The 56,738-nt window shown below is 42.1% G+C and overlaps 1 protein-coding gene across 1 annotated transcript; it reads left to right on the forward strand.

Annotated features, from left to right (window-relative positions):
• Nucleotides 1–4,541: 4,541 nt before the first annotated feature.
• On the forward strand, nt 4,542–32,286 carry VAMP2 (vesicle associated membrane protein 2). Its single transcript, XM_075859224.1, has 5 exons — nt 4,542–4,633; nt 29,011–29,122; nt 29,210–29,368; nt 30,481–30,532; nt 30,833–32,286. Coding segments are annotated over exons 1-5 (342 nt in total). The 5' UTR covers nt 4,542–4,631; the 3' UTR covers nt 30,850–32,286.
• The last annotated feature ends 24,452 nt before the right edge of the window (nt 32,287–56,738 follow it).

Genomic DNA, 56,738 nt, shown 5'->3' on the forward strand with positions numbered 1-56,738 from the left:
AGTACTATTTTGGGGTACATAGGACTTCTAGATTAACTTTTATTTTATTTTTTATGGGGGGAATGGGAGAAAAGAGAGAATTTTGCCGTTGTTTTTTGCGTTTTCTTTGGACGCCGTTCATCCGGCGGTTTAATTAATGTGTTCATTTTATTGGTCAAGTTGTTACGATCGCGGGGATACCATATATGTGTATGTGTGATTTGTTTTGACCGTTTTATTAAATAAAACCACTTTTTGGGGCAAAAAAGTAGTTTTATTTGACTTTGACTGTAATTTTTTTTTTTTTTTTCACAAACTTTATTTAACGGTTTTACTTTTTTTTTTTCCCCACCAGGGGACTTCACTATGCGATGTGCCGATCGCATATATAATGCTTTGGTATACTTCGTATACCAAAGCATTATTGCCTGTCAGTGTAAAACTGACAGGCAATCTATTAGGTCATACCTCCGGCATCACCTAACAGGCAGATGCTGAAGACAGACCTGGGGGTCTTTGTTAGACCCCCGGCTGTCATGGAAACCCGACGGCGACCCGCGATTTGTTTGCGGGGGCGCCGATCGGGAGACAGGGAGTTCCCCCCTCTGTCAAACACATTAAATGCCGCTGTCACTGTTGACAGCGGCATTTAATGGGTTAAACTGCCGGAATCGGCGCGTGCTTCGATTCCGGCAGTTGCAGCAGGAGCCAGGCTGTGTATAACAGCCGTGCTCCTGCCGCTGATCGCGTGGGTAAACTGTCAGTACCCGCGCGATCACAGGACGGATATATCCGTCCTCCTGCGCGAACTAGCAGCTGCTGAGGACGGATATATCCGTCCTTCGGCGTTAAGGAGTTAACAACGGTCAATGTGTTTTGAGTGCGCCATCTATTGGGAAAACGTGGGCATTGCAGGGAAAGGGGAAAAAAAAGGAGGTTTTTACTATTATTTGGACAAGTTCGGCGGGCCGGATTAAAAAGCCTAACGGGACGTATGTGGCCCGCGGGCCGTAGTTTGCCCATGTCTGATATAGAAGCAAAAATGTAGACCATGACCACTCAGAAGGCGGAGCGGGAGTTGCAGAGCGTGTGGCATGTAGAGATCGCCTATTCGGTTTTACTCGCTACAGTGATCCACACTGCCCCCAGAGGTGACCACCAGAACTGTGGAGCTTCATGAAATAGGTTTCCATTGTTGCTGCTCACAAACCTAAAATCATCATGCACAATGCCAAGCGGCGGCTGGAGTGGTGTAAAGCACGTCGTCACTGGACATGGTCCACTGAAGTGATGAATCCCTCCCGGCTCACTATCTGGCAGTCTGATGGAGGAATCTGGGATTGGCAGATGCCAAGAGAACGCTGCCTCCCAGAATAAATAGTGACGAGTAATGTGGAGGAGGGATTGTCTGGAGATGTTTTTCAGGGTTTGGCCCTTTATTTCCACGGAAGAGTTAATACCACCGCATACAAGTTACACAATTGTAGCTTCCAACTTTGTGGTAACAGTTTGGGGTTCAGTGGTTTTCTACTCCAACATAACTACGCCCTGAGCTCTATAAAGACATGGGGTGAGGAGTCTGGAGGAACTCGAGTGGATGCACAGATTCCTGACCTCACCCACCTCCGTCCTTGGGATGAATGAGAACGGCGATTGTGAGCCAGATCGTCTCCCTCCAACATCAGCTCTTGACCCCACAAATGAGCTTTGGGCTGAAAGGGTGCAAATTCCCGCAATGACCCCAAAATCTTGTGGATGTCCTTCCCAGAAGAGTGGAGGCTGTTGTATCACAAAAGGGGCTAAACTCCATATGAACCCCCATAGTTTAGGAATGGGATTTCCAAAAAGCGGCTTTTTTTTTTTTTTTTTTATGTAAATGGTTTCAAACAGATACATACCCGTTAACTCTCGTGAAATCCTAAGAGGCCGCGTTCCTTCCATGTCATAGGCACAGGGATCAGCTCCTCATATCTCAGCCTCCTGGACCTGGAACTCTCAGCGGGGGATATTCAGTATGACTGCTGTCCTATCTGAATGTTCAGGTTTTGAGTTACTTTACCATTTTTGCGTGAAGTCTGAAAAAAATAAATAAATACAATTGCCGTTTCCCCGTAGGGATTCGCCTACAAATTTCTAACTCGCCTTATATCAAATTCCTTGCTCCAGTGCCAATCTGGATCCACAGGGTGATGACCTCATTGGACTGTCAAGCTCCTACAACAGCACCACTCTTGTGTCTACCATGCCACATTGCTATGGCAACTGGAGCCGCCTGATGAGGTCACCAGAAGCACCTGTGTTTTGGTGTATCCTGTTCCTGGCATCTGCCCCATCCATTGGCACCTTACCAAAGGGTGAAGTCCAGACTCTACGCTTCAGTCTAGCCTGCGTCATACTGGCGGTATTGTGAAACTGGGCTCCTGACGGTGGTTGATGGACATCACTCTCTAAGCCTCAAGTTGCTTGACTTTCAGCGCGTGACCTTCTAAATTGATAGGTCAGGTTATTTACCTTCCTACAACCTACACCGATCATTTCTCCTTATCAAACCCTCAAGTCTTCTCTCGTGCTGCACCTTTCCATATCTCTTCCCTCATTTCTGACTACCGGACTTTTTCATTTATCCAATGATCTACCAAAATACTCCTCCTCATCACATCCTCTTACCTCTGCCTATGGGAATTTCCGACAAACTAAAATATCCTGAAAATAGATATAGTCCACCCTTGTCCTTAGATGGTAAAGGGTTAAATGGTTGTACTAGCCCCTGTGCCGCATATCCTATCTCTATATTGCAATGAAGGTCGGCTCAAGGTCTGTGGAAAATGTTGAGAGCAATATTGTAATAACACCGCCCAAATAATATAGCGCCATACAGCGTGTATATATCATCATACAGGGCCACCATCTAATAGCCAATAGACTGACTCTCCCGTGACGGCAGGTGTCGGGGGAGAGGAGGATCAGGCAGTTGAATATCAACGTGGCCGATCCTTTTGAATTTCAGGGGAGATGAGCCGATGCCAGAGGTTTGGCCGACCGCAATCTAATGTGTATGGCTAGCCTTACATCGGACAATTTGAATCTGGACCGTGGATACAAACCTCCAACTAAATAAAGGGGGTGCTACAAAGAGACAACTGCTCTGGGGGCTGTTTGGTGTCTCTTGTAGGGTTTGTCATTTCTTTTCACCCCAGGTTGGAAGGTAAACAGCGCCATGGTCCTGAATTTCAGGTCCATAAAAAAGGCAGTAAAGGCGTTTACACCAGTCCATATGTTCTGTTGAAGAATATGGACATCATAAAGGAGGGTCCGTTACTCGGGACCCCCTTCTATGATCCAGAACATTCTAGCGGACTCGTGACGTCCTTATATTACATCTGAATGGCTCTCGTGTAATACTAAATTTCTCCTGCAGTGGCTGCTGCAGGCGAAATCCCTAGCTGGGCGTGAATGCAGAGTTGCCCAAAGCAACCAATCAGATTGCATCTTTCATTTTCCAACGGGCCTATGTAAAATGAGAGCTGTGATCTGATTGGTTGCTATGGAAACTGCTCCACTTTTCCTTTGCACTAGTTTTAATGAACCTCCCCCATTGATTTTTACATATGGTCCCCTCTCTTATATAATGCCGGGCGCTGCGTCGTATGATGACTCTCCTTATCTCGTCCTTTGCTGTCAAGATGCTAAAAATCCCATTCAGCCGTTTCCTTTGTATATCTCTTTTTAGGAAAGCCGAGTGACTACAAATAACGCCCTCTTGACACCCCCATACCGGTCACCACCCAACTTTCCCAGATTCCTGAATAGCAAATCTACCCTTGCTACAATATTGCTTCATGACTAGACCGATTTACCGTTCTGGACTCAGGGAAAGTTGGGTGATTAGTGTGGGAATTGTGATAGGAACCCTTTCGGATGGGAGCCCCTCCATAGATTCTCCCCATACTTACCAGTGGATGATGCCCTGTGCGGTACCTTTTGCTTGTGCCCCCCATATGTTGTACATATGACCATATCATACAGTGCCAACTTATAAGTGCCATATAGTATTGTGTGATTGGCCAAATCCACCTATTCTATGGCGCCGTGCCATAATATGAGCCCACAGATGAGCGGATAGTGTTCCCAAGAGCTGACAATCGAAATAAAATGCCTTGTTCTGGCTTACGTTCCATTATGTGTCACATAAAATCTCCTGGTGCGTAATATGCTTATATCAGATCAGCCATTTACTGACATCTTTATGATTTTTATCATAGGTCTATGGCTCCATCTTTCCTGACATTTAGCGGGTGTAGTGATGGGTCACAGCCCTGCCCCCGCCATAACCCCAACCTTTATCCCCACAACACGTGACAATATCCAGGGCTGCCGGCTAATATTACACACCGCCCGGATAATGTCAGGACTATAATAGTATACAGACTGTAATAATACAAGTTATTATATATACAGCACGCACAGTGACATATTGTATCTATGAATAATACATAGCACTCCAGACCTCCTCCCATCCCCCTCCTTCATCCCCCTCCCTGCCCCCTCCCCCTCTGCAAAGCCCCGGATGTTAGTGACGTCATTGAGAGCCATCTTTTGTCAGAAGCTGGAGAAGAAGGAGCTGCACCAGAGCCTGAACAGCACCCTGCAAGATGTGAGTGTCCTCCCCCATCCCCCGCTCCCCTATATATGTACACTGCACCCCCATGTCCATATATATATATATACACATACACACAGGGTATATAGTGTCACACACACTGCATCCAGCCAGGAACCATCCCAGATCCATGCCCTGCACCCACCGCAATCTGCTGTCGTGTCACACACATACACACTGCAGGAATATACACATCAGGTGCTAGTGACACACACTGCAATCTATATATCCCATGTATATGTGACACACACATGACACACTAAGCGTATACATCCCCTATATATGTGACACACATCGCAGTCCTCTTCACACACCGCAATGTATAGGCGTATGGATCCCCTGCACCCGGCAAGATGCTGGTGTCACACACACACACACACACACACACACACACACACTGCACCCAGCTAGATGCTCCCATCGCACACACTGCAATCTATAAATATATGCACTGCAGCTAATGTGACACCCAGCCACCCTGTAATCTGCCATATTCCGGGCACTGCATCCACGCTAGTAGCACACAAATACACACACTGGATGCGGCTGTCACACACAATACAAGCTACAAACAGGCACAACTGCACCCCGGCTGCTAGTGTTACACACCAATGCTGCAGCCATCCGGACACACTCATCCACTGCACACAAATAGAGGCCGATGTCAGACGTACACGCAGAGCACCCTACTAGATACACACACTGCAATCTACAAACACTACTACACTGCACCTTGACAGAGTCTAGTGTCATAAACAACCATATGGCCAGAGCCTAATGTCACCCATCTGTATACAGTGCACCCAACTAGAGCCTAATGTCACCCATCTATATACTGTGCATCCAACTAGAGCCTAATGCCACCAATCTATATACAGTGCATCCAACTAGAGCCTAATGTCACCCATCTGTATACAGTGCACCCAACTAGAGCCTAATGTCACTCATCTGTATATACAGTGCACCCAACTAGAGCCTAATGTCACCCATCTGTATACAGTACACCCAACTAGAGCCTAATGTCACCCATCTATATACAGTGCATCCAACTAGAGCCTAATGTCACCCATCTGTATACAGTGCACCCAACTAGAGCCTAATGTCACCCATCTGTATATACAGTGCACCCAACTAGAGCCTAATGTCACTCATCTGTATATACAGTGCACCCAACTAGAGCCTAATGTCACCCATCTGTATACAGTACACCCAACTAGAGCCTAATGTCACTCATCTGTATATACAGTGCACCCAACTAGAGCCTAATGTCACCCATCTGTATACAGTGCACCCAACTAGAGCCTAATCTCACCCATCTGTATACAGTACACCCAACTAGAGCCTAATGTCACTCATCTGTATATACAGTGCACCCAACTAGAGCCTAATGTCACCCATCTGTATACAGTGCACCCAACTAGAGCCTAATGTCACCCATCTGTATACAGTGCACCCAACTACAGCCTAATGTCACCCATCTATATACAGTGCATCCAACTAGAGCCTAATGTCACCCATCTGCATACAGTGCAGCCAACAAGAGCCTAATGTTACCCATCTATATACAGTGCACCCAACTAGACCCTAATGTTACAGATCTAGAAACAGTTCATTTAACTAGAGCCTAACGTCACCAATTTATATACAGTGCACCCAACTAGAGCCTAATGTCACCCATCTGTATATACAGTGCATCCAACTAGAGCCTAATGTCACCCATCTGTATACAGTGCACCCAACTAGAGCCTAATGTCACCCATCTGTATATACAGTGCATCCAACTAGAGCCTAATGTCACCCATCTGTATACAGTGCACCCAACTAGAGCCTAATGTCACCCATCTGTATACAGTGCACCCAACTACAGCCTAATGTCACCCATCTGTATATAGTGCATCCAACTAGAGCCTAATGTCACCCATCTGTATACAGTGCACCCAACTAGAGCCTAATGTCACCCATCTGTATATACAGTGCACCCAACTAGAGCCTAATGTCACCCATCTGTATACAGTGCACCCAACTAGAGCCTAATGTCACCCATCTGTATACAGTGCACCCAACTACAGCCTAATGTCACCCATCTGTATACAGTGCACCCAACTAGAGCCTAATGTCACCCATCTGTATACAGTGCACCCAACTAGAGCCTAATGTCACCCATCTGTATACAGTGCACCCAACTAGAGCCTAATGTTACCCATCTGTATACAGTGCACCCAACTACAGCCTAATGTCACCCATCTGTATATACAGTGCATCCAACTAGAGCCTAATGTCACCCATCTGTATACAGTGCACCCAACTAGAGCCTAATGTCACCCATCTATATACTGTGCAGCCAACAAGAGCCTAATGTTACCCATCTATATACAGTGCATCCAACTAGACCCTAATGTTACAGATCTAGAAACAGTTCATTTAACTAGAGCCTAACGTCACCAATTTATATACAGTGCACCCAACTAGAGCCTAATGTCACCCATCTGTATACAGTGCACCCAACTAGAGCCTAATGTCACCCATCTGTATATACAGTGCATCCAACTAGAGCCTAATGTCACCCATCTGTATACAGTGCACCCAACTAGAGCCTAATGTCACCCATCTGTATATACAGTGCATCCAACTAGAGCCTAATGTCACCCATCTGTATACAGTGCACCCAACTAGAGCCTAATGTCACCCATCTGTATACAGTGCACCCAACTACAGCCTAATGTCACCCATCTGTATATACAGTGCATCCAACTAGAGCCTAATGTCACCCATCTGTATACAGTGCACCCAACTAGAGCCTAATGTCACCCATCTGTATATACAGTGCATCCAACTAGAGCCTAATGTCACCCATCTGTATACAGTGCACCCAACTAGAGCCTAATGTCACCCATCTGTATACAGTGCACCCAACTAGAGCCTAATGTCACCCATCTGTATACAGTGCAGCCAACAAGAGCCTAATGTTACCCATCTGTATATACAGTGCATCCAACTAGAGCCTAATGTCGCCCATCTGTATACAGTGCACCCAACTAGAGCCTAATGTCACCCATCTGTATATACAGTGCATCCAACTAGAGCCTAATGTCACCCATCTGTATACAGTGCACCCAACTAGAGCCTAATGTCACCCATCTGTATATACAGTGCACCCAACTAGAGCCTAATGTCACCCATCTGTATACAGTGCACCCAACTAGAGCCTAATGTCACCCATCTGTATATACAGTGCACCCAACTAGAGCCTAATGTCACCCATCTGTATACAGTGCACCCAACTAGAGCCTAATGTCACCCATTTATATACAGTGCACCCAACTAGAGCCTAATGTTACAGATCTAGAAACAGTTCATTTAACTAGAGCCTAACGTCACCAATTTATATACAGTGCACCCAACTAGAGCCTAATGTGATATATCTATATACAGTGTATCTAACTAAAGCCAAATGTCACACATTTGTATATACAGTGCACCCAACTAGAGCCTAATATGTATATATTTTATGTATTGAGACTTATTTTAATGTTTATTGTAAAAAAGGTGTATGTGTATTTTTTTTTTAAATTTAACATTACTTTATTTTTAAACTGTTATGTCCTGGCATATATCTATATACTGATAGTAATGTACAAGCATATATCTATATTACAGTACATTAGCCTGTGTACTAATAGTACACAGGCAGTTGTTAGGACATACCTAAGTATGCCCTAACAACAGGAAATATGGCAAGACAGCCCTGGGGTCCTTCAATGGACACTGGGCTGTCTGCCCATATATGGTATGGCCCTCAATCGCAGGGATTCCTGTGACGTGATCCAGGGGCATCCCCCTTCTCATTTTCCCCTGAATGCTGCAGTCAGCTGTGATCGCAGCATTCACGGGAATAACGGCGGAGAGGAGAGGTTTCTCTGATCTCCGCGGTTATAGAGCGGAGCTGCGGCTGTGTAATACAGCCATTGCCCCGCACCTGACAGGAAGTGCGTGCGCGGTCAGCATGAGGAGATGCGGCCGGCGCTGCACTAATGAGCGGCGGTGAGGCACTGAGGATAGAACATGGGGGTGTTTTGTAGAGCGCCCGCCATGTTCTGTCTTCAGTACTGCCGCTCATTAGTGCAGCGCCGGCCGCATCACCTCATCCTGACCGCGCGCACTTGTTATCAGGACTCCGGAGCGGGGCAATGACTGTATCACACAGCCGCAGCCCCGCTCTCATAGTCATGTGTTACAATACTGAGCTGTGCGTCTGCGCAGCTAAGTATCGAAATACATGAAATAACGGTATCGAACCGTTTGGGGGTGCAGAGTATCGAAACAGTATCGAAGTTTCGATGCATCATGCATCCCTAATGTCACCCATCTATATACAGTGCATCCAACTAGAGCCTAATGCCACCAATCTATATACAGTGCATCCAACTAGAGCCTAATGTCACCCATCTGTATACAGTGCATCCAACTAGAGCCTAATGTCACCCATCTATATACAGTGCATCCAACTAGAGCCTAATGTCACCCATCTGTATATACAGTGCATCCAACTAGAGCCTAATGTCACCCATCTGTATACAGTGCACCCAACTAGAGCCTAATGTCACCCATCTGTATACAGTGCACCCAACTACAGCCTAATGTCACCCATCTGTATATAGTGCATCCAACTAGAGCCTAATGTCACCCATCTGTATACAGTGCACCCAACTAGAGCCTAATGTCACCCATCTGTATATACAGTGCACCCAACTAGAGCCTAATGTCACCCATCTGTATACAGTGCACCCAACTAGAGCCTAATGTCACCCATCTGTATACAGTGCACCCAACTAGAGCCTAATGTCACCCATCTGTATACAGTGCACCCAACTAGAGCCTAATGTTACCCATCTGTATACAGTGCACCCAACTACAGCCTAATGTCACCCATCTGTATATACAGTGCATCCAACTAGAGCCTAATGTCACCCATCTGTATACAGTGCACCCAACTAGAGCCTAATGTCACCCATCTGTATATACAGTGCATCCAACTAGAGCCTAATGTCACCCATCTGTATACAGTGCACCCAACTAGAGCCTAATGTCACCCATCTGTATACAGTGCACCCAACTAGAGCCTAATGTCACCCATCTGTATACAGTGCAGCCAACAAGAGCCTAATGTTACCCATCTGTATATACAGTGCATCCAACTAGAGCCTAATGTCGCCCATCTGTATACAGTGCACCCAACTAGAGCCTAATGTCACCCATCTGTATATACAGTGCATCCAACTAGAGCCTAATGTCACCCATCTGTATACAGTGCACCCAACTAGAGCCTAATGTCACCCATCTGTATATACAGTGCACCCAACTAGAGCCTAATGTCACCCATCTGTATACAGTGCACCCAACTAGAGCCTAATGTCACCCATCTGTATATACAGTGCACCCAACTAGAGCCTAATGTCACCCATCTGTATACAGTGCACCCAACTAGAGCCTAATGTCACCCATTTATATACAGTGCACCCAACTAGACCCTAATGTTACAGATCTAGAAACAGTTCATTTAACTAGAGCCTAACGTCACCAATTTATATACAGTGCACCCAACTAGAGCCTAATGTGATATATCTATATACAGTACACCCAACTAGAGCCTAATGTCACCCATCTATATACAGTGCATCCAACTAGAGCCTAATGCCACCAATCTATATACAGTGCATCCAACTAGAGCCTAATGTCACCCATCTGTATACAGTGCATCCAACTAGAGCCTAATGTTACCCATCTATATACAGTGCATCCAACTAGAGCCTAATGCCACCAATCTATATACAGTGCATCCAACTAGAGCCTAATGTCACCCATCTGTATACAGTGCACCCAACTAGAGCCTAATGTCACCCATCTATATACAGTACACCCAACTAGAGCCTAATGTTACCCATCTATATACAGTGCACCCAACTAGAGCCTAATGTCACCCATCTGTATACAGTGCACCCAACTAGAGCCTAATGTCACCCATCTGTATATACAGTGCACCCAACTAGAGCCTAATGTCACCCATCTGTATACAGTGCACCCAACTAGAGCCTAATGTCACCCATCTGTATACAGTGCACCCAACTAGAGCCTAATGTCACCCATCTGTATACAGTGCACCCAACTAGAGCCTAATGTCACCCATCTGTATACAGTGCATCCAACTAGAGCCTAATGTTACCCATCTATATACAGTGCATCCAACTAGAGCCTAATGCCACCAATCTATATACAGTGCATCCAACTAGAGCCTAATGTCACCCATCTGTATACAGTGCACCCAACTAGAGCCTAATGTCACCCATCTATATACAGTACACCCAACTAGAGCCTAATGTTACCCATCTATATACAGTGCACCCAACTAACCTAATCTGTTTTTATGAAGAGGTGAGCAGAAGTCTAGACAGAGGGGCCGCTGTGGATTTAGTGTTTTTGGACTTTGCAAAGGCATTTGACACTGTCCCCCATAGACGCCTAATGGGTAAATTAAGGACTATAGGTTTAGAAAATATAGTTTGTAATTGGATTGAGAATTGGCTCAAGGACCGTATCCAGAGAGTTGTGGTCAATGATTCCTTCTCTGAATGGTCCCCGGTAATAAGTGGTGTACCCCAGGGTTCAGTGCTGGGACCACTATTATTCAACTTATTTATTAATGATATAGAGGATGGGATTAATAGCACTATTTCTATTTTTGCAGATGACACCAAGCTATGCAATATAGTTCTGTCTATGGAAGATGTTTGTGAATTGCAGGCAGATTTAAACAAACTAAGTGTTTGGGCGTCCACTTGGCAGATGAAGTTTAATGTAGATAAATGTAAAGTTATGCACCTGGGTACCAACAACCTGCATGCATCATATGTCCTAGGGGGCGCTACACTGGCGGATTCACTTGTTGAGAAGGATCTGGGTGTACTTGTAAATCATAAACTCAATAACAGCATGCAGTGTCAATCAGCTGCTTCAAAGGCCAGCAGGATATTGTCGTGTATTAAAAGAGGCATGGACTCGCGGGACAGGGATGTAATATTACCACTTTACAAAGCATTAGTGAGGCCTCATCTAGAATATGCAGTCCAGTTCTGGGCTCCAGTTCATAGAAAGGATGCCCTGGAGTTGGAAAAAATACAAAGAAGAGCAACGAAGCTAATAAGGGGCGCGGAGAATCTAAGTTATGAGGAAAGATTAAAAGAACTAAACCTATTTAGCCTTGAGAAAAGACGACTAAGGGGGGACATGATTAATTTATATAAATATATTAATGGCACATACAAAAAATATGGTGAAATCCTGTTCCTTGTAAAACCCCCTCAAAAAACAAGGGGGCACTCCCTCCGTCTGGAGAAAAAAAGGTTCAAGCTGCAGAGGCGACAAGGCTTCTTTACAGTGAGAACTGTGAATCTATGGAATAGCCTACCGCAGGAGCCGTCACAGCAGGGACAGGAGATGCTGCAAAAAAGGGTTAGATAATTTCCTAGAACAAAAAAGTATTAGCTCCTATGTGTAGAAATTTTTCCTTCCCTTTTCCCGTCCCTTGGTTGAACTTGATGGACATGTGTCTTTTTTCAGCCGTACTAACTATGTAACTATGTAACTATGTAACTATGTAACTAGAGCCTAATGTCACCATCTGTATACAGTGCATCCAACTAGAGCCTAATGTTACAAATCTATATACAGTGCACCCAACTAGAGCCTAATGTCACCCATCTGTATATACAGTGCACCCAACTAGAGCCTAATGTCACCATCTGTATATACAGTGCATCCAACTAGAGCCTAATGTCACCCATCTATATACAGTGCACCCAACTAGAGCCTAATGTCACCCATCTCTATACAGTGCACCCAACTAGAGCCTAATGTCACTCATCTGTATATACAGTGCACCCAACTAGAGCCTAATGTCACCCATCTATATACAGTGCACCCAACTAGAGCCTAATGTCACCAATCTATATACAGTGCACCCAACTAGAGCCTAATGTCACCCATCTGTATACAGTGCACCCAACTAGAGCCTAATGTCACCCATCTGTATACAGTGCACCCAACTAGAGCCTAATGTCACCCATCTATATACAGTGCACCCAACTAGAGCCTAATGTCACCCATCTGTATACAGTGCACCCAACTAGAGCCTAATGTCACCCATCTATATACAGTGCACCCAACTAGAGCCTAATGTCACCCATCTGTATACAGTGCACCCAACTAGAGACGAATGTCACCAAGCTATATACAGTGTACTCAACCAGAAACCAGTGTCACACATCTATAAACAGTGCATCCAGTGTTACAAAATAAAGCCTAATGTTACAGATCTATATACAGTGCACCCAACTAGAGCCCAGTGTCAACTGTATGCTGTGGCACCCATCTAGATATGTGTGTGACACAATGTATCACGCTATACTGTAGTGTCACACAATGTATCACGCTGTACTGTAGTGTCACACAATGTATCACGCTGTACTGTAGTGTCACACAATGTATCACGCTATACTGTAGTGTCACACAATGTATCACGCTGTACTGTAGTGTCACACAATGTATCACGCTGTACTGTAGTGTCACACAATGTATCACGCTATACTGTAGTGTCACACAATGTATCACGCTGTACTGTAGTGTCACACAATGTATCACGCTGTACTGTAGTGTCACACAATGTATCACCCTATACTGTAGTGTCACACAATGTATCACCCTATACTGTAGTGTCACACAATGTATCACGCTGTACTGTAGTGTCACACAATGTATCACCCTATACTGTAGTGTCACACAATGTATCACGCTGTACTGTAGTGTCACACAATGTATCACGCTGTACTGTAGTGTCACACAGTGTATCACGCTGTACTGTAGTGTCACACAATGTATCACGCTGTACTGTAGTGTCACACAATGTATCACGCTGTACTGTAGTGTCACACAATGTATCACGCTGTACTGTAGTGTCACACAATGTATCACGCTATACTGTAGTGTCACACAATGTATCACGCTATACTGTAGTGTCACACAATGTATCACCCTATACTGTAGTGTCACACAATGTATCACGCTGTACTGTTGTGTCACACAATGTATCACGCTATACTGTAGTGTCACACAATGTATCACGCTATACTGTAGTGTCACACAATGTATCACGCTATACTGTAGTGTCACACAATGTATCACGCTATACTGTAGTGTCACACAATGTATCACGCTGTACTGTAGTGTCACACAATGTATCACGCTGTACTGTAGTGTCACACAATGTATCACGCTGTACTGTAGTGTCACACAATGTATCACGCTGTACTGTAGTGTCACACAATGTATCACGCTATACTGTAGTGTCACACAATGTATCACGCTATACTGTAGTGTCACACAATGTATCACGCTGTACTGTAGTGTCACACAATGTATCACGCTGTACTGTAGTGTCACACAATGTATCACGCTGTACTGTAGTGTCACACAATGTATCACGCTGTACTGTAGTGTCACACAATGTATCACGCTGTACTGTAGTGTCACACAATGTATCACGCTATACTGTAGTGTCACACAATGTATCACTCTATACTGTAGTGTCACACAATGTATCACGCTGTACTGTAGTGTCACACAATGTATCACGCTGTGCTGTAGTGTTACACAATGTATCACGCTGTACTGTAGTGTCACACAATGTATCACGCTATACTGTAGTGTCACACAATGTATCACGCTATACTGTAGTGTCACACAATGTATCACGCTGTACTGTAGTGTCACACAATGTATCACGCTATACTGTAGTGTCACACAATGTATCACGCTATACTGTAGTGTCACACAATGTATCACGCTGTACTGTAGTGTCACACAATATATCACGCTGTACTGTAGTGTCACACAATGTATCACGCTGTACTGTAGTGTCACACAATGTATCACGCTATACTGTAGTGTCACACAATGTATCACGCTATACTGTAGTATCACACAATGTATCACGCTGTACTGTAGTGTCACACAATATATCACGCTGTACTGTAGTGTCACACAATGTATCACGCTGTACTGTAGTGTCACACAATGTATCACGCTATACTGTAGTGTCACACAATGTATCACGCTATACTGTAGTGTCACACAATGTATCACGCTGTACTGTAGTGTCACACAATGTATCACGCTGTACTGTAGTGTCACACAATGTATCACGCTGTACTGTAGTGTCACACAATGTATCACGCTGTACTGTAGTGTCACACAATGTATCACGCTATACTGTAGTATCACACAATGTATCACGCTGTACTGTAGTGTCACACAATGTATCACCCTGTACTGTAGTGTCACACAATGTATCACTCTGTACTGTAGTATCACACAATGTATCACCCTGTACTGTAGTGTCACACAATGTATCACTCTATACTGTAGTGTCACACAATGTATCACGCTATACTGTAGTGTTACACAATGTATCACGCTGTACTGTAGTGTCACACAATGTATCACGCTGTACTGTAGTGTCACACAATGTATCACCCTGTACTGTAGTGTCACACAATGTATCACGCTGTACTGTAGTGTCACACAATGTATCACGCTGTACTGTAGTGTCACACAATGTATCACGCTGTACTGTAGTGTCACACAATGTATCACGCTGTACTGTAGTATCACACAATGTATCACTCTGTACTGTAGTATCACACAATGTATCACCCTGTACTGTAGTGTCACACAATGTATCACGCTGTACTGTAGTGTCACACAATGTATCACCCTGTACTGTAGTGTCACACAATGTATCACGCTGTACTGTAGTGTCACACAATGTATCACCCTGTACTGTAGTGTCACACAATGTATCACGCTGTACTGTAGTGTCACACAATGTATCACGCTGTACTGTAGTGTCACACAATGTATCACGCTGTACTGTTGTGTCACACAATGTATCACCCTGTACTGTAGTGTCACACAATGTATCACGCTATACTGTAGTATCACACAATGTATCACCCTGTACTGTAGTGTCACACAATGTATCACGCTATACTGTAGTATCACACAATGTATCACCCTGTGCTGTAGTGTCACACAATGTATCACGCTGTACTGTAGTGTCACACAATGTATCACGCTGTACTGTAGTGTCACACAATGTATCACGCTGTACTGTTGTGTCACACAATGTATCACCCTGTACTGTAGTGTCACACAATGTATCACGCTATACTGTAGTATCACACAATGTATCACCCTGTACTGTAGTGTCACACAATGTATCACGCTATACTGTAGTATCACACAATGTATCACCCTGTACTGTAGTGTCACACAATGTATCACGCTGTACTGTAGTGTCACACAATGTATCACCCTGTACTGTAGTGTCACACAATGTATCACGCTGTGCTGTAGTGTCACACAATGTATCACGCTGTACTGTAGTGTCACACAATGTATCACGCTGTACTGTAGTGTCACACAATGTATCACGCTGTACTGTAGTGTCACACAATGTATCACGCTGTACTGTAGTATCACACAATGTATCACTCTGTACTGTAGTGTCACACAATGTATCACGCTGTGCTGTAGTGTCACACAATGTATCACCCTGTACTGTAGTGTCACATAATGTATCACGCTGTACTGTAGTGTCACACAATGTATCACGCTATACTGTAGTATCACACAATGTATCACGCTATACTGTAGTATCACACAATGTATCACGCTGTACTGTAGTGTCACACAATGTATCACGCTGTACTGTAGTATCACACAATGTATCACGCTGTACTGTAGTGTCACACAATGTATCACGCTGTACTGTAGTGTCACACAATGTATCACGCTGTACTGTAGTGTCACACAATGTATCACTCTGTACTGTAGTGTCACACAATGTATCACCCTATACTGTAGTATCACACAATGTATCACCCTATACTGTAGTGTCACACAATGTACACACAATGTACTGTAGTGTCACACAATGTATCACCCTGTACTGTAGTGTCACACAATGTATCACGCTATACTGTAGTATCACACAATGTATCACCCTGTACTGTAGTGTCACACAATGTATCACGCTATACTGTAGTATCACACAATGTATCACGCTGTACTGTAGTGTCACACAATGTATCACGCTGTACTGTAGTGTCACACAATGTATCACGCTGTACTGTAGTGTCACACAATGTATCACGCTGTACTGTAGTGTCACACAATGTATCACGCTGTACTGTAGTGTCACACAATGTATCACGCTGTACTGTAGTGTCACACAATGTATCACGCTGTACTGTAGTGTCACACAATGTATCACGCTGTACTGTAGTGTCACACAATGTATCACGCTGTACTGTAGTGTCACACAATGTATCACGCTGTACTGTAGTGTCACACAATGTATCACGCTGTACTGTAGTGTCACACAATGTATCACCCTATACTGTAGTGTCACACAATGTATCACGCTGTACTGTAGTGTCACACAATGTATCACTCTGTACTGTAGTGTCACACAATGTATCACCCTATACTGTGGTATCACACAATGTATCACCCTATACTGTAGTGTCACACAATGTACACACAATGTACTGTAGTGTCACACAATGTATCACCCTATACTGTAGTATCACACAATGTATCACGCTGTACTGTAGTGTCACACAATGTATCACGCTGTACTGTAGTGTCACACAATGTATCACGCTGTACTGTAGTGTCACACAATGTATCACGCTGTACTGTAGTGTCACACAATGTATCACGCTGTACTGTAGTGTCACACAATATATCACGCTGTACTGTAGTGTCACACAATGTATCACGCTGTACTGTAGTGTCACACAATATATCACGCTGTACTGTACTGTCACACAATGTATCACGCTATACTGTAGTGTCACACAATGTATCACCCTATACTGTAGTGTCACACAATGTATCACGCTGTACTGTAGTGTCACACAATGTATCACGCTATACTGTAGTGTCACACAATGTATCACGCTGTACTGTAGTGTCACACAATGTATCACGCTGTACTGTAGTGTCACACAATGTATCACCCTATACTGTAGCGTCACACAATGTATCACGCTGTACTGTAGTGTCACACAATGTATCACGCTGTACTGTAGTGTCACACAATGTATCACCCTATACTGTAGCGTCACACAATGTATCACGCTGTACTGTAGTGTCACACAATGTATCACGCTGTACTGTAGTATCACACAATGTATCACGCTGTACTGTAGTGTCACACAATGTATCACCCTATACTGTAGCGTCACACAATGTATCACGCTGTACTGTAGTGTCACACAATGTATCACGCTGTACTGTAGTGTCACACAATGTATCACCCTATACTGTAGTGTCACACAATGTATCACGCTGTACTGTAGTGTCACACAATGTATCACGCTGTACTGTAGTGTCACACAATGTATCACGCTGTACTGTAGTATCACACAATGTATCACGCTGTACTGTAGTGTCACACAATGTATCACCCTGTACTGTAGTGTCACACAATGTATTACGCTATACTGTAGTGTCACACAATGTATCACGCTATACTGTAGCGTCACACAATGTATCACGCTGTACTGTAGTGTCACACAATGTATCACGCTGTACTGTAGTGTCACACAATGTATCACGCTGTACTGTAGTGTCACACAATGTATCACGCTGTACTGTAGTGTCACACAATGTATCACCCTGTACTGTAGTGTCACACAATGTATCACGCTATACTGTAGCGTCACACAATGTATCACGCTGTACTGTAGTGTCACACAATGTATCACGCTGTACTGTAGTGTCACACAATGTATCACGCTGTACTGTAGTGTCACACAATGTATCACGCTGTACTGTAGTGTCACACAATGTATCACGCTATACTGTAGTGTCACACAATGTATCACGCTGTACTGTAGTGTCACACAATGTATCACCCTATACTGTAGCGTCACACAATGTATCACGCTGTACTGTAGTGTCACACAATGTATCACGCTGTACTGTAGTGTCACACAATGTATCACGCTGTACTGTAGTGTCACACAATGTATCACTCTATACTGTAGTGTCACACAATGTATCACGCTGTACTGTAGTGTCACACAATGTATCACTCTATACTGTAGTGTCACACAATGTATCACCCTATACTGTAGTGTCACACAATGTATCACGCTGTACTGTAGTGTCACACAATGTATCACCCTATACTGTAGCGTCACACAATGTATCACGCTGTACTGTAGTGTCACACAATGTATCACGCTATACTGTAGTGTCACACAATGTATCACCCTATACTGTAGTGTCACACAATGTATCACGCTGTACTGTAGTGTCACACAATGTATCACGCTGTACTGTAGTATCACACAATGTATCACCCTGTACTGTAGTGTCACACAATGTATCACGCTGTACTGTAGTGTCACACAATGTATCACGCTGTACTGTAGTGTCACATAATGTATCACGCTGTACTGTAGTGTCACACAATGTATCACGCTATACTGTAGTGTCACACAATGTATCACCCTATACTGTAGTGTCACACAATGTATCACGCTGTACTGTAGTGTCACACAATGTATCACGCTGTACTGTAGTATCACACAATGTATCACCCTGTACTGTAGTGTCACACAATGTATCACGCTGTACTGTAGTGTCACACAATGTATCACGCTGTACTGTAGTGTCACACAATATATCACGCTGTACTGTAGTGTCACACAATGTATCACCCTGTACTGTAGTGTCACACAATGTATCACGCTATACTGTAGTGTCACACAATGTATCACGCTGTACTGTAGTGTCACACAATGTATCACGCTGTACTGTAGTGTCACACAATGTATCACTCTATACTGTAGTGTCACACAATGTATCACGCTGTACTGTAGTGTCACACAATGTATCACTCTATACTGTAGTGTCACACAATGTATCACCCTATACTGTAGTGTCACACAATGTATCACGCTGTACTGTAGTGTCACACAATGTATCACCCTATACTGTAGCGTCACACAATGTATCACGCTGTACTGTAGTGTCACACAATATATCACGCTGTACTGTAGTGTCACACAATATATCACGCTGTACTGTAGTGTCACACAATATATCACGCTGTACTGTAGCGTCACACAATGTATCACGCTGTACTGTAGTGTCACACAATATATCACGCTGTACTGTAGTGTCACACAATGTATCACGCTGTACTGTAGTGACACACACACACACACACACCACACATCCTGTTTCCTATGTAATATACACTCACTGAATCCACTCATGTCACTGTTACACACTCTATATATTTTATTAGTAACTTGCAGGGTCACACACATGATGGCGGGACACGTGGCCCTGCACACAGGCGGGACACTATTAGTGCAGCAGTATCCGTGGTATCTCCAGGGTCACTCACACTGTCCACATCATCATGTTAGTGACAGGCGTTATCTACACAAAACCTGCACACCCTGCATTAAGGTTCGGTGCTACATTCTCAGGCCTGGGCCTAGCAGCTCTGCCGTGGCAGCATGCCCGCCCTCCACATACATCAGTATAATTGTTTCTTATAGGTGTCACTGGTATACGAAGGGTTCATTTACACACATTAGACAGGGTACTGGGGGATTTGGCTCTAGGGCTTGTGCAGCCGGACACAGGGAGTTGTGGGTTGTGCGGAGGCGCTGTGTTACAGGGAGGGTGGCACAGAGGGCGTACAGGGCCAGGGTACACACTCCATCACTGATAATATATATATGTATACACATTACAGATGGGGAGGGAGCAGTGAGGGGTAGGCAGGTTATTTTTGATGAAGATGGGAGATGAGCCGCACACCTCCCCCTGTATGCAGCATCATGAGGGAAAGAGAGCGGGGGGCCATGTTCTTAAAGGGACACGCACTGCTGAGCTGACCGCACACAGCAGAATGCTAAATATCCTGACCCCCACTCCTGACCTCTCTCCACTCCTGACCTCTCTCCACTCCTGACCTCTCTCCACTCCTGACCTCTCTCCACTCCTGACCTCTCTCCACTCCTGACCTCTCTCTACTCCTGACCTCTCTCCACTCCTGACCTCTCTCCACTCCTGACCTCTCTCCACTCCTGACCTCTCTCCACTCCTGACCTCTCTCTACTCCTGACCTCTCTCCACTCCTGACCTCTCTCCACTCCTGACCTCTCTCCACTCCTGACCTCTCTCTACTCCTGACCTCTCTCCACTCCTGACCTCTCTCCACTCCTGACCTCTCTCCACTCCTGACCTCTCTCCACTCCTGACCTCTCTCCACTCCTGACCTCTCTCCACTCCTGACCTCTCTCCACTCCTGACCTCTCTCCACTCCTGACCTCTCTCCACTCCTGACCTCTCTCCACTCCTGACCTCTCTCCACTCCTGACCTCTCTCCACTCGGGGTCTTCCTTAAACCTCCTTGGGCCTCATGAAAATGAGTATTCAAAAATGTATTACTACTTTATATCTGCTTTTATATACAGCACAATTCCTTTAATCCGGCATAATCAGGAACTTTTTATAATCTGGTCTTGTTTCCAGCACAGAACTGCGAAATACTAAGCAATCCCACACAACCAGACTCCGGATACTGAGCATTGTAGTACTATTCAATAATCCAGAATATGTCGTAACCACATAAATGTCCGTAATGATGGATTACAGGATTTCAGAAAATTCCAATAATCCACATTCTTGGGACCGGCAGTATACACGGTCCATATTCTGTATACTCCATGTCGGGTGTGGGGGAGGGATTATTTAGTCTGAAATCCATGGACCGCAGATAACTCGCCGTTAGCGGAGGCTACAATTAGTCCGCAAACGTGACGCCGCCAACCTGACGATGGATTTAATTACATTAGAAGCGTCTGATTTTCCTGCCAAAAAATGAGATCCCTGATCATTGCTTTATGAGAGCCGAGAATGCAGCATCACGAGCCTCAGACTTAAAGGGGAACTCCACCAAAAATATTGGTTTTAGCTACGTAAATCCCCAGTAAATAGAAATCCTTGACACGTCCTCTTCTGTGAAGTAGTGTCAATTCTATTCAGCTTTTTCTTAAATATATCTGTGATTGGGAAAGCTGGGTGACAATCCATATGGCCGCCTTCACAGCTCCTTCACCCTGCTGGCCAATGAATAGAAAATCTGCAGCGATATGGGAGCAGGGGATGACTCCAGATTAGCCAGTCAGATTTCCAGAAAAGATGAATGATAACACATGTTAGAGATATATTGGCGGCCATATTGGCTGTCACCCAACTTTCCCAAAAACTGAAAAATTACTATTTGTTTTTGGGAAAGCGGAGTGACAGCCACTACGGTCAGCATTACAAGTCCCTTAGAGGTCTCCAGAGTCCCGAATGGCACATCTCAGAGCATCGCTACGCCGACTTCTCAGTCATGACTTCTATGTGGCCATATTGGTAATTTTCGGGGAGTTCTCGATGCTGCGGTGGTCTTGTCCTGGACGTCGTGTGTATATAAGCTTATATATAAATATATATGTCAGCACTGATAATACCATAGAGGACGCTCCTATAACTGGGCAGCTACAGATGAGGGCGGCCATTTTGTGTGGGCCGGACCAATATGAATGAGAATACCGACCAATCAATATCCCACCGCCGAGCCAGTGAGATCGTTAATAAGACACAGTCCCTGCATCTGTCGTCATTATAAGCGAATCAATATCAAGACGTTTGTAGCTCACAAAATGGCCGCCCCCACGTGCTCTGAGGTGGAGACGTGAAATACTAGGATGTGTAAGGTCACAAAGGTCAGGGCTATGCGGTGACAGGATACGTGCTGCTGCGCTGCTTTTATAGGGACCTAGCCTGAATAATAGCTGGGTGCCGTCTTATTTAAAAGGATTGCCAAGTTTCGAAATGAAAGCAGTGATCTGATTGGCTGCCAGAAAATATTTCCGCAATTTCTTTTCCTGCACGGGCTTTCATAGAGCGTTTCGTTTGGTAGCGATAATAGACATCAGGCGTGCGAGCGTGAAGATATCACTAATTGATATTACAGGCCTGCGACTACTCCCCATGACAACACTTCCTGTCATTTCCTCTGACAGGTCAGCCTTGCTAATTTGAATAGCCGTAGTTCAGACGTGCGCATGGATCTTGATTGTGATTTGGATACATGCAATGTCCATATGACAAGGCTGACTTGCCAGAGGATAGGTCAGGACTCAGGAAGTGTTGTCATGGAATAACTTCATGTCATATCAATCGCCTCAAAACCACCTCCAAAAACCCATCTACGATACTCTATATTCTATTCAGATCCCACAGAGGTTGTCACCCAGCTTTCCCAAAGTCGCGATAAAAATAAATGAATAAAAATGACAAGTTGTGCGGCCGTAAAGTAAGAGGGACTGCATTGCTGCAAAACTAAAGGACAGTATACAGGTGTAGTATCGTGTACATGACATTTAAAGGCACATGTAAATGGTCACTCTCGACCTCCTGTTTTTCCGGACCTGGATTGGAAATGTTAGGACTCAATAAGGAGCCATCGATGTCCACGCTTCAGGACGGTTATGCATGCTATAAAATGTTTCAAATGAAAGTCTATCCTTGCAGGTCTGGTAGTGTTTAGAGTTGATATGATAAATGGGTGCTTTAAAGCGGAGCCCTGCATTGGAATATTAGTTCTCCTCCAGATATAATTTACATTACGATCAGTGACTTTGCTTTACTTTTCTTGAGGCTTATCATATCTTATACTCCAGTCACATCCAAAGCAGCACCCGAAATGCTGCCACTTCCAATTTTCAGCAGTATGCTAACGGACACTCTCCCTAACAGCTCAGCTGAGCTTCTAGCATAAACTGCACTGTGAACACTACATCTCCCAAAATCCCAAACAGCAGGTCATACTTTGTATTGTCACACAACAAACAAGGAGCTGTAGTATTGCAGCCTCAGAACTAACACGAAACCAGAATGCAGCTCCGGATGTGACTCCCTAACTGAAATTCGGATTTTTTTAGGTGGGTGTCATTCATGCCAGCTTGAAATACAATTCTGATAGGTGAGGCTTAAAGGATAAATCCACTCGTGGCATTTTCTTATTGGTTGATATAAATTGGCCTTAATCCGTTCTCGCAGGTTAAGCGGGGGTGGGCGGTCCGTCGACAACCTGTCTGCGGGGAGAATCTTCCCATAAAGGTTTATAACGTCTCCAGGCTTTAGTTTACGTCCCACCACCCTGGACAGGAGACGACTGCTGCCCCTCACTGCCGTTTACGGGGAGGGAAGACACATCTGGGCCACTTTAAGCCTCTCCCGGACCATTATAGGCCTCAATATAAATGTATAATTTAGAAAGGTTTATGTCCCGCTGAGCCTCCTTGTCCCTTCTGTGCCCTTATTTCAGTCCCACTTCATCTGCGGACCTGACTAATCTGAGACAGCCTGGCCGTTAAGGAAGCGCTCCCCATATAAATGACTGGTTGCTAGGCAGTATATCCCTAGTAACCAGACTGTCAGACATGACTTAGCCAGCTCTTAAGGAGGACGTAGATATTTTTGGGCAAATTCCACCAGAATTGACTGGTTCAGTCACCAAACTTCTCAGGTCTATGGCCAGGGACGAGCGGTCGTGCCACGCCGGTGCCTTATTAATCAGATTTTAGATGAGGTGTGAGCATAACAATTGTGGATTGAGACTACGACAATTGCAAAAGGAAAAATGTCACCCTGGCGCAATCAATAGGCAGCGAGTTGGCACCATGCACCATCCATCCCGCAGCCTTTGGTATTATAGGGGCGCTCTAGATGTTTTAGGCCCAAGGTGCATGGCGGTTGAGTAGGATGCGGCAGTCGTATCCAGATAAATTGGACATTTTGAAACAGACTTGCAGATTTTTTGCGCCGCAGCCAATCAGACGAGCTGGCACTCCAGTAGAGCAAAACGATAATATCGCATGAGGGTGAAAGTTGCGCAGGAGCTCTATTAGACTCTATTGGTGGGATTTATTGTGGAAAGCTGCGCAATTCAAAACATCTCTGCCTGGTATTATGAAGTAAAAGTCGCCGTGTGGCGCAGGACTCGTAATAAGATACGATGTGGTTATTCGCATCGATGGGTGACCATGGTAATTTCTGGTGATTTATAAGTGCGACTATTCTGTCGCGTTGCACTCGTTGGCGTCGCTGTGGTAAAATTTTTAGAAATTCCCCGTTACGCAGCAAATCCGTGCGGTTTTTCCTGACTCATTCGAAATTACATTTTCCGAAACCTTTTGCTGCCAGCGCGTCCTCCTGATTCAGCCAATAATGAGATATCCAGATCTCTGCTGCGCACTAACCCCACTACACCACTAGAGGGAGCTGCACACTGCAATATAGGATCATGCAGAGAGCAAACAGTGCCTAGCAGTCCCTATAGGGGGTGACGGGGACTGGATATCTTTATCTAGAAGAGTCGCCCCCTTCTGTCAAGTTGTTAAAATTTCTATTTAGCCGCCTATTAGTAATATCTGTTTCTGGGAAAGCTGGGTGATGACGAACATTTCTGTCATGACAGTGGCCAAAGGGATGGTCATCCAGCTTCCCCTGACACCCTGAGTGACAAAGCTGCCTAGTTATGTAGCGTGGACGGATATTTAGGTCATTCAGGAGTTTGGGAAAGTTGGGTGACAGCCTTTATAATAGCACGGTATGGGAGCATTTCTATCCTTTGTCTTCACGTCATGACCATATTAGGGTGTATTTTACATGAGATTTATTTATTTTTTGCGGTTTGCGTCACGTTTTTTGCCACGGTTTTCGTAAAAATGAAACGGGACAAAAACGACTCGTGCGTCTTCTTTCCAGGCTGTCAGACAAGCTGCTCTGTAGTCATCGCCGTACTCTCGTCTGATCAATCAGATCCCACGTGATCACGGATATTTTTAATTTCCGCCTTTTGTGACGTACATTGACATTTATGGTGTCCTATGTGGTATTCGAGGAGTTAAGGTTGGTACAGGAGTGGCAGCATTCAGTGTAGCAGAGATTATCCCAATTATACCTCTTTATAGTCTAATATCACCTACAAATTCTACTGTAGATCATATTTCCCCTGTTCTTAGTTACATGTTTCCGGAAAAGCGAGGTGGCAACTAATATGGCCGCTATAACCGCTCCCACAGGGTTCAGCTCTAAGCAAACGCTGATATGGGGACACTAATCATTATCTGGCTACCAGTCAGATCCATTCTTTCATCTTCTTACCTGATAGATATAAAAAAAAAAAATGAAAGCTGGATTCTGATTAGTTGATATGAGACTCCGTGTCCCTATGAGAACTGTGAGCTTCCAGAGTACAGCGGCAGGAAGTGTTGTCATGGGGACGCAGGAAGTGTTGTCATGGGGACACAGGAAGAGTCGCTCTGACTCCTGATCGACTGCTGAGAAATAAACTTAAGAAATAAATATATATATTCATATTTTTAAAACTCAAAGGGGCTTTAATATAAATCTTCTGTTTTTTCCCTTTGAATGATGTGCCCCCCCCCCCATTACAGAGGTGAGAAGAAGAGCGACAGCTCTGAAGGAGCGGGAGATAGAACACATCCGATCAGCTCGTTATCTTCTAATCACACATCGATTATTAATAATATTTACCCCATAGCCTTCATCTTTAAATAATCATCCTCTTCATCTTTCTTACTGTCTTATACTTCATCTTCTTCGTTCTCCTCATCCACTTTGTCATTATTTCCTTTACCCCTGTTGACTTCTTTGACTTTTTGTTGTATTTTTTTTTAACTTCTTGTTCTTATTCGACTTGTGTTCTTCTTCCTTTATCTTCATCTTCTTTCTTGTCTCCCGGTACTTTTTTATTATTTGTATTGACCCATTTCTTGTTGTCTTTGTCGCCTTCTTCACTTTCTTTGCTGTCTTTTAGATTTTCTTTAACTTCTTATATTCTATCTCCTTTATGTCCTTTTTTCTTCTTGTTTTTATCTTCATCATTTTCCTCGCCTCCATCTTCTTTGTCATACTTTTCTTCTGCATCTACTAAGTCATCATCTTCTACTTCTTCATCATCTTCTACTTCTTCATCACCTTCTTCTTCATCATCTTCTACTTCTTCATCATCTTCTACTTCATCACCTTCTTCTTCATCTTTACCATCTTTGTCTTTATCATCTTCTTTGTTGTCTCCTGGTACTTTTTTATTATTTTTTGTTGACTTTTACTTCTTCATCGGCTTATTCGTCATCGTCCTCTTTGTTGACTTCTTATCATGCATCTTCTTTGTTGTCCCCTTCTACTTCTCCATTGTCTTTTTTATTGACCTTTTTCGTGTTGTCTTTGTTGTCTTCGTCATCTTCTACACTTTCTTTGCTGTCTTTAATCCCTGCCTCCATCTACTTTGTCATAGTTTTCTTCTGCATCTACTTCTTCATCATCTTCTTCTTCATCATTACCATCTTTGTCTTTATCATCTTCTTTGTTGACTTCTTATTTTTCATCTTTTTTGTTGTCTTTTTTTTCCGTCTTCATCTTCTATTTCATTTTTTTTTTGTCTACATTTTATTTTTTTGTCTTGTTCATCTTCTTAAATGTCTTTATTTTATTCTTCATCTTTTTTGTTGCCTTTTTTTCCTTCTTTATCTTCTTTTTTATTTGTTTCTTGTCTACATTTTCTTTCTTGAATGTTCATCTTTATCTTCTTCATCATCTTGTTTGTTGACTCTTAATTTCTTACCTTTTGTTGTTTTTTTCTACTTGTCTCGATCTTTGTGGCGTTTTTTTCCTCATCTTTTCCTATCTTTGTTGTTTTTTATGTCTCCTCTTTCATCTTCATTATTATTAGCTACAGCGGCAAGTATCAAATAACGTAAATGTATACTATGTATATAAATGATCCTCATTGATGGTTGCGTTCACCGCCGTCCTCTCTTGTGAGGGTACAACATTTATCCTGCGTCTCAGATGTGTGCCCCTCACCCGCTCCGCTGTTTACTCCATGTACTGTGACTAATTACAGGTCAGATATAGCCGCGTGTAAATGTAGTCAGATTATCCCGATTACGTATATTCAGAGCTGCTTTGTTTATGCCTTAATCTAAATCCTGTGGCTATTTCTGCCCCTGCTGCAAACCTTCATGCCACTTGTACCACAAGGATGCCCCCGAAGGACGGAAACCTACATTACACCTATGCTGTCTAGAAATTGCTGACTTCTATTAGAGCGCTATACACATCTACCGATTCTTTATACTCCATCACCCCCCCCATAGTTTGTATACAATCTCTCCATTGTTTATATGTCATTCGCTCATTTTATATATATATAAAATCTCCTCATTGTTAAACATCATCCCCCCATAATTTATATACCATCCCTCCATTGTTTATACATTATCCTCCCTACTTTATATATCATCCCCCTGATAGTTTATACACCAGTTCCCCATTGTTTATCAGTTATTTCCCCCAATAAGTTATTTACCATCTCCCCAATGTTTATCCTTCATCCCCCCATAGTTTATATACCAACTCCCCATTATTTATAAATCACCCCCATAGTTTATATTGCTTACACATTATTCCCTCCATAGTTTGCATACCATCTCCCCATTGTTTATATATCATCCCCCACAATTTATATACCAGCTCCCCATTGTTTATCAATCATCCCCCCATAAGTGATATACCAGCTCCCCATTGTTTATCAACCGTCCCCCCATAATTTATATACTATCTCCCCATTGTTTATATACCAGCTCCCCATTGTTTATCAATCATCCCCCCATAATTTATATACTGTCTCCCCATTGTTTATACATCATCCCCCCCATAATTTATATATCAGCTCCCCATTGTTTATTCTTCATCCCTCCATAGTTTATATACCAGCTCCCCATTGTTTATCAATCATCCCCCCATAATTTATATACTGTCTCCCCATTGTTTATACATCACTTCACCCAGGCTTTTTACAGCTCCTCATTATTTACACCACATTTCCCCATTCTTTATACACCATTGCTTTATATAATTTCAAAGTTATTTTCTCCAAAATTAGCTTAAAATGGGATTGTCTTCTCTTGGACCATTGCGGCCTCTTATTGTGTCAAAGCCTCGGCCCACCAGAGGATCCTCTGGTACTTTGGTGGGCCAGCCCGATGCTGCCTCGACAATGATCATATTCTGAAATGGAGCAAATCAATTGCACATTCTGCATGTACCAAAGTTCATGACCGTTCCTTTCTGCTTTTCAGGTCTGCCCCAGCTGCTGGCCCCCCCGCTGCCCCCGGAGATGGAGCACCCCAAGCTCCCCCCAACCTCACCAGCAACAGGAGGCTCCAACAAACCCAGGCACAGGTCGATGAGGTGAGCTCTGAGGAGAGCTGGTGGAAGATAACCTAAAGACCCATATTGTGGACAGCGTGCACTCAATGTCTGTTCTCCTCCCTACAGGTGGTGGATATAATGCGTGTGAATGTAGACAAGGTTTTGGAACGAGATCAGAAGCTGTCCGAGTTGGATGACCGTGCGGACGCTCTGCAGGCCGGAGCCTCGCAGTTTGAAACAAGCGCGGCCAAACTCAAGCGAAAGTACTGGTGGAAGAACCTCAAGGTGCGTATGCAGGCTGTGCGCCCAATCCTCCATAACTATGGCTACCTCCACGATGTCTACTAAATCCACGGAATTGTAGTGTCCAAGTACCACTGAGCGGGGTTAGATGCTCTCCAGATTGACGTGGTTTTTTGGAGCTTCTAACCTGTTATCTTTTGATACGTCACATTTCGAAAGATGAATTTAGGTTCAATTCCCCTAAGCTAGCCATAGACATTAAATATATTACATATCCATTGCCCAATCCAGTCACCTCCACCATGTCTGGGGACCTTGGTACTAGGATCATCCACCTTCTGTATTGGACTGACACATAAGCACAAGTATAGGGTGATTGATGATAACGGAATGACTGCTGGCCAGTCTCCACCATCACTATTTCACCCCAAGCTGGAACTAGCCAGTCTCCACCATCACTATTCCACCCCCAGCTGTAGCTAGCCAGTCTATTTCACCCCAAGCTGGAACTAGCCAGTCTCCACCATCACTATTTCACCCCCAGCTGAAGCTAGCCAGTCTCCACCATCACTATTTCACCCCAAGCTGGAACTAGCCAGACTCCACCATCACTATTCCACCCCTAGCTGGAGCTAGCCAGTCTATTTCACCCCCAGCTGAAGCTAGCCAGTCTCCACCATCACTATTTCATCCCAAGGTGGAACTAGCCAGACTCCACCATCACTATTCCACCCCCAGCTGGAGCTAGCCAGACTCCACCATCACTATTCCACCCCCAGCTGGAGCTAGCCAGACTCCACCATCACTATTCCACCCCCAGCTGAAGCTAGCCAGTCTCCACCCTCACTATTTCACCCCAAGCTGGAACTAGCCAGACTCCACCATCACTATTCCACCCCCAGCTGGAGCTAGCCAGACTCCACCATCACTATTCCACCCCCAGCTGAAGCTAGCCAGTCTCCACCATCACTATTTCACCCCCAGCTGGAGCTAGTCATTCTCCACCATCACTATTTCACCCCCAGCTGGAGCTAGTCATTCTCCACCATCACTATTTCACCCCCAGCTGGAGCTAGTCATTCTCCACCATCACTATTTCACCCCCAGCTGTAGCTAGTCAGTCTGTCTCTTACACTTTGCCATTCTCTCCTCAGATGATGATCATTATGGGAGTGATATGCGCTATCATCCTCATCATAATTATTGGTGAGTGGCCTGTGTGTGGTGTATATATAGTGTGTGTATACCTTCTTCTGTGATCTGTTCTGTATATACAAGGCTCACTGTACTAACCTCTTCTTTTTCTCTTGCTTTTTTTTTCCCCCTCCACCACCCCCTCTGATCTGCACCCACTTTCCGTTCCATCATATATCATCCCTGTCCCACCTTTCTGCACCCCATGTCATTTTTTTTACTTATTCCTGCACCTATTTTGTCATCATTATTTTCCCGCATCTCTCCCTGCACCCCATCCCCCCTCCACGTCTTGTTTTTTTTCGCTTCCAGTTTACTTCAGCACCTAAGGACAGCGTATCTCTCCCCATCTCTCTGTCTAATTTTTCTCCCCCCTTCGCCGGATCTATCATCTATACCCCCAGCTGGGACCAGACAAAACTCAACATAATTCCCCCTTTTTCCTGCCTCTCTCCCCCCCCCCCTCCTAACACAGGGAAGTGGGGACATGTTGTGTAGAAGCTGTCCCTTCTCGCTCTCTCTCTCCCATGTAAATACCCAATGACTGGAGATCTCCCCTAACTTATATATACACACATATATATATATATATATTTAATTTGTCCGTGTGCAGGTTTTTCTGTTCCCTTGTTTCCCGTGACGCCGTGTGTCTGTGATGTTTATACACTACCCCCTGCCCCAAGGGGGGAGGGAGGGGCAGTTACCCCGAAACTGGTCTCTTATTTACCCCCTCTCATGAAATTAGTCAGGTTTTTTGTTTCTTTTTTCCTTTTTTGTTTTTTTATTCGGTGCAGCAAGCGTGGAAATTTGAGGATTTAATGGAGGAGATTTGTATGTGTGTGTGTATGTACAGTATGTGTGTAACAAAAATAAAATAAAAAATATATATAATATATATAGAAATCCTCAGATTCCCCCTTTCCCGTCCCCAGCTCAGTATGCCAATTTCTCACTATAGATTTCATGTATGGAGTGTTATAGATAGGGATAGCACTCAAACTATGGACCCCTGGCCCTAAGATTTCCCAGAATGCTCCACTGTACGGCTTGTAGGGCTATTAGCGGGCACCCCCTCTTTCTTCCACTAATCTGGAGGGATTTGGTGTAAGGATAGGGGTAATGCATCCCCTTCTTGGCCCTTATATCGGAACCGTACCGTTATTTTCTGCTGAGATGCCTTGCAGGGGGCAGAATCAGCAGGTGGAGAGACAGGGTCAGGATTTAATAGCAGAGGGCAGGTTAGCTTCCCGGCCGCCCCTTGCCACTTAGGAGGGATGTGGCACTGTGAGGTGGCATGGGAGGCTTTTTGGTAATACCCATTATGGGGTATTTTTTTTTCTAATTAAGATTAATTACCCTGCCCCTCTAGCACGTAACCAGAGATGCCACGACGGTAACTGTGTCAAATCCAAACCTTTACCACTCCATGACTGTAATAAGAGAGGACACTCCCCCGAGGAGCTGTCTTCTTACACCCGTTACATCCAAACCTTGCATGGGAACAGCCATTATGTAGCTGCAACCAGCCGGGCAATGAGGCACATACAGAGATGAGACTCCGCCCAAATCCCCGCCCCTCTGTAGAGTTCCCCCGTGTGCCTGGTTGCCCTGTTTGCCTTCAATGTCTCATTAGGAGGGAGGGGGCGAGTGTGTCCAGGGGCGATAGGGTAAATCTCCCCCTCTCTCCTTGTAACCCCCCTTATGAATTTCCCCCTCCCCTCCACCTACCCCCACAACATAAATATTAAAATAAATGTTGTTTAACCAAAAAAAAAACGGTGTTCTGTCTGATTATTTTCGGGGCGGCGTGGAGGTGTTGTGGGCAGTCATTTTGTGGGCTCAGATGGTTATAAAGGATAACTCCACTCCAGTCACCTCATATATATAAAGGTTTGTCATACTGTCTTATTTCTCTTCTTGTAGTCCCTTCTTCCTATATTCTGTTTACGTTGCCTAGCAACTACTTGACTTCCAGTTTAGGTGACCACTATTTTTGTACATGTAGCTATAAGGAAAGCAGTAATAAAAGGAAATTCTATCTGCTGTACAATAGACTGCCTCTCCACACAACACAGACTTGTTTTAGGTTCATCCCACGGGAAGCATCATGAGAAGACATGACAAGAAATCCTCTTCGGTATAGGAAAGAAGCAAGACACGCGGGAAAGGAAACAAGAAAGCCTGTGGTCGGTGTGTACTGGAAGGCATTGTACAGCAAGCGGAGATTTAGGAATGCCTTGTGGGTATTGGTCAATCAGAGACTCAGCCCCAAAAACAACAGCTGACATTGTAAAGATTCTCTATTAAAAATAAATACAGAAATAAATTTTACAAAAATAAATAAGTAAAAAAAAAATATATATATATATATATTTCTTTTTTATTTTTGTTTTATTATTTTTTTGAATTTTTAAATTTTTGCTGGAATAATTTCACCGACACTCAGAAACCGTTTCTCCGGGACATGATTTTTTATTTTTTTGCATTTTATTAAAGAAGTTCTTCAGTTTCAAAAACCAACAATTTGGGCTCAAAATAGAAAATATCAAACTTTGCAATACACTTGATTCTGGCTTCTAGATTCTGCTCTTCACTTGTCATCCCTATCGCACTAAAGGCATTAAAAAAAAAAAAATCTATTTTTTACATCCTGGAAAACCCCTTCAATATTCGAGTAACTGATGGCACCAGACGGGCGATCACCCGAAAATCCTTTTGTTGCCAGAATGGTGATTAATCCTAATTGTCGCTGATATGACTCCAGCCCGCGTGATGCCGTTCCCTGCTTGCGTATAAGCAAAAATATATAAATGAATGTAAAACATTTCACTTTTTGTGAATCTCTCCCGTACCTCATCATCTGCCATGCTCTGTCTTCTTCTCCAATGACTCAGCGTTAGATAATCCTGGAGACCTCAACACCCCCATCTTCTCCGTTTCATCGGATATTTTTTTTTTTTCTCAAATATTCCATGCTCGGTTCAGTTACTTTATATTCTTGGTTTTCTGTTTTGTTTTTTTAACCATTTGTATTATAATTTTTTTTTTTATAAAATTATTTACACCCCCAACTATTTTTTACTGTCGTCTTCAGTTTGTTTTTATTTTTCCTTTTGGCTTAAATTTTCTTTTCATGTATTTTATTCTTGAATAATCCATTCTCAATTCAGTGTCACCACAATGAATGGATATTTCTTGTTCACACAATTGTTTTATTTTATTTTTTATTTGTTTACAACCCCAACAGTTTTATATTTGTTGTCTTCAGATATTTTCTGTGCTGTTTCCCCCCCCCTCAAATATACTCAGTGCAATGTCACCTCATGGACTGTGTATTCTTATTTTCGTTTTCTTTTTTTTTTATCTATTTGTATTTTCATTAATTTGTTTATTTCAATTTTTTTCCCGTTTTTTTTGTTTTATTTATTTTTTGAGTCATTTTTTCTGTCTTTTTTTCCTTAAATAATCCATGTTCAGTTCAGTGTCACCTCATATTCCTGATTTTCTGTTCATATTTTTTTTTTAAGTATTTGTATTATTTTGGTCATTTTTTTTTTTTTTTTCAATTTTGTTTTCTGTTTTTTTTTTTTATTTAATTTGTTTTCTTTTTTTTCTTGAATAATCCGTTCAGTGTCACCTCAGTGACTGGATTTTCTTGGTTTTCTGTTTATTAAATTTTTTTAAATTTATTTCATTATTCCATTAATATATTTTTGTTTTTTTCAAAATGTTGTCATTTTTATTAAAGTTTTCAAGGAGATTACAAAAAAAGGGAGGGGGTGGCACATAAACATTTGGTATAGATAAACTAAAACATAACTACATGGTTACAATCATCACATTGATCTAAGTTATATTGCAATATGTTCCGTCCCGAACATCAATAGCAAATCCGGTGTTGTTCATGCCGTCTAGAGCGGCTGGGAAGGGGCTGGGGAGGGGATTGGATAACCCATGGTAATATGGTAAAGAGAGTGGGGGAGGGGAAGAAAGAAAAATCTAGACTTATCCACCACCGATTGCCGCGTCCCCCTACATCCTCAGGGCAAATCCACTGCTTCGCTTGTATTATGGCTTTGGATGGCGGACCAGCAATTCGTACCCTATTGCGTGGAGCATCCAAAAACATCTGTCCGACCATCCACCAGGAGGAGGTCCGGCATCCAGAAGACCCCAACATGAGAATTTACTTAGAGAGGTAGATGAGAAAGATTTTTGTGTGTCTGATCCATAACTTTCAGGATTGTTTGATCAGTTAACGTGGGATCATCTTCCTTCCATTTTGTTAGTGGGATTTGGTATTGAGTGTAGTCAAGCGACGTATGAGGAAATTTGGAATTTATCCCTCTCGCTGCCAGGGGGTCTTTGGATATTTTGCACCTCTGGCAGCCAGGACAATTTTTACAATTTGTACAAATAAAACCTAAATGACAAAATAAAGAATCATACTAAAACCCTATACCTTTATATTTTCTGTAAGTAGACACCTGGCACATTGTCTAAATGCCACTCATCACTTTATACACACAGGCACCGTCATGCAATTTTTGATCGAAAATGCACACCAATTTATATTTGTGGCTAAAAGTGTGACCCAAGCAGAAAATTAGAAGCACCGCACATCCTAAAAATAGAAGATTAATATGTGCAGAGTCCAAACAAACCACTTATGCAGGGCCGCACTGTCCATGAAGCGAGATGAGCTGCACCCCTTCTTGCACTAAAATTGTATCTGCGTCTATAGGACACAGACACAATTACATGCACAAGCGCTGAATGGCAGGGCACGTTTGGTGTCCTGCTATTCAGCGCCTTTCAATGACGCAAGCTGTGCGAAGACGTAATTTCGCCGCTTGTGTCTTGGAATGGCGGAGGGCTAGGCACTCTGCCAATCAGCGCCATTCAACGACGCTAGCAGCGCGATGACGTCATCGCGTCGCTTGTGTCGTTCAGCCCCAGCAGACCTGCTCAGCAGAGAGCAGGCCTGCATTGCAAGAGGACGGTGCGGGAACGGGATGAGGGGAGTTGTGGCATCTATAAGGGGGCTATATGTGGGGCACAATCTACATGGGGCTATATGTGGGGCACTATCTACATGGGTGGCTATATCTGGGGCACTATCTACAAGGGGGCTATATGTGGGGCACTAGCTACAGGGGTGCTATATGTTGGGGCACTAGCTACAGGGGGGGCTATATGTGGGGCAATATCTAGAGGGGGGCTATATGTAGGGCACTAACTACAGGGGGGCTATATGTATGGCACTATTTACAGGGGGCTATATGTGGGGCACTATCTACGGGGGCCTGTATGTGGGGCACTATCTACAGGGGGATCTATGAGGGCTACAATCTACATGGGGATCTATGTAGGGCACTATCTACAGGGGCTCTTTGGGGGCACTATCGACATAGGGCTCTATGGGGGGCAGTATCTACAAGAGGCACTATATATGTCTAAAGGGGGCTTTATGCGGGGCACTATCAACACGGGGCTCTATATGGCGCACTGTCTACAGAGGGCTCTATGGGGGGCACTATCTACAGGGGACAGTGTGTGTGGGACACAGTGTATGGTGCTATTATAATTAGAGGCACATATTACCACAGCACACACAAAAAGGTGAAAGTAGAGTTTCTTTTCAATTCAAAGATATTTTTATTTCTTTTGTAGCTGTATGTGATATATTATTTCATATAGAAAAGACAGTCTTACGTTCACTTTTTTGTGTGCTGAGGTAATCCGTGACTATATTTCAGGGAACCAATCCCAACCCTACAAGCACCACATCATACTCACAGGAGTGCATTTTTTCTAATTATAATTAGAGGCGCAGTGTATGGCGCTATTATATTTAGAGGTATAGTGTATGGCGCTATTATAATCAGGGACACAGTTGTGTGTGGCACCATGTGAATTTTATCTTCGTTTATAGGTGCAGAAATGTTGAAAACTGAGAAGATGAAGACATCTGAGCGGCAAACTGCAGAAATGGGCTATGGCCGGGAGAAGTCATCATAGAGGTCTGGACCGGATGGAGAAGAAAAGAGAAAAAGAACAACTAGAATCTGAGCAGACGTCACCTGTGTGTCACTTAATGTAAATGTTTATTCTGCCTCTAATCAGCACTGTAGTCACTCTATGATCTACAGCGAGATGATGGGTGGTATAATTTTTTTTTATTTTTTTTGTGAAACCGCAACTTCCCGCATATCCTTACCATTGTTCGGGCCATGCTGGGAGCTGTAGTTTTACGCCATACAAACCTATATGGCAGGGGTAGCACTAAATTGAGCTTTATTTGAGCTGGTGTTGTATTTATGTTTTGAGCTTGGTTCTAGTACTGTATTTATATGCTGAGCTTGGTTTTGGTGCTGTATATATGTATGACCTTGGTTCTGGGGATGTATTTATATACTGAGCTTGGTTCTGGTGTTGTATTTATGAGATGAATTGTTCTCAATTCATTGTATATATAATGGGAACCTGTCTGGTAGTTTTAACCCCTTGAACCACCACCATGCGGTGATACATGACCTGACAATATTTCCAAACATTCCCCAGTATGTTTTTTTCAGATGCAGCAAAATCTATAAAATCAACTGTTAAAACGACGCACACTATATGCTAATTACTCATTAAAGGGTCATGGGGCGGAGCCGCTATCCTGAAGAGTCACATAGTCCTGCTTCCAAACCCACCTTTCCATGCTTGTTTGACATCTCCCTGGCTGTTATACATCTCTACCAGTCTCCTCCAACTTTCTCAGATGCGCTATTGCTTTGTACTCCTTGGGCACGCACCGTGTAGCGAGATGTACTCTGCCCCGCTTCATCGCTGCACCGTGCATGCCAGGGGAGTATAAGGCGCCGGTGCATCCGCAAGAGTTGGAGGCTGCTAGTAATGTAGAACAGCCAGGGGGATGCCAATCAAGATCTGGGTGGCGCCATTTCAATATTCGCCTCAGGCAGCAGAAAAGCTGGAATCGGCCTTGCGCTTATGTCTACATTCACATATCTTCATAAAATCACCCGGATTGAAGAGACCAAATACTTACTTTTTACAATTTTCCAGTTTAAAACTAACAAACAGAAGCCATGCAATATTTGCCCGTCCTCCACAAATGTGGTGAAATATATACTGCACACAGCTACTATGCTACCAAAATCTTCTTTCTTTGTGAAATCCTAGCATACCATGTATATACACAACCGCCTCCATGCAACTTTGCAATAAACAGTGATTATAAATTCTAAGACTGTGTTCACATATTACATACAAATCAAAGTTTTTTGCCGCAATTTAAAAAAAATAATAATTTGGTAGCGATTTTGTGAAAATCATGCCAAAAAGCATAAATTACTGTAGTATGTAATAGGTAGAAGCGGTCAGCGGAATTTACTCTAAAGATCGGGTATAGACAGGATAGGTACAGTGTAAAACGGACAAGCTTTATAGATGTTTGTGTGTGGTGCTTGGTGCGACTTATTTGGTGCCGCAATCCAGACACTGGTAAACGTCCTGGTAATGGAGTCAATAAATGGTCTAATTAGACGCAGAGGAGGGATTAGAAAAAAAAAATAGAGGGATGATAACATGTAGAAAAATTAATGTTACCCCTCTGGGGTCATCTACAGCTATATAGGGATAGGAGGAGGATCACAGATTCTCCTCCTGTCCCTGCAAACTGCCTGCACAGTCATCTCCCAATTCAACCTGCTCTAACTCGGACTGGATCATAGCTAGAGATACGTCTTACTGAAGTGCCTTCCTGCCGGGACGTATGAGATACGTCCTTGGCCGGAAAAGGGGTAAATGGTCATTACCTTTTCAACAAACTTTGTATAAATCAATAGTACAAGCGAATATAAGAAATTTGGAATATACTCTATCTTATTAATGAAAAATGCCTCACTGAAGAATTAGGTTACAGCTGCCCATAAAAGTCTGGAGAGGGGAGGGAGAAGAAGGAGCAGGAGCAAAGTGAGAGAAAGCGACACACAGACAGAAATGCTGCTGCAGCTTCTGGTAAGTGTTCTTTCTCACCCCAGGACAAGGTTCACAGCTAAACTGCTAATTACTGGCTCAGGAGTCCAGGAGCTCTTTCTGTTCTGTAGTTAGGGTATATTAACCGAGTCCAAAAAGGCATTACTGTTGGGGACATCTGCAGGGGGCCTCATCCATTTGTAAGTTTTTGCAAAAAACAATAATATTTGTCCCTCCCCCTATATTTCCTTTTTTTTTTTTTTTGCATATCTCAAATCCTTTCTTAAAACATATATGACCTCTCATGTTCTAATCTTTTTTTATCATTGCTATTATTATATTTATGGTCCCCCTCGCTTTCCAGTCTATTTTTTCTGTCCTTTTCCCGAAGCTTTGTTTTTTTTACTATTATCTCAGCCCTTTGTCCTGTTCACTCGCTGCGTCACCTCTCACATTCACATCGGTGATTTTCCAGCTGACTGCCGGCGCTGCTGATTGGCCGTTGCCTAGTCACTGATACACAATCAGCCAGTACTTGCTGTGACGCATCCTCCAGTTGTGTGAGTCATCAGTAAATAGTCTCGTTGCTGGAGAATCGTTTAATTCTTTGGCTTTTTTTTTTTTCAGTATCTTCATCTATTATGAATACATTTATTACAATTGCCTTTTCAATGCATTTTGATTTCAATATTTATTTTGTCTAGGAATTTAACATTTTTAATTAGAATATTATCAAGATTTTTTATTTAATTTTTTTAAAAGGGGTTCTCCAGGATAATATAATTAGGGTTGTAGAAAATTAGAACAAAAATAGATTTTTTTCAATTTCAGAAACAGCGCCACACCTTCATATGGGTTGTGTGTGGTAGTGCAGCCCCATTAAAGTGAAGTGTAGTAGTATGTAGTGTTACATAGGAGAAGATGCAGCAGTAGTAGTATGAAGTGTTACATAGTTGAAGGTGCAGCAGTAGTTGTATGTAGTGTTACATAGGAGAAGATGCAGCAGTAGTAGTATGAAGTGTTACATAGTTGAAGGTGCAGCAGTAGATGTATGTAGTGTTACATAGGAGAAGGTGCAGCAGTAGTGGTATGTAGTGTTACATAGGAGAAGGTGCAGCAGTAGTGGTATGTAGGGTTAGACACACAGGAGAGTGTGCGGTTATAACACAGCAGTAGTGTGTGTGGGGGGGGGGGTAAAGCGCAGTTGAAGTGGACTGCGGTGTGCGATTGTAGAACCATTGGAATATAGGCTACCAATTTGATGTCTAAAGTACCAACATCTGCTCGACTAAAAAAGCCCAAGTGTGTGCAGCGTGTGACAATGGTAATGAGAGTAGTAGTGGCTCACCCAGATATAGGAGCGGGAAAAGTGTGCCCCACCGTATTGCCTCGACACGCGTTTCTCGTGATATTCCGCAAGGAGGCGCCATTGTTACACACTTGGGCTTTTTTAGTCGAGCAGATGTTGGTACTTTAGACATCAAATACCATCAGTAGCCCAAATATTATACATTCTGTTATTTATTGCATGTTACCTGGTATCTAATATACTGTGTATACCCCCCTGGTATCTAATATACTGTGTATACCCACCTCCTATCTAATATACTGTGTATACCCACCTGGTATCTAATATACTGTGTATACCCACCTGGTATCTAATATACTGTGTATACCCACCTGGTATCTAATATAAGGTGTATACCCACCTCCTATCTAATATACGGTGTATACCCACCTGGTATCTAATATACTGTGTATACCCACCTGGTATCTAATATACTGTGTATACCCACCTGGTATCTAATATACTGTGTATACCCACCTGGCATCTAATATACTGTGTATACCCACCTGGCATCTAATATACTGTGTATACCCACCTGGTATCTAATATACTGTGTATACCCACCTGGTATCTAATATACTGTGTATACCCACCTGCTATCTAATATACTGTGTATACCCACCTGGTATCTAATATACTGTGTATACCCACCTCCTATCTAATATACTGTGTATACCCCCCCCCCCCCCGGTATCTAATATACTGTGTATACCCACCTGGTATCTAATATACTGTGTATACCCACCTCCTATCTAATATACTGTGTATACCCCCCCCCCCCCGGTATCTAATATACTGTGTATACCCACCTGCTATCTAATATACTGTGTATACCCACCTGGTATCTAATATACTGTGTATACCCGCCTGCTATCTAATATACTGTGTATACCCGCCTCCTATCTAATATACTGTGTATACCCGCCTCCTATCTAATATACTGTGTATACCCACCTGCTATCTAATATACTGTGTATACCCACCTGGTATCTAATATACTGTGTATACCCACCTGGTATCTAATATACTGTGTATACCCACCTGGTATCTAATATACTGTGTATACCCACCTGGTATCTAATATACTGTGTATACCCACCTGCTATCTAATATACTGTGTATACCCACCTGCTATCTAATATACTGTGTATACCCACCTGCTATCTAATATACTGTGTATACCCACCTGCTATCTAATATACTGTGTATACCCACCTGCTATCTAATATACTGTGTATACCCACCTGCTATCTAATATACTGTGTATACCCACCTGCTATCTAATATACTGTGTATACCCACCTGCTATCTAATATACTGTGTATACCCACCTCCTATCTAATATACTGTGTATACCCACCTGGTATCTAATATACTGTGTATACCCACCTGCTATCTAATATACTGTGTATACCCACCTGGTATCTAATATACTGTGTATACCCACCTGGTATCTAATATACTGTGTATACCCACCTGCTATCTAATATACTGTGTATACCCACCTGGTTTCTAATATACTGTGTATACCCACCTGCTATCTAATATACTGTGTATACCCACCTGCTATCTAATATACTGTGTATACCCACCTGCTATCTAATATACTGTGTATACCCACCTGCTATCTAATATACTGTGTATACCCACCTGGTATCTAATATACTGTGTATACCCACCTGGTATCTAATATACTGTGTATACCCACCTGGTATCTAATATACTGTGTATACCCACCTGGTATCTAATATACTGTGTATACCCACCTGGTATCTAATATACTGTGTATACCCACCTGGTATCTAATATACTGTGTATACCCACCTGCTATCTAATATACTGTGTATACCCACCTGCTATCTAATATACTGTGTATACCCACCTGCTATCTAATATACTGTGTATACCCACCTGGTATCTAATATACTGTGTATACCCACCTGCTATCTAATATACTGTGTATACCCACCTGGTATCTAATATACTGTGTATACCCCCCTGGTATCTAATATACTGTGTATACCCCCCTGGTATCTAATATACTGTGTATACCCCCCTGCTATCTAATATACTGTGTATACCCCCCTGGTATCTAATATACTGTGTATACCCACCTCCTATCTAATATACTGTGTATACCCACCTGGTATCTAATATACTGTGTATACCCACCTGGTATCTAATATACTGTGTATACCCACCTGGTATCTAATATACTGTGTATACCCACCTGGTATCTAATATACTGTGTATACCCACCTGGTATCTAATATACTGTGTATACCCACCTGGTATCTAATATACAGTGTATACCCACCTGGTATCTAATATACAGTGTATACCCACCTCCTATCTAATATACTGTGTATACCCACCTGGTATCTAATATACTGTGTATACCCACCTGGTATCTAATATACTGTGTATACCCACCTGGTATCTAATATACTGTGTATACCCACCTCCTATCTAATATACTGTGTATACCCACCTTCTATCTAATATACTGTGTATACCCACCTGCTATCTAATATACTGTGTATACCCACCTCCTATCTAATATACTGTGTATACCCACCTCCTATCTAATATACTGTGTATACCCCCCTGCTATCTAATATACTGTGTATACCCACCTGGTATCTAATATACTGTGTATACCCACCTGGTATCTAATATACTGTGTATACCCACCTCCTATCTAATATACTGTGTATACCCACCTCCTATCTAATATACTGTGTATACCCCCCTGCTATCTAATATACTGTGTATACCCACCTGGTATCTAATATACTGTGTATACCCCCCCCCCCCCCGGTATCTAATATACTGTGTATACCCACCTGGTATCTAATATACTGTGTATACCCACCTCCTATCTAATATACTGTGTATACCCACCTGGTATCTAATATACTGTGTATACCCACCTGGTATCTAATATACTGTGTATACCCACCTGCTATCTAATATACTGTGTATACCCCCCCTCCCCGGTATCTAATATACTGTGTATACCCACCTGGTATCTAATATACTGTGTATACCCACCTGGTATCTAATATACTGTGTATACCCACCTGGTATCTAATATACTGTGTATACCCACCTCCTATCTAATATACTGTGTATACCCACCTGGTATCTAATATACTGTGTATACCCACCTGCTATCTAATATACTGTGTATACCCACCTGGTATCTAATATACTGTGTATACCCACCTGCTATCTAATATACTGTGTATACCCCCCTGGTATCTAATATACTGTGTATACCCACCTGCTATCTAATATACTGTGTATACCCACCGGGTATCTAATATACTGTGTATACCCACCTAATATCTAATATACTGTGTATACCCACCTGGTATCTAATATACTGTGTATACCCACCTGGTATCTAATATACTGTGTATACCCCCCCCCCCCCGGTATCTAATATACTGTGTATACCCACCTGCTATCTAATATACTGTGTATACCCACCTGGTATCTAATATACTGTGTATACCCACCTGGTATCTAATATACTGTGTATACCCACCTGGTATCTAATATACTGTGTATACCCACCTGGTATCTAATATACTGTGTATACCCACCTGGTATCTAATATACTGTGTATACCCAACTGGTATCTAATATACTGTGTATACCCACCTGCTATCTAATATACTGTGTATACCCACCTGCTATCTAATATACTGTGTATACCCACCTGGTATCTAATATACTGTGTATACCCCCCTGGTATCTAATATACTGTGTATACCCACCTGCTATCTAATATACTGTGTATACCCCCCTGGTATCTAATATACTGTGTATACCCACCTGCTATCTAATATACTGTGTATACCCACCTCCTATCGAATATACTGTGTATACCCACCTTCTATCTAATATACTGTGTATACCCACCTGCTATCTAATATACTGTGTATACCCACCTCCTATCTAATATACTGTGTATACCCACCTCCTATCTAATATACTGTGTATACCCCCCTGCTATCTAATATACTGTGTATACCCACCTGGTATCTAATATACTGTGTATACCCACCTGGTATCTAATATACTGTGTATACCCACCTGGTATCTAATATACTGTGTATACCCACCTTGTATCTAATATACTGTGTATACCCACCTGGTATCTAATATACTGTGTATACCCACCTGGTATCTAATATACTGTGTATACCCACCTGGTATCTAATATACGGTGTATACCCACCTGGTATCTAATATACTGTGTATACCCACCTGCTATCTAATATACTGTGTATACCCACCTGGTATCTAATATACTGTGTATACCCCCCCCCCGGTATCTAATATACTGTGTATACCCACCTGGTATCTAATATACTGTGTATACCCACCTGGTATCTAATATACTGTGTATACCCACCTGGTATCTAATATACTGTGTATACCCACCTGGTATCTAATATACTGTGTATACCCACCTGGTATCTAATATACTGTGTATACCCACCTGCTATCTAATATACTGTGTATACCCACCTGGTATCTAATATACTGTGTATACCCCCCTCCTATCTAATATACTGTGTATACCCACCTGGTATCTAATATACTGTGTTTACCCACCTGGTATCTAATATACTGTGTATACCCACCTGGTATCTAATATACTGTGTATACCCACCTGGTATCTAATATACTGTGTATACCCACCTGCTATCTAATATACTGTGTATACCCACCTGGTATCTAATATACTGTGTATACCCCCCTCCTATCTAATATACTGTGTATACCCACCTGCTATCTAATATACTGTGTATACCCACCTGGTATCTAATATACTGTGTATACCCACCTGCTATCTAATATACTGTGTATACCCACCTGGTATCTAATATACTGTGTATACCCACCTGCTATCTAATATACTGTGTATACCCGCCTGCTATCTAATATACTGTGTATACCCACCTGGTATCTAATATACTGTGTATACCCACCTGCTATCTAATATACTGTGTATACCCACCTGCTATCTAATATAATGTGTATACCCCCCTGGTATCTAATATACTGTGTATACCCACCTGGTATCTAATATACTGCGTATACCCACCTGGTATCTAATATACTGCGTATACCCACCTGGTATCTAATATACTGTGTATACCCACCTGGTATCTAATATACTGCGTATATCCCCCCCCGGTATCTAATATACTGTGTATACCCACCTGGTATCTAATATACTGTGTATACCCTACTGGTATCTAATATACTGTGTATACCCACCTGGTATCTAATATACTGTGTATACCCACCTGGTATCTAATATACTGTGTATACCCACCTAATATCTAATATACTGTGTATACCCACCTGGTATCTAATATACTGTGTATACCCACCTAATATCTAATATACTGTGTATACCCACCTGGTATCTAATATACTGTGTATACCCACCTGGTATCTAATATACTGTGTATACCCACCTGGTATCTAATATACTGTGTATACCCACCTGGTATCTAATATACGGTGTATACCCACCTGGTATCTAATATACTGTGTATATCCACCTGGTATCTAATATACTGTGTATACCCCCCCCCCCCGGTATCTAATATACTGTGTATACCCACCTGGTATCTAATATACTGTGTATACCCTACTGGTATCTAATATACTGTGTATACCCACCTGGTATCTAATATACTGTGTATACCCACCTAATATCTAATATACTGTGTATACCCACCTGGTATCTAATATACGGTGTATACCCACCTGGTATCTAATATACTGTGTATACCCACCTGGTATCTAATATACTGTGTATACCCACCTGGTATCTAATATACTGTGTATACCCACCTGGTATCTAATATACTGTGTATACCCACCTGGTATCTAATATACTGTGTATACCCACCTGGTATCTAATATACTGTGTATACCCACCTGGTATCTAATATACTGTGTATACCCACCTGGTATCTAATATACTGTGTATACCCACCTGCTATCTAATATACTGTGTATACCCACCTGCTATCTAATATACTGTGTATACCCACCTGCTATCTAATATACTGTGTATACCCACCTGCTATCTAATATACTGTGTATACCCACCTGCTATCTAATATACTGTGTATACCCACCTGGTATCTAATATACTGTGTATACCCACCTGCTATCTAATATACTGTGTATACCCACCTCCTATCTAATATACTGTGTATACCCACCTGCTATCTAATATACTGTGTATACCCACCTGGTATCTAATATACTGTGTATACCCACCTGGTATCTAATATACTGTGTATACCCACCTGGTATCTACTATACTGTGTATACCCACCTGGTATCTAATATACTGTGTATACCCACCTCCTATCTAATATACTGTGTATACCCACTCCTATCTAATATACTGTGTATACCCACCTCCTATCTAATATACTGTGTATACCCACCTGGTATCTAATATACTGTGTATACCCACCTGCTATCTAATATACTGTGTATACCCACCTGGTATCTAATATACTGTGTATACCCACCTGGTATCTAATATACTGTGTATACCCACCTGGTATCTAATATACTGTGTATACCCACCTGGTATCTAATATACTGTGTATACCCACCTCCTATCTAATATACTGTGTATACCCACCTCCTATCTAATATACTGTGTATAACCACCTGGTATCTAATATACTGTGTATACCCACCTGGTATCTAATATACTGTGTATACCCACCTGGTATCTAATATACTGTGTATACCCACCTGCTATCTAATATACTGTGTATACCCACCTGCTATCTAATATACTGTGTATACCCACCTGGTATCTAATATACTGTGTATACCCACCTCCTATCTAATATACTGTGTATACCCACCTGGTATCTAATATACTGTGTATACCCACCTGCTATCTAATATACTGTGTATACCCACCTGCTATCTAATATACTGTGTATACCCCCCCCCCCCCGGTATCTAATATACTGTGTATACCCACCTGGTATCTAATATACTGTGTATACCCACCTGGTATCTAATATACTGTGTATACCCACCTGGTATCTAATATACTGTGTATACCCACCTCCTATCTAATATACTGTGTATACCCACCTGCTATCTAATATACTGTGTATACCCACCTGGTATCTAATATACTGTGTATACCCACCTGCTATCTAATATACTGTGTATACCCCCCTGGTATCTAATATACTGTGTATACCCACCTGCTATCTAATATACTGTGTATACCCACCTGCTATCTAATATACTGTGTATACCCACCTGGTATCTAATATACTGTGTATACCCACCTGGTATCTAATATACTGTGTATACCCACCTGGTATCTAATATACTGTGTATACCCACCTGGTATCTAATATACTGTGTATACCCACCTGCTATCTAATATACTGTGTATACCCACCTGCTATCTAATATACTGTGTATACCCACCTGGTATCTAATATACTGTGTATACCCACCTGGTATCTAATATACTGTGTATACCCACCTGGTATCTAATATACTGTGTATACCCACCTGCTATCTAATATACTGTGTATACCCACCTGCTATCTAATATACTGTGTATACCCACCTGCTATCTAATATACTGTGTATACCCACCTGCTATCTAATATACTGTGTATACCCACCTGCTATCTAATATACTGTGTATACCCCCCTGGTATCTAATATACTGTGTATACCCCCCTGGTATCTAATATACTGTGTATACCCACCTGCTATCTAATATACTGTGTATACCCCCCTGGTATCTAATATACTGTGTATACCCACCTGGTATCTAATATACTGTGTATACCCACCTGGTATCTAATATACTGTGTATACCCACCTGGTATCTAATATACTGTGTATACCCACCTGGTATCTAATATACTGTGTATACCCACCTGGTATCTAATATACAGTGTATACCCACCTGGTATCTAATATACAGTGTATACCCACCTCCTATCTAATATACTGTGTATACCCACCTGGTATCTAATATACTGTGTATACCCACCTGGTATCTAATATACTGTGTATACCCACCTCCTATCTAATATACTGTGTATACCCACCTCCTATCTAATATACTGTGTATACCCACCTTCTATCTAATATACTGTGTATACCCACCTGCTATCTAATATACTGTGTATACCCACCTCCTATCTAATATACTGTGTATACCCACCTCCTGTCTAATATACTGTGTATACCCACCTGGTATCTAATATACTGTGTATACCCACCTCGTATCTAATATACTGTGTATACCCACCTGGTATCTAATATACGGTGTATACCCACCTGCTATCTAATATACTGTGTATACCCACCTGGTATCTAATATACTGTGTATACCCACCTGCTATCTAATATACTGTGTATACCCACCTGGTATCTAATATACTGTGTATACCCCCCCTCCCCGGTATCTAATATACTGTGTATACCCACCTGGTATCTAATATACTGTGTATACCCACCTGGTATCTAATATACTGTGTATACCCACCTCCTATCTAATATACTGTGTATACCCACCTGCTATCTAATATACTGTGTATACCCACCTGGTATCTAATATACTGTGTATACCCCCCTCCCCCCCCCCCCGGTATCTAATATACTGTGTATACCCACCTCCTATCTAATATACTGTGTATACCCACCTGCTATCTAATATACTGTGTATACCCACCTGGTATCTAATATACTGTGTATACCCACCTGGTATCTAATATACTGTGTATACCCACCTGGTATCTAATATACTGTGTATACCCACCTGCTATCTAATATACTGTGTATACCCACCTGGTATCTAATATACTGTGTATACCCACCTCCTATCTAATATACTGTGTATACCCACCTGGTATCTAATATACTGTGTATACCCACCTGCTATCTAATATACTGTGTATACCCACCTGGTATCTAATATACTGTGTATACCCACCTGGTATCTAATATACTGTGTATACCCACCTGCTATCTAATATACTGTGTATACCCACCTGCTATCTAATATACTGTGTATACCCACCTGCTATCTAATATACTGTGTATACCCACCTGCTATCTAATATACTGTGTATACCCACCTGCTATCTAATATACTGTGTATACCCACCTGGTATCTAATATACTGTGTATACCCACCTGGTATCTAATATACTGTGTATACCCACCTCCTATCTAATATACTGTGTATACCCACCTGCTATCTAATATACTGTGTATACCCACCTGCTATCTAATATACTGTGTATACCCACCTCCTATCTAATATACTGTGTATACCCACCTGCTATCTAATATACTGTGTATACCCACCTGCTATCTAATATACTGTGTATACCCCCCTGGTATCTAATATACTGTGTATACCCACCTGCTATCTAATATACTGTGTATACCCCCCTGGTATCTAATATACTGTGTATACCCACCTGGTATCTAATATACTGTGTATACCCACCTGGTATCTAATATACTGTGTATACCCACCTGGTATCTAATATACTGTGTATACCCACCTGGTATCTAATATACAGTGTATACCCACCTCCTATCTAATATACTGTGTATACCCACCTGGTATCTAATATACTGTGTATACCCACCTGCTATCTAATATACTGTGTATACCCACCTCCTATCTTATATACTGTGTATACCCACCTGCTATCTAATATACTGTGTATACCCACCTGGTATCTAATATACTGTGTATACCCACCTCCTATCTTATATACTGTGTATACCCACCTGCTATCTAATATACTGTGTATACCCACCTGGTATCTAATATACTGTGTATACCCACCTCCTATCTAATATACTGTGTATACCCACCTTCTATCTAATATACTGTGTATACCCACCTGCTATCTAATATACTGTGTATACCCACCTGGTATCTAATATACTGTGTATACCCACCTAATATCTAATATACTGTGTATACCCACCTGGTATCTAATATACTGTGTATACCCACCTAATATCTAATATACTGTGTATACCCACCTGGTATCTAATATACGGTGTATACCCACCTGGTATCTAATATACTGTGTATACCCACCTGGTATCTAATATACTGTGTATACCCACCTGGTATCTAATATACTGTGTATACCCACCTCCTATCTAATATACTGTGTATACCCACCTGGTATCTAATATACTGTGTATACCCACCTGGTATCTAATATACTGTGTATACCCACCTGGTATCTAATATACTGTGTATACCCACCTCCTATCTAATATACTGTGTATACCCACCTGCTATCTAATATACTGTGTATACCCACCTGCTATCTAATATACTGTGTATACCCACCTGCTATCTAATATACTGTGTATACCCACCTGCTATCTAATATACTGTGTATACCCACCTGGTATCTAATATACTGTGTATACCCACCTGGTATCTAATATACTGTGTATACCCAACTGCTATCTAATATACTGTGTATACCCACCTCCTATCTAATATACTGTGTATACCCACCTGCTATCTAATATACTGTGTATACCCACCTGGTATCTAATATACTGTGTATACCCACCTCCTATCTAATATACTGTGTATACCCACCTGGTATCTAATATACTGTGTATACCCACCTGGTATCTAATATACTGTGTATACCCACCTGGTATCTAATATACTGTGTATACCCACCTGGTATCTAATATACTGTGTATACCCACCTGCTATCTAATATACTGTGTATACCCACCTGCTATCTAATATACTGTGTATACCCCCCGCCGGTATCTAATATACTGTGTATACCCACCTGGTATCTAATATACTGTGTATACCCACCTCCTATCTAATATACTGTGTATACCCACCTGGTATCTAATATACTGTGTATACCCACCTGGTATTTAATATACTGTGTATACCCACCTGCTATCTAATATACTGTGTATACCCACCTGGTATCTAATATACTGTGTATACCCCCCCCCCGGTATCTAATATACTGTGTATACCCACCTGGTATCTAATATACTGTGTATACCCACCTCCTATCTAATATACTGTGTATACCCACCTGGTATCTAATATACTGTGTATACCCACCTGGTATCTAATATACTGTGTATACCCACCTGTTATCTAATATACTGTGTATACCCACCTGCTATCTAATATACTGTGTATACCCACCTGGTATCTAATATACTGTGTATACCCACCTGGTATTTAATATACTGTGTATACCCACCTGGTATCTAATATACTGTGTATACCCACCTGGCATCTAATATACTGTGTATACCCACCTGGTATCTAATATACTGTGTATACCCACCTGGCATCTAATATACTGTGTATACCCACCTGGCATCTAAATACTGTGTATACCCACCTGGTATCTAATATACTGTGTATACCCACCTGGTATCTAATATACTGTGTATACCCACCTGGTATCTAATATACTGTGTATACCCACCTGGTATCTAATATACTGTGTATACCCACCTTGTATCTAATATACTGTGTATACCCACCTGGTATCTAATATACTGTGTATACCCACCTGGTATCTAATATACTGTGTATACCCACCTGGTATCTAATATACGGTGTATACCCACCTGCTATCTAATATACTGTGTATACCCACCTGCTATCTAATATACTGTGTATACCCACCTGCTATCTAATATACTGTGTATACCCACCTGGTATCTAATATACTGTGTATACCCCCCCTCCCCGGTATCTAATATACTGTGTATACCCACCTGGTATCTAATATACTGTGTATACCCACCTGGTATCTAATATACTGTGTATACCCACCTCCTATCTAATATACTGTGTATACCCACCTGCTATCTAATATACTGTGTATACCCACCTGGTATCTAATATACTGTGTATACCCCCTCCCCCCCCCCCCCGGTATCTAATATACTGTGTATACCCACCTCCTATCTAATATACTGTGTATACCCACCTGCTATCTAATATACTGTGTATACCCACCTGGTATCTAATATACTGTGTATACCCCCCTCCCCCCCCCCCGGTATCTAATATACTGTGTATACCCACCTCCTATCTAATATACTGTGTATACCCACCTGGTATCTAATATACTGTGTATACCCACCTCCTATCTAATATACTGTGTATACCCACCTGGTATCTAATATACTGTGTATACCCACCTGGTATCTAATATACTGTGTATACCCACCTGGTATCTAATATACTGTGTATACCCACCTGGTATCTAATATACAGTGTATACCCACCTCCTATCTAATATACTGTGTATACCCACCTGGTATCTAATATACTGTGTATACCCACCTGCTATCTAATATACTGTGTATACCCACCTCCTATCTAATATACTGTGTATACCCACCTTCTATCTAATATACTGTGTATACCCACCTGGTATCTAATATACTGTGTATACCCACCTCCTATCTAATATACTGTGTATACCCACCTCCTATCTAATATACTGTGTATACCCCCCTGCTATCTAATATACTGTGTACACCCACCTGGTATCTAATATACTGTGTACACCCACCTGGTATCTAATATACTGTGTATACCCCCCCTCCCCCCCCCCCCGGTATCTAATATACTGTGTATACACACCTCCTATCTAATATACTGTGTATACCCACCTGCTATCTAATATACTGTGTATACCCACCTGGTATCTAATATACTGTGTATACCCACCTGGTATCTAATATACTGTGTATACCCACCTGGTATCTAATATACTGTGTATACCCACCTGCTATCTAATATACTGTGTATACCCACCTGGTATCTAATATACTGTGTATACCCACCTCCTATCTAATATACTGTGTATACCCACCTGGTATCTAATATACTGTCTATACCCACCTGCTATCTAATATACTGTGTATACCCACCTGGTATCTAATATACTGTGTATACCCACCTGGTATCTAATATACTGTGTATACCCCCCTGGTATCTAATATACTGTGTATACCCACCTGTTATCTAATATACTGTGTATACCCACCTGGTATCTAATATACTGTGTATACCCACCTGGTATCTAATATACAGTGTATACCCACCTCCTATCTAATATACTGTGTATACCCACCTGGTATCTAATATACTGTGTATACCCACCTGCTATCTAATATACTGTGTATACCCACCTCCTATCTAATATACTGTGTATACCCACCTTCTATCTAATATACTGTGTATACCCACCTGCTATCTAATATACTGTGTATACCCACCTCCTATCTAATATACTGTGTATACCCCCCTGCTATCTAATATACTGTGTATACCCACCTGGTATCTAATATACTGTGTATACCCACCTGGTATCTAATATACTGTGTATACCCACCTGGTATCTAATATACTGTGTATACCCCCCTGCTATCTAATATACTGTGTATACCCACCTGGTATCTAATATACTGTGTATACCCACCTGCTATCTAATATACTGTGTATACCTACCTCCTATCTAATATACTGTGTATACCCACCTTCTATCTAATATACTGTGTATACCCACCTGCTATCTAATATACTGTGTATACCCACCTCCTATCTAATATACTGTGTATACCCCCCTGCTATCTAATATACTGTGTATACCCACCTGGTATCTAATATACTGTGTATACCCACCTGGTATCTAATATACTGTGTATACCCACCTGGTATCTAATATACTGTGTATACCCCCCTGGTATCTAATATACTGTGTATACCCACCTGTTATCTAATATACTGTGTATACCCACCTGGTATCTAATATACTGTGTATACCCACCTGGTATCTAATATACAGTGTATACCCACCTCCTATCTAATATACTGTGTATACCCACCTGGTATCTAATATACTGTGTATACCCACCTGGTATCTAATATACTGTGTATACCCACCTGGTATCTAATATACTGTGTATACCCCCTGGTATCTAATATACTGTGTATACCCACCTGTTATCTAATATACTGTGTATACCCACCTGGTATCTAATATACTGTGTATACCCACCTGGTATCTAATATACAGTGTATACCCACCTCCTATCTAATATACTGTGTATACCCACCTGGTATCTAATATACTGTGTATACCCACCTGCTATCTAATATACTGTGTATACCCACCTCCTATCTAATATACTGTGTATACCCACCTTCTATCTAATATACTGTGTATACCCACCTGCTATCTAATATACTGTGTATACCACCTCCTATCTAATATACTGTGTATACCCCCCTGCTATCTAATATACTGTGTATACCCACCTGGTATCTAATATACTGTGTATACCCACCTGGTATCTAATATACTGTGTATACCCACCTTGTATCTAATATACTGTGTATACCCCCCTGCCTATCTAATATACTGTGTATACCCACCTGGTATCTAATATACTGTGTATACCCACCTGCTATCTAATATACTGTGTATACCTACCTCCTATCTAATATACTGTGTATACCACCTTCTATCTAATATACTGTGTATACCCACCTGCTATCTAATATACTGTGTATACCCACCTCCTATCTAATATACTGTGTATACCCCCCTGCTATCTAATATACTGTGTATACCCACCTGGTATCTAATATACTGTGTATACCCACCTGGTATCTAATATACTGTGTATACCCACCTGGTATCTAATATACTGTGTATACCCACCTGGTATCTAATATACGGTGTATACCCACCTGCTATCTAATATACTGCGTATACCCACCTGGTATCTAATATACTGTGTATACCCACCTGCTATCTAATATACTGTGTATACCCACCTGGTATCTAATATACTGTGTATACCCCCCCCCGGTATCTAATATACTGTGTATACCCACCTGGTATCTAATATACTGTGTATACCCCCCCTCCCCGGTATCTAATAACTGTGTATACCCCCCCCCCGGTATCTAATATACTGTGTATACCCACCTGGTATCTAATATACGGTGTATACCCACCTGCTATCTAATATACTGTGTATACCCACCTGGTATCTAATATACTGTGTATACCCACCTGCTATCTAATATACTGTGTATACCCACCTGTTATCTAATATACTGTGTATACCCACCTGGTATCTAATATACTGTGTATACCCACCTGGTATCTAATATACGGTGTATACCCACCTGCTATCTAATATACTGTGTATACCCACCTGGTATCTAATATACTGTGTATACCCCCCTGGTATCTAATATACTGTGTATACCCACCTGTTATCTAATATACTGTGTATACCCACCTGGTATCTAATATACTGTGTATACCCACCTCCTATCTAATATACTGTGTATACCCCCTGCTATCTAATATACTGTGTATACCCACCTGCTATCTAATATACTGTGTATACCCACCTGGTATCTAATATACTGTGTATACCCACCTGGTATCTAATATACTGTGTATACCCCCCTGGTATCTAATATACTGTGTATACCCACCTGTTATCTAATATACTGTGTATACCCACCTGGTATCTAATATACTGTGTATACCCACCTGGTATCTAATATACAGTGTATACCCACCTCCTATCTAATATACTGTGTATACCCACCTGGTATCTAATATACTGTGTATACCCACCTGCTATCTAATATACTGTGTATACCCACCTCCTATCTAATATACTGTGTATACCCACCTTCTATCTAATATACTGTGTATACCCACCTGCTATCTAATATACTGTGTATACCCACCTCCTATCTAATATACTGTGTATACCCCCCTGCTATCTAATATACTGTGTATACCCACCTGGTATCTAATATACTGTGTATACCCACCTGGTATCTAATATACTGTGTATACCCACCTTGTATCTAATATACTGTGTATACCCCCCTGCTATCTAATATACTGTGTATACCCACCTGGTATCTAATATACTGTGTATACCCACCTGCTATCTAATATACTGTGTATACCTACCTCCTATCTAATATACTGTGTATACCCACCTTCTATCTAATATACTGTGTATACCCACCTGCTATCTAATATACTGTGTATACCCACCTCCTATCTAATATACTGTGTATACCCCCCTGCTATCTAATATACTGTGTATACCCACCTGGTATCTAATATACTGTGTATACCCACCTGGTATCTAATATACTGTGTATACCCACCTGGTATCTAATATACTGTGTATACCCACCTGGTATCTAATATACGGTGTATACCCACCTGCTATCTAATATACTGCGTATACCCACCTGGTATCTAATATACTGTGTATACCCACCTGCTATCTAATATACTGTGTATACCCACCTGGTATCTAATATACTGTGTATACCCCCCCCGGTATCTAATATACTGTGTATACCCACCTGGTATCTAATATACTGTGTATACCCCCCCTCCCCGGTATCTAATATACTGTGTATACCCCCCCCCCGGTATCTAATATACTGTGTATACCCACCTGGTATCTAATATACGGTGTATACCCACCTGCTATCTAATATACTGTGTATACCCACCTGGTATCTAATATACTGTGTATACCCACCTGCTATCTAAATACTGTGTATACCCACCTGGTATCTAATATACTGTGTATACCCACCTGGTATCTAATATACTGTGTATACCCACCTGCTATCTAATATACTGTGTATACCCACCTCCTATCTAATATACTGTGTATACCCCCCCCCCCCCGGTATCTAATATACTGTGTATACCCACCTGGTATCTA

Source organism: Rhinoderma darwinii, chromosome 3 (genome assembly GCF_050947455.1).
Source record: "Rhinoderma darwinii isolate aRhiDar2 chromosome 3, aRhiDar2.hap1, whole genome shotgun sequence".
NCBI classification, from domain to species: Eukaryota; Metazoa; Chordata; class Amphibia; order Anura; family Rhinodermatidae; genus Rhinoderma; species Rhinoderma darwinii.

Excerpts from the sequence above, each read along its gene's own strand:
- VAMP2 (XM_075859224.1), top strand. Across the intron at positions 29,123-29,209 it reads CCCAGGCACAGGTCGATGAG|GTGGTGGATATAATGCGTGT; the intron begins GTGAGCTCTGAG and ends TCCTCCCTACAG. Across the intron at positions 29,369-30,480 it reads ACTGGTGGAAGAACCTCAAG|ATGATGATCATTATGGGAGT; the intron begins GTGCGTATGCAG and ends TTCTCTCCTCAG.